Below are 72,089 nucleotides of genomic sequence, written 5' to 3' on the forward strand. Positions count from 1 at the left end.
TGATGGGTGCTACAGTGTTATTTCTGAATATCACAACTGATTTATTTCTACATAATTTGGTATGTTACATGGAACTAAAACAAAGTTGTTGTGTGTCCATGATGTAATAACCATTTTTACCACATAGATAAGACAAAAACAAAACTTCTATGTATGTATGTATGTAGTTTATTTTGTATGTTTATAGTACTAATTTTTTTGTACATGTAAACTTACTTGGCATTAAAGTCCCCTTCTGATTCTAATGTTGATTTATCACTTATTACCAAAATTGCCAAAGGGTGTAAGCCACTTAACTTTCCAAAGAAGTCATTATAGCGAAGCAACACGAAGTTTGACAGGAACTGTAGTCTCGTATTAACTCTTCCCAGCCATCAAAGAAAATCCACCACCTGAATGTGGTGTAATTATGCTTTTTCTTTGATGAGAATTTATTATGATGAAAGATCCAAGGTATCCAAAGTGGGGCTGAAGATTTTAGTTTTACTCTTGCTTCCATTTTTTTTTTGTGCTCCTAAATAAATATTTTTTTGGCAATTGTAAGTTGTTTTTTTTTTGCGGACACATTAAAGCAAGGGTGCCCAAGTTTGGTGCTCAAGATCTACTGTCCTGCATCTTTTAGACGCAATCCTCTCCAACACAGCTTATGTTGGATAAGGGTTGCATCTAAAAGATGCAGGATCTTGAGGAACGGACTTTGGCACCCCTGCATGAAAGCAAGATTATCCTATATTCATGCTAGTGTAACTAGCTCCTGTCTACTAGTGTCTAGTCACTTTGTGTTGACAGTTTCAGAAGCACGTATGCATAAACAACTGCATTCTTAGATATTAATTATAACAAACAAATTAAATCCAAGAAATACCAACATTTCCTGAAGGAACATTTCAATGTTTATTAGTACGAGCAATATTAAACACTAAAAGGGATCAGAGGTAATTCCTCTATATGTTGATGAATTTGAGTATTAACTTTATTCTTCTCTTTTTATTTTGTGAAACACAACAACTTACGTGTATTAAAATGATTGCATAAAATGACTGCATATTCTGTACTGTATATAATATAATATAATATAATATAATATAATATAATACAATATAATATAATATAACATAATATAATATAATATAATATAATACATCAAATTATATTATATAATAGGATTATATATATTTAAAAGGATGTTTGGTCACTATGGCATCACAGCAAGAAGGTCGCTGGTTTGAGCGTCGGTGTGTGTGTGTGTGTGTGTGTGTGTGTGTGTGTGTGTGTGTGTGTGTGGAGCTTGCATCAAATCCATGTGGAAAATAACCTGCTTGTTTTCATGTAGCCTGTAATATTTTTCTTTTGCATCAGAATCTTGCAACATAGTTAAGTTATGGTTTTTCTTTTGTTCTATTTATTCATGTGTTTGTAAAGCCTGACATCATTACTCTGCAGTCACGGCTTTGGAAACACTCACTGTTTTTCATACCTTAATGTCATTACAAATAGTGTGTGTTCTTTCCCTTGAATGAAAAGTAGAATATTTTGTGCTGATCACAGACATTTAAAGAAATAGATTACACATGGCATTAAAAGGCAATTTGAACTGAAGAAGAAGAATATATTTGGAGCGACTCCTTTTGGGGTTGTGTGCCAAAAGGGTTATTTTTCATTCATCCGTTTATCCATTTGTTTGTTCGTTCGTTCATTTGGTCATCCAAGTTTGTGTGTGAGGCCAAATTTTTGAAAATTAGATGAACCCAACCATGATTTTAAAAGTGCAGAGATAATAAGTTGTTAACAGTGTGAGGAAAGGTCAAACATATAATTTCAGATCAACTCCACTTAATACAGAAAGACTGATACTGGCAAAGCAAAAATAAGATGGAAGCCAATATTTTTTGTCGCAAATCTTTAATCTGAATCTTGTCTCTGATTCCTCTTAAATTTGTGAGTCATGGGCAGAGTTGAAGTTTGTGGGGATTTTACTTCCCCCACTTCCCACTCATGACCAAATTATGTTCTGGTTCATGTATAAAACAAATTCCAAGTGGTTCCTAGGACAAGGTTGCGGGGTTTGATTTGTTTGCTGGGTGTTGCAGGCTAAGCTGTCATTTGACTCAGCAGAATTGTTCTCCAGGGAGGCTGCAAGCCTAATCCTGCACACTCATTAGATTCTGTTACAAGCATGACAGCAAGGACTGCAGATAGAGTCATACTTTGCTGCAGTGTGAGAGAACTGTCTGAAAATATTGCCAACGGAAAAAAGTCATCACCAAAACTGCTCTGTTTAGCTGTTTTTCATCCATTTTTTTTTTATTTAGTCTTCAGTGGACCTGAGACCCTGTGGTGACTCATGAGAGAGATTGTGTTCTTTTGAATAGTAACATGTGGCCATGTGATTCAGCTTGAGAAACGTCTGCGTGAGCATATATGGAAGCAATATAGGGAGAGTGATGTAAAACGATAAACCTACAAGTAAAAATACGTTGATATGTCTGGAACAAGTGAAATTGAGTCAGAAATAGTGGAGAAAAATTTGATGAAGAGAAAGTGAAGCAGCAAATAACATTTAAATGGATTTTTGTTTCTATTAAGAGCAAAGGGTGATCACTCTTCAGAAAAGTTTGCTTAAAAAAAAAAAGTCAAACTAAATTAAAGCATGACTGCTTTACAAAACTTTAGAAACTTGAAACTGAAAAAAACACCTGTTCAATCCAATAAACGTGTTTTAGCTTGCTCAAGTTTCATTATTTACACTGCAAAAACATTTTAACCAACTAAATATTTCATCAATTCAATTAAATTGTCTTGTATCAGGCAAAAAAAGAAAAAAAAGGAAAAGGTTGCTTAATACAAATTCTTCAAATACGCACAAAGTTCAATCATAATGCATGCAATGAAACCCGGCCGTTTTGTTTAATTTTGGTCTTTTTATCAAGGTAAATTAAAACCTGAAGTCCCCTATATGAAATACTTGCCGTGCGCCATCTTGATTTATTCTTCCCACAAGCAACACATGTGATATTTACACAACTCAACAATCTCACTTGTTCCCTTTACTATGACTCCAAGAGTACTCAAATAGGCCTTGTAATTGCAGGGAAATACTGTATACAAATTTCATAAAGGGTGTGCATTTGAGCAGAAGTCTAAAAAATCTGAGATTAAACATGAGAAAGAAAAAAAATCTTCAAGCTGAATAATTAAAACAAGCAATACTGACAAAATACTGAAGCACCTATTTGTGCTTCTAAAAACACCCGTGAGCAGTATTTACTTTGCAAAGACAAATTATTTAAAGTGCGTGAGTATTATAGTGAAAGAAAAAAAAAGCAGAAAACTCAAACGCACATATACACATAAACTGTGTTTTTGCTGATGACTAAATTAGATGGAAATTGGACCAACTAAATTGAGAGACGAATCTCAGGGAAATCCCAAGACATGATTCCACGGAAAGACAAGAACAAAGGGATTCATTAGAAATCTGAAATCTTGGAAGACGTTGCGTGTGTAATGATTGCGTCATTATTTACCATTTGTGTTGAGGGCATTCACCACAAGAGGGCGCCCTACTCCACAACTCATCCTGATGCAAAACAGTGAAGTTTAGAAAACTCATTTTTCCTCCAAAAAAAAAAAAAGGGGGGACAAACATTTTTGGAGGAACGTATCTACAGATGTGGCACAAAAACATCTTCTGTAGCTATAAAGTGACAAGATCTTTCCAAATCTTTGCAGAAAGCCACATTAATTTCTTCTTAATGCTGTATCACATGATAAAGAGGTAGCAGTTTAGTATTACAAACTCATAGAAACCTTTTTAGAAGAAGACAAAAAAAAAGCAAATACTTTTGCATATTTGAATTAGCATCTTTATTGATGTTTATTATATACTTTGTGTTTTTACATAAAGAGACATATTTCTTTTACACATATAGATTATATGGTTAATTTTATATTTGTATACATTATATGTACACCTTAAATAAATCTTACATTAACACCAAGAAAAAAAAAAACATTTACAGTGCAAGAATGTTTGTTAGTGGTAAAGTTTCAGGTTGCTTTTCCTGCTAAACCACAGTCAATGCCAAGCTCATGTGCTGCACCTGTTTGATATTTATTTTTCTTGTGTTTTTTTTTCTTTTTTATTCGTGATTTCATGCCAAAAAATGCCAGGTGATAATTGGAAACTTATTATCTTGACATGCAAGGCTTTAAGAACGCGCCAACAGGAACAGTATCAAGCAAAGTCATATAAGTTAACTCTTTTTTTTTTTTTTTCCTAGGGGACATTTCCTGCCAGTCACTGCACTAAAATGTCTCCTAATAGATGTTGGAGTGATCATTTTCTTTGGTAAACAGGCGTATTTGCATTCTTTCCTGTTTTTCGCTGAATTCAAGAGTGGGAACGAGGAACCAACACCATATTACCCATAACTTGTTGTTTTCACACTTTGGATTTCATACAGATAAGATGCAACATGTTCACTTGGCTGTAAGTTGCATGCCGCTCAACTACTTCGATGGCGTCTGCCGTCTTATCTTAACTCTCAGCAAGAACACAAAGTACCCTGCATTTCCTAAAATGACCAACTCTTCATTTAAAGAGTGAGAAGAAACTGGAGGTAAAGTGCGATCACATTTACCAGAGTGTGTGGGTGCTCTGAGGGAAGAGTTTAATGGCAAATGTGCACTGGAGGAATTTCACAATGTACATGAGTCATCGCAGAGGCCATAAATTGACTCTTCATTCTGGGTGGTGAAAATGTAACACAGGAGAACAGACCACTGATAACAATTATGGGTATGGCCAATGCAGGTTTTTTCTTTCCAGTGCACTTTTGACGTGACAGGAACCACAACGGCAGTCGCATTTACTTGTACATTTGTTGAAATTAGAAGAGGCAGTATGGTATTTGAAGCCCTCGTTTACTAAGCAGAGTCTGAGCAGACATGTTTACAGTTGAAATGTCCTAATCAGGTGTGGAGTAGTTTAATGTATTTTTGCTTGGTTACACGATGAGACTAAAGGGCCACCTGCATACAATATTGACATCCTTTTCCATCTAATATTACAAAAATATAAAGGAATAATAGTGAGTAAAATATATGTAAAACATTTGGTTGTTGCAAAAAAAAAAAAAAAAACCAGTTCATATTTACACAAAAAAAAAATTCAATGAGTTCTTGGTGTTTTTCTCTGAATGGATGCATAAAAGTCAACATACAGTATACAGTTGTTCTAAGCTCTGCTGTACAGTCCGTGGGTAACCAGCCCAAGTTCCTTGCATGCATTTATCCTCACACATTCAGAGAATCTATATACTATTATTTTACAGTTAACTTCTACTATACTGCTGTACAGAGGCTGTGTTGAGGTAAAGCAGGTGTTTCTGACCAGCTCTAAGAGGAAGGGATTTATTTTAGGAGAACTGGTCGCCCACTTTACATCACTGGAGTTTGGAACAAACAATAAGGACAGAGGAAGACAGACGCATGAGGGATGTTATCATCAACAACAACACATGGTATATTGCTGTAAAGTCTGTTGTGATTTCCACATTCTAGTAGCTTAAAGATAAATTGTGATTATGATTTCTTTCTCCAGTATAAAACACAGGCTACAATATATATATATATATATATATATATATATATATATATATATCAACTTTTTTGCAGTTAGTTGCAAAGTACTGGTATAACATGTATAGTATAAATCTAATTATGGATTAATGGATTAATTTCAGGAATGGTCATTGTGTGATGACTCCAAATGCTGTTTTAATGCACATGCAAACAAAAGCACCTTTGTTTAACAAAAAAAAAAAAAAAAAAAAAAAAGCACAATTTTGATAGATATCGCTGACCATACATGTTCTGACTATTTCTACATAGAGATTGAGCACTGGCTTGCATTAAGAAGTTATGAAACATTTTTGAAAAAGTTTACACCTTGGTATATGACCTCATAAATGTTGATCAGAAGGCTAATATTTACCCTCAGGCTTCTTTTTCTTTTGTCATGCATTTCACGTCTACCTCAACAGCTTGACTAGTTTGTGATTTCAGCCAAGTTCTACTGTGAACAAAGCACTACACATTGACTGAAATGGATTATTTTAACATCGAGTCAGTATGAAATTTTTATGAGCCTAAATACTCACACATGGTCCCAACCAGTACAATATATTGGAGGCTGGCATATAGTTTGAGACGCGAAACTTCAATTAAGGATTCAGTTTTTCTTGCCTTTTTTAGTTGGTGCATGTGACCTGTGAAATATGTTTAGTGGCGAAAGAAAAGAAAAAAACAGGGTAGATTGTCAAGATGGCTCCACGTGAGCTAATACTGCTACAGTATATCTAATGCTACTTCTAATATTTCATGAAAATGAACCCGAAAAATGAAAAATCCTCTGAAGAAACATTGAATGGTGTAAAATACATCTGACAGGAAAGAGGGAAAGCTTTAAAGTTGTCTTTTAGACAGCACAGACAGAAAAGTGAAAGAAAAGGAACAAGGAGAAGAAAGTTTGTCCGTGCAGTGAGATAAATCCTTGTTGTTCAGGAGCGAAGCCCACAAGAGTCTTTCTGCTCAACTCCATTCGACAGGAAACTAAATGTTCATCCGCACAGTCTGGAATTTTCTCATCCATAAATGAATCCACATCCAATATTCACTCCTGGCTCCAATATTGGCTCCAATATTCACTCAATCAGCTGAACAAGCGTGTTCAAATATGCTCATGGTTTAAACTCAGTCACAACATTTGTTGGGTTTTGCAGAGCAACTCGTTTGCTTTTCTTTTCACAGGTCAATCTCCCCAACCTACCAGGCCCAGTTTGGATTCCAGCTTAGCTAGCAAAACTAAAGACATGCATAATACTTCCATATTTGGCTTACACCCATCAACCTGCCACCTCTATCACCTGCCGGTGTAATAATTACTAATAAAACCCAGCTCAGGTTAGGCCAATGTGAAACCAGCAAAGTCTTGTTTTCATGTTCGTTTATCTCCTCCCACCATCACCAACTACTTTGTGGATAATAATAGTTTCATTTTTTCTTTCTTTTTTTTCCCACATTTTTATGCGATTCTCATGTACAGTTCTTCTTTTTCCTCATGTTGTAAAGGATCACAAGGGTCAGGCGAGAGCGACAGCAGACGTGACGGATGGTTCTTGGGTGGTGGTATCGGTGGTGATGATGGAGAGGAGGCAGCTTGTTGATGGCTCCTTAGACAGACACCGGGCAGGTGATCACCTTGTCCTCCAGCATGACGCTGACCACCAGGAAGACGAAGTACAACATGAACATGATGAAGCCGAGAAGCTTGCTCATGCGCCACTTGCACGCAGCGATGGAGATGATGACGAAGAGGAGCATAAGGAAGAGGAGCACAATGGCACAGAACAGGCCATTGGAGCTGACCTGCACTGGACTCAGGCCACTGAAGATGGACCACAGGAGCCAGGGGAACGGGAGTCTGCAAACACACAAACACATTAGTCTTATGCTGACGGTTGTGAGTGCTGAAGAGGCTTCATTTCCCCCTGTGCTGCAGGAATTTAAAGATGTTTACAGACATGCATTACTTGCAGATAGTAATGCACATTTTCCGAATGCTGCTCTGCTGGTTACAGGAAGCCTTTTTAAATTTTTTAACATGCATTCATTGTTTCTACAAAGGGACTTGCTGCTGGATTTTGCTTGAAAAACTTCCTACAAATACAATTTTGATTGATTTGATTGGATGAAACGTGGCAAAAACATAAGCTTTATTCAGATGTCAACTAAGAAGTACAATACTGCATCTCAAGTGTAATTGTGTGAAGTCCACACAATATCACTGGGATGACACAAGTACAAAAAAAAAAAAAAAAAGAAGAAGAAGGCACAGATTATGAGTGATTATGAGTCTCTTGAGTTTCTCTGCTGATTGTTTTTGTTATATACCACAATGAACCAGATGCCAGCAAATGCCTTGGATTTACTCCACTGCCTTACGACACTGCAAGTACTACTTTTTTTTTAACTTTACATTATATGCATTTTAAAGAACAAATTAAAATAAAATGTGAACATTTATGCATGAAACCAAACACTGTCCTGAAAAGGCAGGTTCTGTTTAGTTAAGTTTATGTTTTATTATTTCTGTGACTTTATTATTATGATTATTCTGATTATTCATTAATTATCTGAACCAATTTGTCCGATTAAGGGTTGCGGGGAAGCTGGAGCCTATCCCAGCAGTCTTTGGGAAAGATGCGGGGTACACCCTGGACAGCTCGCCAGTCCATCACACGGCTAACACAGAGACAAACAACCACTCACGCTCACACTCACTCCTATGGGCAATTTAGAGTAACCAATTAACCTAACATGCATGTCTTTGGACGGTGGGAGGAAGCCGGAGTACCCAGAGAAAACCCATGCATTTATTATGATTATGATTATTATGATTATTATTATTACCATTACATCTTTACATAAAAAATGTAAAGGAGCATCATGCCTGGCTGGATGTTGCGATGGTAGCACCATGCTATGAGGAATACTGCACTGTCAATTCCACCAGTCTTCACTGTTGCCAAGTTAACTTTAGCTAAGACGATAAAGTAATAAATAAAAACAGATGCTGGACTGGATTCTTGATCTTGATGCAATACTTCTTCTTTGACGATTGCACAGTGTTACCTACTGATTATGAACATGTTTTACTTGATTGCTATTGTTTCTGGGCAAATACACACACAAAAAAAAAACAATTTCTTGAACTTGAAAGCATAGGCATGATCATGTAATAAAAATTTGTAATAAATTATGTGAAAAAATGAAATATTTCATTTCAAATAAATTAGTAGAAATTAAACAAAATCAATGTAAAATTTGGAGTAAAAATTTAGTAAAAATACCTCAAACGAAGCTCACCTTTAACTACCTTTCTGGACAAGTAAATGGTCAATGGTAAATGGACTTGTACTTATACTTACACAGCACCTTTCCAGTCAGTTTAGCCACCCAAAGTGCTTAACAGTGCAAATGCATTTATTCACAGCCTGTAAACTCACCTTAAAACACACCCTCCTCTCAATATATTCAGTATGTGTTCAGTATGTGTTTAGTATGTGCTCCAGATGTAATGACTCTTCATGGCAAGTTTCAACAACTTGTCAAGGTAAGTTTTTATTTCATGTTAAAAAACAAGGTTAAAAAAAAGAAAGAAAAGGCATTACCTCAGGTAATGTGTGACAGTGGTGAAACTGCAGCTGTTTCTCAAACTGAAGTCAGTACAAACAACTAACTTCAGCTGTCTTAAACTGTCTTTTTTTGTGGTTTTTCTTTTTATTCATAAACTGTCAGCTTTATAAACTGTCCTGTAAAAAGGGAGTTATTTCCTTCCCACTGTCGCCAATGTACTTGTTCAGGATGGTAGTTTGAGTTGGCTCCTCCAACTCAATCTGTTGGTTTCCTTATATAGCCTATATGAATTGGCTTTCATTATGTTCTTTTTTTCTGTCTGTAAAGCGTCTTGAGATGGCATTGCTGTGATTTGACGCTATATAAATAAAGTTGAATTGAAATTGAATTGAACAGCCAAGTTACACAAACTGTTTGACTCAACTATTCAAACTGGGAAATCTGAAACTCCTCCTCTGTGGCATGGCTTTGCTTTTCTGCTGAATGGCAACTTTCAAGCCAAAAATATCTAAAAAAAAAAAAAAAAAAAAAAATTGGAATATTGGCACCTCTCACCACTAAAAAGAATTTCGTACAACAGGAGCTCAAATAATCCTTAAAATGTAAAAAATACAATAAAATTAAGGTTTAAAATGGACCTTGCATGCAGACTCTGAAGTCCTGTTTCCATCGTGTATCTGTTATGCACTACTTTAAATCAACATGAAAACATGCAATACATTATTACTCAGATCTTTGCCAGATTGCATACCCAACAGTAATGTCAAAGATGTTAGAGCCCACAGAGCTGGACACGGCCATGTCACCCAGCCCCTTGCGTGCCACAATGACACTGGTGATGAGGTCAGGGATGGAGGTTCCAGCTGCTAATATAGTTAGGCCCATAATCTCCTCTGTAATCCCAATGGTCTCTCCAACCTGAAAAAAAAGGAAAAGGAAAACTAAACTTTAGGGTAAATAAAACCTAACCCTTTGTTCCAGCTAATTTTAATTTCCTCATGATGCTTAGAAACTGGTGACAAAACTGTCAGTGTTCCTGCTTTGAATGAGAAGCTGTAATTAAGCCTGAAAGGGTGGATTATACAACACATTTCCATCAAATGTCAAGGATGTGAAATGGAGAAAAAAGACAAAGCATCTTATTTTTGTTTTGTTTTTTGTTTTTTTTTTACAAGGATTATGGTTATTGAGGGTATCATTATGTTATTAAAATGCCTTCACGATCGCATCATGCCCTGCAGGGAAAACACGTCTTTCTGTTCTGTGTACCTGGTGAGCCCACCACACCATTAAGTAGGAGAATACTGCAATCCAGCAGATGGCACCCAGGAATGTGATGGGGAAGAACTTCTTTGATGACTGAGATAGAAAAAAGAAGAGCAAAATATATATATTTATTAAAAAAAAAAAAAAAAAAAAAAAAAAAGGCTTTCATACATTTACATATAAAAATTGACGAGATGCTTGTTCTGAATATTTTGAGAACTTGGTCTCACACACCGTTTTCCTGACGTCAGGCAGTGTTAGCCACAGGGGGAGGACAACAGGCATGATGAAGAGGTAGGTGAAGCGTTTGCGGTTGGATTCGGGCCAGGAAAGGCTCAGAGGCTGGTCCTCTTCTTCCTCATCTTCAGCCTGAGAACAGATGTCAAATACCCCGCCCCAAAAGGAAGAAAAGAGAAAAGGAAGGAAAAGACAACAGAGGTCATTAAATATTCACGAGAATGACCATTAAACCTTTAAACATGTTCTTTAGTTGAATTTAGCAATGGGACCGTTGATCACAGACTTTAATCCACCATTTGTAAGTAATAAGCAAGTAATTATCAGAAGATTCATGTTGTTTTACATGTACTACAAATAGACGATTGAAAAATTTATGACATCTCTTTAGCTTGATAAATGGTTTAATCAGGAGCCACCTTTTTATAGCCACTATTTTTTTAAGAAATGGTGGGGTGGGGGGCACCCCTGTAACACAAGCACCAGGAGGTAACAGACTTCACAGAGGTCTGCAGAAATTGATGACAGGACGTGGAATCGTGCATGCCTTTGCTTTATGGTGACCTTAAGGTGGACGAATATGATGACTGATTTAGGTGATTGCACAGAGCTTGAAGGGCTCAGTCTCACCAGTGGAGCTCAGGGGCTCATCACTGCTGGTGCGGGCTACACAGGCCAACCCCTGGGGTCTGATTAGACTTGCTACAGGAATGCAGAAAGAGCCAGAAAGAGACTTTGTGATTACTGCCCACTGAACAAATATGACAGCGAAATGCTTTTTTTTTTTTTTTTTTTATAGCTCGCAGCTTCTGAATAAAACAGTAGAACTCATGAGTTGTTATCATACAACAACAGTGCCTCTGAAAGCAGAAGTGCATCTTTGTCTCTTCAAATCAATTTGATAATAAGGGGGCAATTGGGACAGGCAGCGAGCAAGTTCCTACAAACGCACATTGACACATGAGTGATCTAGAATTTGACTTCTACCGTTGTTTAGGTGCTGTTAGCAAAATGTAAAAAAGCTGCACTCAACAGATGTAGAAGACTTGCACAGGGAAGAAAGGGATACAGGAAAACAGATTCTGATGACAGATGTTGTACAGTATGAAGTAATTTTCTCAAAAAAAAAAACAAAAAAAACAAACCAAAAAACAACAACACAGAAGCTTTGACAGATTCAGTCAGATCAAATAAGTATGCCCAGACAGTGGAGCAGAAATCTTTAAAGATGGCTTCTGCATGAATCATGAATCATATGGAGCTTATCCTGCGGTGACAGCTAGCTGCTGAGTATTGCCTGGTAACCTTGGTAATCAGAGCTGCCAAACAAAAGACAGCTCCTGCATCACTTATGCTTAGCATTCTGCTTTCTCCTCCTTTCCATATCCAGATGGCTGCATTGTTGTCTATTAAAAAGGTCCAAGGGAAAACCCAACGCTTTGTGAAGATCTGCTCTGGACCAGATCCTCCACAATTTAAACAACTGAGAGATTTTTTGGAAAAATCTTTTGCAGAATTTGCAGAATATTAGCATCAAAGACATGTTCTCCCATTTAGCACATTATTGGGATTTTCCCTGCAGCTGTTTCATTGACAAACCATCCAAATTTAATCCACTGTTTCTGCCTCAAAATGAATTTGTCATTCGTGTCTTTACGATTTGCTTTTCTTGTTTTCTGCACTTAAGTACCCCATGCAGCTGGTGCTCCCTACTCTAACTTGGTTCCCAAATGCCAGCCCCTTGGGGGCCTTTCCTGCCCTGTGGTGCCTCGGTTGGTAACACTGCCAACTCTGTGCTTAAAGGCAATGACTTTTATCAGACACCACAGAGCTGCGAGGGGTGGTGTGACATTTTGGTAATATTTTTTTTTTCTTCCTGGAGGAAAGTGTTTTGCTCTCATACCCTGTCAGGCCACAAAAGAGTTGAAATGGTTATTTAAAAAAAAAAAAAAAAAAAAAAAAAATAATGAAAAAACTTCCAGCATAAAAGCACAGCTGCAGCAAGGTTGTGAACCTGATGGATTTGCATGACTTTGTTGACTTTGCTTAGTAGGCTTTTTTCTCCAACTACTTTATTTTTCTGATACCCCAAAAGCTGTAATTAATGTCTTTCAACGGTCTGAATAATCTTCTTACTGCAGTGTTCCATTTTTTCACATGAAACAGTATCTTTATAGTTGCAAACTGCAGCGTTTCCCACATGCCATGGCACTGGCTTTAACTCACAAGATACATCTCGATATAAAATTGTATTTATGGAAAGGAAAGGCAAATAGAGCATTAAATCCTGTAACTGATACACACGACACACTGTATGTTTTTCCAAATCGCTTTAGTTACGATGGAATTGGTAAGATGAGTCACAAGATGATGTTACTTCTTTGGGTTTCTGGTTTGTTATTCAAAGACATTTTTGCACAAAGCTTGTGCTCTTATAAATATTCAAATCGTGTGCTGCTGAAAGCAGAAAATCCTGAATATTTTTCAGGAAAGATGGTTTAATGTGAAACACATTGTAGCTATGACAGCTCAGTAATATCTTAGAACCAGATGAATGCATACCATGCAATATACATAATAACTTCAAGGGGAAAATGAACCTATTTATTTCTGTTTTTTTGTGAAATATGACCTTTTGTCATCTTTTTCAATGTGATTCTCAAGGGTTTCATTTGGAAACTGTACAAGAATGCTTCAGGTTTTAATTTGACCTTAACTATCTCCTTATTCCACAGTCTTCGTTGCCAAGGCATCCAGATGGGATAGAACAATTAGTAAGACGGGGCCTCTAGTGGCATATGAAGGCTTGAGCTGTTTCCAGCAACTTCCTGACATAGACAAGTGCTCTGTGGGACAGATTTCTAAAAATAGCAACGAGCAGGAATTAGGTGTGCCAGTACGCTAACAGGATTTTCAAAGTTAGTCAATCAACACTTGGGTTTAAAAAAAGTGCCCATTAATCTGAGACACAAGGTGCCTCCGTTTTACATAATCGCATCATTTTTAGAATCACATCACAGGCTTTTATTTGACTGAAAAAGATGGGTTTTGGTTTTGCTTCTACAGACAGATATTCCCAGTATCAGGCTGTTTTTTGCAAGACTATTTGAACACAGATCATTAACAAAGAAGTTTAAAAAATGCAGCAGAGTATATTATATACTCTATTATAGCCTCATTTAGGTTGATTGTATAGAACAATATTAATGTTACAGACTGGGCTTTGATTGTGTTATTTATTTGCATTTGAACTGTTTTATTCTGTTTTTATTTTGGCCGATTGTGTACAGCACTTTGTTTCAACTCTGGTTGTTTTAAAGGGACTTATAAATAAAGTTGAGTTGAGTTGATTTAATTCAAAGGCGGGTCAATGAAGATTAAAATCTGTCCTGTATTATGGGGTTAATATATGCAATGCTACCGATCATAGTAGAGTTTATATGCAGCTTTGACAAATCCCTGTGCTACAAGATCAGAGAAGATCATCTAAATGAAATAAAGAAAAAAATAATAAAGTCGGTTCATAGTTTGAATCAAGGTAAAATGGAACAGATTAACTAAGAAGATAAACCCTGAGAATAATTTCATATCAGTTGTAAGAGACAGTAATCATTGTTATGTGAATACTCATAAAGTTTAAAGTGGATCCAAATAATTCTGCTGCATCAATGGCTAAGCTAAAGGGACCATTACAAATCAAGGTTTTGTTATGATTTAAAGCAGCTATGTAATCTACTGCTACATTAAATTATTCTACATACATTTAATTCCATTTTGATTCAGGATTCAACCTCATCTGAGCACCGTAAGCCACTTTTATTCCTCCTCTGTTCGTGGTTTATACTCACTGTTTTGTTAAGTTGACACTATTTGATTGGTAGTCTGTCACAAGGTGTTTAGATATTCTGAAAATACTAAACAGCTGTTTTGCAACGGGGGCACATTATCTTTTGTTTGTTTCTATGTTTTTACCCTAAGGTGATCAAGTAGTATCAGGTGAATATTGGAGCTTTTTTAAAAAAAAAAAAAAAAACAAAGAACAGGGGTTATGAAGGACTAAGAGAACAGAATAAACGTAAATATAAAAGTACATTCCAGCCTTGTGAATTATTTATTTATCGTTTTTACAATTATTATTGCTTCTACTTATTTTCTATTTGTCTATTTAGTTTAAAAAAGGGGATTAATAATCTAAGAATTAAGATAAATCCAAAGACAAATTAAAAATAAATGTAGAGAATAAAAAAATTAAACAATGAAATACATTAATAAATGTAAAGATAAGAAATAACAGCAAATTAATATTTAAAGTTAGTATACTTAATAATAATTAAATGAATAATGAAACAAACAAAACATTTTTACCTAACTGTTTATTTGTAATATATTTACTTATAATTATGTCTTCAACACAATGATCCAGTGTCTTCATCTCTAGGTGTCACGTGTTTAAATGCCTTCTACCAGAACAATAGGACTTTCTTAAGCAGCTTCTTGTAAATTATTTGGTGATTTTTCTGCAAGAAGTACAAATTATTCATTCAAACAAGTAAAAATGAAAGTTGAAATAGTTAGAAAATGGAGCAGGGTTCAGTCTGAGGTTAGTTTTGGTCTGGGTCTTGTGAAGGATGAAGTTCCAGCAGGACGACGGGCTTCTAAACGACAGATCCTCTGTTCTCCTCTCGGTACACAATCTGAATCGCTGCCCACTTGCCCGATGACCGTCTGCTGGCCTGGCTGGTTTCTGCAGCCCGGAGTCCTTGCTACTGCCAGCACAACTGCTGCAGGTGCTGTTCTGATGCCCTTCGTCAAAGATACGTGTGTGTGTATTTTTGCATGTGTGTGTTTGTGCTCGGTCTGTGAGGGATAGTGTTCATTTCGAGCGCCCAGCGGTGGGGAGCAGCAGGTGAGTGTGGAGTGTGATTACAGAACTCAGTGGGAGAAGGCGGTCTTTGGCAGGTTTGGCTGAAGATGGAGGAACTTAGCCGAGTGCATGCTGGGAAATTATCAGTAGAGATGGCCTGTGCTGTAGTCTATGCAACCTTCAAATCAGTCATAGTCAAGAGAGGAACACAGACGCAGATGAGAGGCTTAAAATATTCATGAAAGCCTCAGTAACTTTGATATCAGCCCCACACTTTTGTTGCCTTTTCATAGCATGACCCAGTTAGTTGGTGAATGCAGAGCTAATACAAAACACAGCTTTTTCCTCCTCAAGTTGAGACTTACAAATATCAAATGCTTTCTTACCGTCTCCCCCTCTTGCCCTGCTGTTCCATTCATGGGTGGCGTCACCTCAACCTCCACGCTGGAGCTGTTTGGAAGGTTCTTATCTGTAGGCAGCGTGAACAATGCACAACAAGAGACATATTTAGAGGAAGTGAAAACTGTTTCTGCTTTTGAAAGATATGCGAGAATTAGCTTCTGAAGGCGGAGACCCCAGCATTTCTTATGGGGTCAATCCTTTTCAGCCTTATAGACACAGACTTTATTCAACAGTATTACATCATTTTCACCAACCATTGTACATCAGCTAAAATGGAAATGCACTTTAACTGAGGTTTATTTTTCTGTTTGTCGGTAAGATTTCACCTCAACCTAAAGTGTTTTGCAACACTGGGCTTGGCTTTGGTAAAGAACTTTACTTTCTTTGCACCTTTATATCAATATTATACAACCCAGCAACATATGAGGTAATTAAAACGGGGTTGTAATGAGAGCGTATGATTTCTTTGTAGGAGCATGTGCTTTGTATTGGCATTTAAACTGCTTGATTCCCATTGTTTTAAATGCTGTCTCCTCGTTTGAGTAGGTTTCCTTTGACTGTGTTTTTTTTTTTTTTTCCAGTTAGGGCGGAATGGCGCCATCCTTCTGTCTCATCCATGCGTACAAATGACCATATGGTAGACACCATATGCCTCTCTGCATATAGACAGTCCTCCTTGCAAGGAACAAAACTTTTGAAATGCTGTTCAGGTCGCAGATTATTTCACCACAAGGTATATGTCAACAAAACATAATATTTCAATGTAGCTTAGTTTATACAGAAAGAGTATTTTAAGTGTGTTTGCTTTATTAGACTAACTTTTAGTTCATCTTGCAGTGGACAGACATTAGTTACCGACTGACTTTGTTAGACAGAGAACAAATTCACAGAGGCATGATTTTATAGGTTAATCTTATTATAAGTGTATAAGAACATCTTCAAGGTCAAATGCAGGATCATTGACATCAATTGTGCATGCAGGAAACTTACAATATGTTCAAAATATAATGTGGTTTCTTTCTAACTTAGTCTGTAATGCTTTGTTTGGTTTTACTGGATGCTTGTGTGACACAAAAATGCATATAAAGGGTGCTTGCATATTATATCTTTTTTATGTTGTTTAGATGGAAAACAACATGATGACAAAAGTAGAAGTTGAAACAAGAATATCATGCATGTGTGGAGAGTTGCACTAATTGAGAATATGGTGATCAAAAGGTTTTGTTTAAATCAAAGCAGCTCTGAATGCAAACATGCGTGTGCACATCTGACAATGATACTATCTTTCCTCATCATTTCCTGGTGGCTGATATGACTCCATTTCATCTGAGGCCAGACTTATTTAACAGCCCTCACTAAAATACATAAAGCCTGGAGCCATGTAATCAGATGATAAAACTATAATTGCTGTGGAAATTGGTTTAAACCAAGTGTGGTTGTGACACAATTAGAATTACACTCACACAGATAATGTGACTTGATATGACAATATACCAACACATGACCTCACTTTGGCAGCTTGGATGCTGTGATATTACAGATAAAGATGGATTACAAATCTAATCAAAAGCACAATACACTCAAGTGGACTGACTGGGAATCTTCTTCAGACATTATAAACCAAAAAGAACACATGTGAGCCCCAAAATCAAAGATAGGTACCAGTCATGCATTTTGATCAAGAGGGTAATATGTTAATGTGACACCGTTAGCATAATTTTGCCTTTATGATCAACATCTATGTCTTGCTTTGATTCTCCTGCTCCGACAACATTACGGCCATGAAAGCACTTCCTTTGGCCTGTGTTTATCCTTTACTCTTGTCCAGAGTGCTTTGAAGTGAAAAGGCACACATAAATTACTCTTGGCAATGACTGTGATTGATTTAAACACTGCTTGAAGACAACACTTGCAATCAATTTGGCTGCTCTTGGTAATGCCATGCTTGCTTAACATGGGATGTGACACCCTTTAATCATTTCAGTGGGGTAATTCTGGTACTTCATATACGTTATATGAAGTTGGTTAACATATACTGGCAAAGATTTAGGAATAGTAAACTCATTTCCGTCGATATGATCTGGTTCTACTTCCACAATCTCCACATGCGAGCCAAGAATACAGCCAAAAAAGGGTAAAGCAGTAATTGAAAATGGGATGGACATTTGTGCATTAAGGAGCTTAAGGGGCTGAAAATGACCACAGAAGGACTTGAGTAATGAAAAAGTTAGCTAATGCTGCATTTATGAAATAAATATATATTGGTATTTTAAGAAACAAGATATTAGCCATCATCATACATGAGCACCGCAAATCTTTTGGCGCATCAGCAGAAAATTTGGGCTGGACTTTCCCCTTATTTGCCACCTTTGGATATATGTGTCAGCAGCTGCATATAGCAGAGGGGGGGTCTGGAGTCTTTCTCTGCATGAGGAGAATGGTAGATGTGAACGGCGGCATGCATTTTAACATATCTAAAATGCTGGTGAGTGAAGGTAAGTCAGAGTAAAGATTAGTGGCAAAGAGTAGGAAACTGTAAATTATCTCAAAGTTTTAGAGCACAAAATGTTTTTATAGTTCTTATAAAAAAATTACAAGCAGTGTCTCTTCGGCTTTGCAAGAGAGGATATGTCTGTGATGGAGCGGTTCAGGGACTGCTTATCAAGAAGAAATAGATTAAACATATGACCAGTACCAGAACCTCCCATCAGCACTGCCTCAGTTGTCCATGCAAAGAACAGTTTTTAGCATTAGCTTTTTTCAGGCTAAACACTGACGACTGGAGCTACAGTATAGCCAGGGTGTTAATTAGGCTTATATGCACCCGATAAAGCGATTTTCACTTATCTACCAATGTCAGCTTGCCATTATGGCACTTTAATGATCCTATCTGCAGTGCAAATGTAACAAGAGAAAAAAGTCTGTGAAGATATATTGTCATTTAGGGAGCTCACCAATCCCCATAACCATCTGAAATCCCTCAGACCTGTTCGCTTCAACTGTGCTAATTAACACACTCGCTGATCTTCCAGAGTTCTTACTCAGATGCTGACCAGATAGTCTGCAAGGTTAATGCATACAGTTGATTGTTGCAGATATGTGTTTGCTCCCAAGCAGCCTCAGAAAATTACAGAGCTGTAGTGTGAAAGTGAAAACAGGAAAAAGATACTTAGGGCTTGAACCATAAGGGCTGAATATTACAAATTCCAGCTTCAAAACTATCTAATTTTGTTTTCAATAGTAAAGTGATTGAATATGTACCCAAAAAATTTTAAGCTATTACTTTACGTGACTGAAAGGTGTTGCTGGGCTCCTTACCTGAGCGGCTTGCGACTCCATTTGCCTTCTCACTGTCCTCCACTTGGCATTTCTTTTTAGCAATCTTGTGGAGGATGGATGCCTTCTCTCGAAATTTACCTGCAACAAGTGAAAAAAAAAAGAGAAAAACAGAAAAAGTCACAGCAGTTAAATGTGTTGCAAAGAATCGTCAAAGCCTCTTGGCCTTATCCCAGACACAACTCCTTCGCTGTCACCTTTGACCTCTGATTGGTCACATTTCAAAAGCACAGTGCAAACAGGCCGGCGGCTTCAAACAAACGAGTCGTTCAAACAACACTGAGTCAGTACGACATAGCATATCACATACTGATGATCCTGCAATGTCCTGGTCCTTGGCGAAGGCAAAAGCCAGCCAAGACAGGATCTCTTGTGAAAAGATCTGGCATTCCGAGGTCAGATTCACCCCTGATCTGTTCGGTTTCACATCGGAAACTCACAAGAGATGACTGACACTATCAGGACACCAAAAGCAAACAAAAACATTTCACATAACATATCGACAAGCTTGAGAAAATATTCAGCTGGAAAGAATCTAATTCAATGAGTTGAAAACTACAATATCATAGCATGTGTCACCAGATAAAGGAGAGGTGAAGTGGTGATGCAGGAAACTGGGCTACATAAGCAGCATGAAAAGTGGTTCACACATGGCCATTCTGCTCATTATGAATAATAATGTTTGGCCTCTGACTTGTAGGTACATGTTTTGTTTTTTTTTATTAAATCCCAGTGGACCAAAGTTGTCAGTAAATATAGCACAGAGCTGAGAAGAAAGCTCACTTCAGTTAATCTGTCCAAACTTTATTCCACACATCAGAAATGTCAAAAATACAGGATTTTACCATCCACAGTTCACCCATTTCTCTCTTTTGCCACCACAGAGGTGTTGACACATGCCTTTATTTCTGGTAGAATAGGGGATTGTAATACCCCGCTCTCTACACCTACACCTATAATTAATGTACTTCAGCATTTCGAGTTCTTGCGAGGACCAGAGGAAAACATATTGCACAGTTTTAAAATCGCTGCATTGGCAACTCTGCTTGTTTCAGGATTTAACTTTAGGGTTTTTTGTTTATAAATGTCTCAATGGGGACATTTAAAAATAGTTTTCTTTTTAGTTTCGCTTACAGCTGAGCTTTAATTTGATATACTTTCAGTCTATTTTATCTTATCTATTTTATTTTTTAGATTTATTTCTTACTTATTTAACTATATACTTTTTCATTTACTCTAACAACCGCTTCTTCGTGCGGCCTTTTTTTTATTGCATTGTTTTAGCTACGTACATTTTATAAACTCCTTTATTTTTATATCTGTTGTTTATACTTGCTTTAATCTGGTCTTATTGTTTAATATTTTTTAACTCCAGTGTTTTTCCTCATGGGGATCCTTCTTGCCAGGTGCTATGACTGCTCGGTGATTGCTTTTATCTGGGTGACTGTGGGGGCCCTGCACTGCAGCCCTACGACTACGGTGTGGAATGCATCCTGCCCTGATCTGGGTGCTTTTCAACAGCCTGGCTCCTGGGATGAACAGATCAACATGATGTTCTTTCTTCACAGCACCATCATTATTTTCCTATTAACATACAGAGAGGGGTGTGGTTGGTTGTGGTGGTGGGATTGGTGCATGTGTGTTATTTATGTGTATGTGTGTGTGCATGAATGCATTGTAGAGAGCGAGTCTATGATCACGTGTGTGTTTAAAAATAGTCATGCTTTATAGTTGCGTGTGTGAAGACTTGCTAACAATGTGTCAAATTGTTTTTATGTGAAGCTCTTTGTACTACTTTTTGTATGAAACGTGTTATAAATAACATTTGATTTAATTTGATGTATCCATGTTCTACCCCAAAGACTTTCTGGGCATGGCTTTGCATGCCTGTTGTGTTTACTCCTAATCATACTATTGAAATGAATGCATTGATTTCTTTTTTTTTCTCATTTTAGGAGGGCTTGACTGATTTGTCAGTGCTTGACACAGTAACGCATCGATATGGACTCCACCCAGCCATGTCGACACTGTCTGTGACCTTCTGGCAAAATCATTAACAACCCCAAGTCACTGGCAGCCTCCCTCCTTTCTCCTCTATCCATCTCTGTGCTCCATCTCCTCTCGTTTTCCTCACTTATCCTCCATCTTCCTCTCACTTTGTCTCTTCCGTTGTTCACACAACCCCTCCCTGCTTATCCCTCTGTCTCTAATTTTAAACACATGCAAACACACACACACACACACACACACACACACACAAACATTTCCACTGCACATTTTCACAAGACAGCATCAAACATTCCACTGCCTCAACATCACTCACCTTATGCGATCATTGACAGGTGGTCTTACAGTGACTGCGTATTTGTGCAAATGTGGGTGTGAGATTATTGTCAGGTTTCTGCTCGGACACATCTGATCATGACAAATAGCAGTTCTGCTGTGTTCTGATGCAGCGTTGTGATGAATTCTTTTGTGGAGAAGAAGGACGCTCTGAGATGATGAGTCAACCCTGTCTATGAAAATGATGTGACATATACATAACTAGCGAACCATGGATGGATTTGAAAACAAAAAGGACAGCAGGTGTGGACATGTAGAGGGTTTTCGCCCCTCCTACAAAGGCATAAGACTGCAAACCATGCAACTGTTGTGTGTGAAACTACTTTGGGTCTGCAAGTGTGCTGCAGCTTTACTTTGTTCTCATCTCAATTTATGGTCATTTTCTATCAATATATGGTTTTTTGCAGCTCATTTAAGTGGTCTTGTCTTTTCCAGCAGCCTTTTAATCCTTTAGGTGTTCCAATCATGACAATAGGAGTAAATCAAGAAGGAGTTACAAAATTAAGAGGAAATATGCTTAAAACTTTCATGAAAGATGATCCACACCTACTGAGGAAATTCAACAGAATTGAAAGCTGATGCCTCATTAACTGCTATGTTGTAGTTTGTTTAACTATGTCTTTCCCAGAGCTGTGTGTGGGTTTGGCTAGAAGCTCATTTAGCTTTGTCTTGACTTTTATGATAGTCCAATCCAAGAGGCTGCTTCTGGTAAAGCAACCATTTTTGTAGCCTTCAAATTATCTACTCAAAAAGTTGCACCCAGCCATAATTATATATGAAGAAGAACAAAGATATGTAAAAAGGTTAATAAAGTTGAGCGTTTAACATTTATCAAATGCTTTAACATTAAATTGTTCAACAAATCTTGATGAAATAGACCTAATTCTTAGGGCAGGAAGAAAAATATTTCCTGTGAGATGCATTTAAGGCAAATTATTCACTTAATAATGAAGCGACTGTAGAGTCTTTAAGAAAACGAGAGCCCAGTCCTTCCATAGTTGCCTCACACAGCCGCTCTGTTTCCCTGTCAGCTCTGCCAGTTACGTAAGCAGCGGGTGGATGAGTCACCCCAGTTTGCCAAATTCAGCAGTGTTCGTCTCAGGTGTGTGCACCCGCTGCTGGTGTAAGTGGAACCTTCAAGTGAGCACTGAGGCATGGATGATGTATTTTTCTCAGTAACGCAGATGGGTAACAAGAAAAAAAGAAAAAAATATAGGACAATGGAGGAAAAAAATGTCTTGTGTCTTCTGTGTTTTCTAAAGGCTGTAAATGTGTGTATGTTTGTGCTTTCACCAGGCTCCAATGTGGCAGTATGATCGCAAAATTAAATAGAAGCAAGTTATGACTTATATTTACTTGGGCTTTTCAGATAGATAGATAGATAGATAGATAGATAGATAGATAGATAGATAGATAGATAGATAGATAGATAGATAGATAGATAGATAGATAGATAGATAGATAGATAATATGAAACACTACACATAGTAATACACAAGTATGTACATATAGTCGAGGCAGAAATAAAAAAAGATTTTTTAAAAATGAGCCAAAAACTAAAAATGAGAATCAAAATCAACATTTTAAAATGGCATGGTTACTATGATTTGCACTTATGTCAGTGAAATCTCAGAGGTTGTCAAACTAAAAAAGCAAAATTGTGCAGACTATGTGTCACAAGCAAACAAAATTTTGGGGCAAAAGGAGCCGTTTCATGAGAAAAATGGAGGAAAACCAAGAGGGATGGCAGAAGTTGAACCAAATAATCAAGTAGTGAAAACTTTCGGGCTTACCTTCCTCAGTCATTGAGTGATAATATTTTAGTTTCCCATAAGTTCCAAGCTCTACAACATCACAGCAAAAGACAAGGGTAAGGCAACAGACACACAGAGAAAAGGAAAAGAGTGAACAAGACAAAACAAGACAGGTCTGCTGGATCTGCGTACATCACATACGATTCAAACACTCACACAGGCACAAGAGGTGACATACAGAAAGAGAGTCTCTCTGATTCATCGCTGGATAAGAGCAAAACAAACAAAGAATTGAATTGCAAATAAAACACATCAGATTCTCAAAATAACCCCCAGCCAGTGGCACAGGTCAGGTAGGGGGTTTGTAAGAAAAGGGAGAGGGAAGGACAGTCAATATACCACCATAAAAATAAAAATAATAATAATGATCATACAAGGTTCATATCACAATATATCAACATAAAACAAACTGAACAGGAAAGCCAGAAGAGAATATACTGGATCAACATGCAACAAAAAGATGAGTCCTCCTCTCCTCTGAGCTTTTTCAGAAAGTTTGTGGTTCAGCATTTTATTTCCACAATGAAACCCCAACAATTAACTTGATTCCCTGACTGAAGCAGTTCTTCGCGCCACAGTAAACAGACGGTCAGCACATCTGCATGATGAATTAGCCGGGAGTTCAGACTTGCAGCAACAGCTGAACATGAGGCAGCAGAACACAAACTTGTGCCTCCCACGCTGCACTTTGCCTCAGAAAAGCAGCTTGGTGCCGTTCTGCTCGTTTTAACAATATAAAACGAATGGAGGAAAAAAGATATCTACTTTATTTTCTTTTGTTTTCTTTGTAGTGCAGCAACAGGTCGAAAACATATATTTGGGCTCAAATTCATCCAGCATACAACAACCTCACACAAGCAGAAGAAAGAGCAAAACGTTCAGAGTAACAAGTCATCCTGTAACATCAACATCATGGAGTAAGTCCAGGATAAAACTGTGTGACAAGACAACTAAGAAGTGTGAAAAATGATCCAATATGATTCTCACAATAATCTGACAAACCTCGATTAATATTCTGCCAATAACAGAGTGCCGCAATTTATGGTAGTATGCTCATAATAGTCATCTTAAGTCTAGTAGGCTGATGAAACGGCTCATTATTAAAGTGTGTCCCAAGTGGATTTTACGGACAACTTGGACATGGAATAAAAAATGCCTTATTAAAAACCAGTCTTAGAAGTCTTCCCATATTATCCTGTTTAATACATTGGACTACATCATCAATCTGCAGCAGAAATTAACAAGCAAAAGTGTGTTTTAATTGGAGAAAGAATCTTCCAATATTTTCAGCACATAAAGTGTATCATTTTGGCTTTATGTTATGCAAATGTGCAGAAGAAGAAAAAAAAATGGAAGACTTTTGGTGCCCGCAAGAAGTTTAAGGTCTCACTCCTTAGTCTGTCAGCCTGTGCAACAGCTTGTCCACATCAATGTGTAACCGTCGTAATTGTGTAATGGCCCTTTAAGAACACTTCAGCTCTCCACTCATAGTGATGTCATCAGACAGCATCCAGCAGATTGGGATGCGACCTCATGGAGAATTGATGGACATATCAGGAGAACGCCCTGCTTATTTTTGGTTCCCGATCTCATTGTAATAAGCGGGTTGTGTAGCTTCTGTTTTATTTATGTAAGATGAGCCGTATGACGTATGAAGCAGCTGTCCAACCGGGCTTTATAAGGTTGATGAGTATAATAAATGAAAAACACTGTATTAGTACTAGTATTAGTAAGTTACTTATCACCACATTTTTGTCACGTAACTACAGAGTAAGCTTTTCACCCACACAGAACCCGTTCCCGTTACAAATATTAGGAAAGCTTTATAAACTAATTTTACTCATTAAACTTTATTGCCACAATCAGTAAATACTGGCTGCTCTGTAGCTGAAAATAAATAAAGTAAGTGATGCCCAAGAGGCAAGCGGGGGCTATAAGTACATGCTACAGCAAGGTTTTTCTGTTTCGCAAAATTCAGTATATATTCTGTTTAGGAAAAATTGCTTGTGGTGGGGATGAAATTCATGACCAAAAACAGAAATTTATAGGATTATAAGACAAAAATTAAAATAGTCCTTTAACAGCAAAGCAAGATTTGACAGACTGTTGTGTTGATACACTGTTCTATATGTGATATTTATAGAAGAGTTATAAAAAAAAAAAAAAAAAAAAAAAAAAAAAAAAGACATTTTTCTGATTCCTCACTAACATGCAAAGTGAGAGGTTTTTAATTAACACCAAAGAGTCTTGTGCATTTTGGAAACATGTCCAGTTTACTGATGAAGTTTAAATAGAACTTTTTTTTTTTTAGCCACATTTAACATATAATGGACATATTTATTGGAAAAGGTACTAGAATTCCATGGCAGACGCACCTTTGAGCTACAACTGTCTATGTTTTAGGCGTTTAGTGCAGCCAGTGGCAGAGGTAGCATCCCACTACTAGAGAGACCAATTGATTCAATAAATTACTAGAAAATTAAGGAGCAATCATTCTACCACCTGAAAAGAATAAAATAAAAAGATAATAATTTCTTCAGCTAAATATTGGTGCTAAACACACATTTAAATCCGCAATAAACTACTTTGAAAATTTGAAGGTTTTGCCCCAGAACAGAATGAAACAAACTAAATGAAATCAAACCTCATTAATTTTAGTTGGGAAATATTAATGTTAAAGATATATCTAACAAATACCTCACATATTTTAGACCAGGAGTAGGCAACTCCGGTCCTCTAGAGCTGGAGTCCTACAAGTGTTGGCACTTTCCCTGCTGCAACACACCTGACACAAATCAATGGATCATTAGCAGACTTCTGCAGAATTTAATGTCAGGCTCTGCACAAGTCTGCTCATTAAGTCTGATGTGTATATGGTGTGTTGCAGCAGGGAAACTCCCAATACTGATTTAACATTGATTTAGATATTGCTGATGTACACAAACATATATTGATGCAGAAGGTTTTGTTTTCTCCAGACAGGCATAAAAGAGTTGTTGTCATAATATTGAAGAGACTATAAAAATGGGAAAATTAGTTAATATTTTGCAATCTTTGAGTATTGAGAAAAATGTCACAACAGACGTCCAAATTATTGCAATTGTCAACAATAGCTGAAGACACACTTTTAACTTTGACTGCCATGATGCATTCAAAATAAGCAAACAAATTTTTACAAATTCTCCTTAAGTTATCTCTTTAAATACCAGTGATATTTTGGCCTGTTAGATTGTAATTTTGAGGGAAATCTGAACTGCCATTTTCGCCAGGTCTCCACAACAACATAACTTTTTACACATAAACTTCACTAAAGCAGAACTTTTTCAGTTTGCACACATATTAGACACACAGTAAATAACTACTATCCAAATGCCAACATCCATTGTACAAATCTCCAACTCTGCCCACCAGTTGGCGCCCACTCTGCTCCTATGTGTGAGGGGATTATGGTGCAAATTTCATGCTGAATGTGTGACTCGGTAGCCCTGAAAAGTCATTCTAATGAGATAAAAACACATCTCATTGCAGATCGCCTTGCTCCTCTGCAGCACTCCCAAACAAGTGCCTTACTCCCATATGATTAGATGATTTTGATTTGAAGTGCACCAACACTGTAAGGCTAACCTCTACCTGAGGCTTCTCCGAGGGCAATTATCCAAAGACACTATCACTGCCTGCACATGGCTGTGTGTTTGCCCTCTGCTGCTGGAGATAGACAGAGGCTTGTTGTTGTTTACCAAGGAACCTCACGTCCTTGCGGCGTGACCTCTAAACCTCTGGTGAGCCATGTGTGAGAGTGTGCGTCCATCTGCGTGCGTGTCTGCTGGGGGTAGGAGTGTGGGGACTGAATTCACAGCCTGTGCAAAAGCAAAAAGGCTTTTAACATTGATTATTTCACTCAAGCGGTGTGGGGTGGCTCAGAGGGCGAGTGAGACGTTCTGGCATGTGTGTACGAGTGTGTATGAATGCGTGATCCTGCCATGGTTGGGGGACATGAAGGATTGACAGGCGCTTGTTGCCTGATCATAGTTACATAACATACTGGAAAGGTGATTATCTATCAAAACAAAATTAAGGGGGCAAAGCTTTGAGAACGTATTTGGACGATAAGAGTTCAGAATACCCATTAAAGTAGAGCAGAAAAGATTATTTTTGAGAAATACACTTAATTGCTTTGTGCTTGGGGTTAAATTAATACACTAAAGCAGCATGTTTAACACCTTGTTTGCCTAATGCGTACAAAATGCCAATTAGTTATTCGACTGGGGGTTTGTGCTGTGATTTCTAAACTGGTGTCAGGTAACTCCAAAAACAGGTCGTCTTGAGTGTTAATTAGTGATCTTGAAAAGTGAACTGTTGCTGTCATTTTAAGGAGAAAATGAAACATTTCCGCATGTTTTTAGCTTTATGTTACGTATGATGACTGGCAGGATAGCGGCTTGATATTTAAGGGCACAAACCAGAGTGGTATTGTTCCTCCAAACCCTCATCGTGAAGGTAAGTTTGTGAACAAGTGATTGATTTATGTTGGTGTGATAAGCTTTCAGAGTCTGCACATGGGGCCTAATTTTTTTTTTACATTCTTTATGCAGCTTTCATGTTGAAATTTTCTGTCCAACTCATCTCCTCCGTGCATATGAAGATTCTTTATTAACATGATGCATGTCCAGCAATTAAATTTTAATAATATCAAAACATTAGCCTGGATTGGTAAGCTAGCTACTGTTTCTCAAACAGCAGGTATGGGCCAAGGTTGCCCAAATGCTTTTGGATAATCTGGACCAAACTGGAAATGTATACACGGTTCAACTTTTCTGTGTTAATGCAATGCTAAATATCCATTTGCACTGATTTTCAAATTGTGGTTTGGTTTGGTTCACAAAAGTAAAAACAGACAAGTTTTTCATTTGACAAACAAGGCAGCATTTTTTTTTTATTCATATTTAATTATTTGACAAAAATTTTCATTGGTTTCACTGACATTTAATTCTACTGAAGTATTTTTACTGGTGTAATCTATTAACTGCTCTGTTTAAGTTGTGCTTGTGAAAAAAATTGTAAAAGTGAGGTAAATCTGAGATCCTGGATTTTGTTTTGGTCACATTCATCTCAGTCAGTTCAAAGTTGAAATGTTAAGGGTTAGCATTATTTATGACATCCATGCAGATAAATGTAGATTTTATAAGGTTTTCACCTCTTGACTCCCTTTGGGAAGGAAGTTCGACATTCTGAAATAATGCTAAAAACATCTCAATACAAATTATATCTTTCTTTTAATTTATTTTTAGATAAAGCAAAGATTAAAAAATGAGTCAAACAATCAATAATAAACCTCTAAATTTACCTTATTCTGAAGATGTATGCAGCTTGACATTTATTGCTGGGAGAAGACTTAATGTATCAAGCAAAACAGCAAGAATTGCTATTTCAAACCTAATGTTATGTGCTGTTTGGTATTTATATAGTTTCCCTGTCAGCATCGCTATAATAATGTATGTTAAAAGGCTTGAAAAGTTGTAAATATGTGTTAAACACAGCAGATAGTCTTTAAACACATATTGAGGTCCTCATTTTCATTGTGTTCACATCTCAAACTGTGTTCAGGTTGACAGAATGCGACTTTATTATACACGAACAAAGTACATAATGGTGACAACACGTGATATCAATACTTGCTACATCTTTTTGTAGTATGATACTGGATGTTATTTGTTACTATGTAAGATGTAAGCAAAGCTGACACAAAAGTTTTTTGTTTTGTTTTGTTTTGTTTTTTTTAAGTCAATACATTATATCTGTAGAAATGGAAAATACATTTCCATTGCCAAAGGGGTTAGTGACATTGAGTGCATTATTGACCGTGTGATCGATGCGGCCCTGGGTCACCATACAGACAGGACTGCTGGTGGGGACAGGATGATGCAAACTGCAAAACACTGTCAGGATGGAAGCACGACCACTCAGACTGAATGCCAGTTAAAAAGAGAAAATTAAGACCTCTCCCTATTCCCTTATGTAAACAATTCTTTGTTGGCAAGAACGTACACATGAACCTCATTATCTGTTCTGTCTGCATTAAAAACCTCCAATGACACAGGGAGCTTTGCCCTCTTTAGTACAACCAGTTAATTCTATGAGTAGTTTTTCTGCAGGTTTATGCAGATGACCTCCTCTGGTCTCTCACTGAGGTTTTCTGCAAGACCCACACTTAATGAAAAATAACCTAAATATAACGAATATGTTCAAGGCCATAGTGGCAGTTTGAGCGATCTTCCTAGTTTCTCTGTAAGATAACAATCAGCAGAAAAACAACCAAACAGCCTCAGCATGAACAAATTAATGTGGCTCAGATAGTACTCTTATATAAGAAAAGCTATAAGATTCCCCATAAGCAGCAAGTTTGTCCACATCTTGGTGCATTAATGTTGTTTTTTTAATAAGCAAACATAATTATGTATATTTTACACAATGAGGTTAAATCCAGTCGTGGGTATTGCACCTCTAGATTGAAGATTATGGCTTGTAATATCTCATTAAAAGGCTCATTCAGAGTGCTGTGGTCCGCAGAGGCCTCAAATGGTAAAATGAGACCGACTATGACCAGATCCCACATCTCTGCCACTTCTCAGTGATGTTGTTTGTAGCTTAACACTGTTAGTAGAATAAATGCGAGTGCTTCGAACTAATGCTTCAATTTTATCACAGCATTCATGCCAGGTGAAGAAAAACATCCAAGGTTAAAGGTCTGTTATCAAACTTAAAGACATTTGGATGAACAGCGGTTGATTACAAAAAGATAAAGTGTATAAAGATAGGAAATTTTAAATACAGTGCTTAAATATTTAAAATCAATAACAGTTCTGTGGGAGCAACTAATTATAAAAAAAGCCAAAGAAGGAAACAAATTTCCATTAATTGCTCTGTCAAGCCCTTATTGACTCAAAGTTCTGATGAAGGCGATGCTGCTGTGCCAGCTCTTGAACTAAGCACAAACCTGACAAGTTAACAGAACTGACACGCCATTTCTATTCTGGTACTTCACAAACCCGGAGCTGAAGGACAAAGCAAAACAGGAAATCCCCAACCACATCTTCTTTTTTTTCTCACAGAGAACAGCAGCACAAAGCTTAGATTACAAGGAATTCATAAGAGGAGAGAGAGGATTAGGGACAATGGGGAAAACAATGCAGAAATGGTCACAGAGGGTATTCAGGGAAAATGCAACCACAGAAGAGAATGAGATATTTAAAAGAGAGAGTCTGCAGGGATGGACAGTACAGAGTTGACATACAGCACAGCGGCGCTCAGAAATATATACATAAGGGACACATCAGGTAAAAATTGCCTCCAGACTGCTGGAATGAGAACAAACAGATTTTTTTTTGGAGAATACAGAGGGGGGGATACAGAAATTAGAGGAGTAACTCACCAGAATCAGCAAATTCTGAGGGGACATTAAAGAAAGAGAAATAAGAAGAAGACAGAAACAGAGACAAGATAAATCCAGGTGATATTTAGTTTGATCGCGAACATGTAATTATTCATGGGTATTATTCCAAGATGATGAATGTACAATAAAGATGCAACTGAAAGGAGGAATAGACCCTGTTATGTTGTTAATGCAAAAAAACTAACTACAATTATATTAAAATAAACAGAAAATGTAATATTCGGGAATGTCTTTTTGCAGAGAGTTAGACTGGAAGATTGATACCATCCTGTATTACCCTGCAGATGCAAAAAAAATAGTTTAGCTCCACCCAAAAGCTGCTAGCATAGGGAAATATTTGGCTTAGTAAGATAAGATACCGAGACATAACCAATTCTTTCAGTTATGTTCAAGTGGTTATTTTGTATCACTTACACACCTGGGAATGGCCCAAAAAAAGGAAATTTAAGTTTGTGTGGTCAACCACATCACAGATCAAATGGTGCAGGAGGAAAAGAGCAATCAAGGGTCAAAAGTAAAGAGTCTGAGAAAGAAAAAACCCACAAACACACATATCCATACAACAAAACACACCCTCACAGACACCCACATACACTTCGACTACAAACTAACCCTTCTCTAAAACTTTAACAAGTCGAGGCGAACCACTTCCCAGCACTGGCACAGCAACGTCATACTTTCTCTCAGCATGGAAGTACACACAGCTTATTTTGAGAAATACCAATGAAAAATGTATGGATGGAGTCCTGCCAGCTCCCCGCAGCCCTGCTGATCTGCTCTTAAGAGCCCCCAAGGACAAGCAGCAGAGCCTCCATCTTTGATGGATGCATCCATTTGTCTTTCTCCATGCTGTGAGCTCACCAGGACAACCATTGTTTACTCTGATAAAACCTCTAAAATGTGCTGAAAATGCTTTATTGCCCCTGTTGCACTGAAAAACCCTTATCAGTGTCTTAAAGCGATAGAGTTAATGAAGTTATTTAACACCCAAAACAAAGAAATGCATGTTGAAATACAATCCACTGAAGTATGAGAAATTATCTAGAAATGCAAATTTTCTAGATAATGTATTCACTAACGGGAAACTTAAGTGTTGCTTTTGTTCTTGTTAATAATATATTCCATCATCACAAAATGTCTGACTGTACTTGTTGTCTCAGTGCATTTATTTCCACTTATTTATTTGCCAAACAATCCATCAGTCAAATCTAGCAGAACATCCTCATCTTTGTCCTGCATTCATGCTAACTTTGTTTAAAACTACAAGAATTCATGTCCACAAAGAAATGTGATTTAGACACGAGTATGAAGATTTTTCATAGTGATTGACACCAAAAAAATTATCATCTGAGTGGAAACATTTCTATGAGCAAATAAGAAGTATTTAATTCATGTCAGATACCCTGAAATGAATAATAAATGTGCAGATTGGAAAGGTGGTGTATATGTACACTAAGCCTCTGTTATGTAAATACAGTATGTGTGGCCATACAGATCTGAACTCTCAGCTCACTGCGATTTACATTTTCATCACATAGATGGAATGACACATTCAGAGATGTGCCACCTCAGATTCAGTGTGATTTAATGCATGTTACTGCATACTTTGAGCTCTGTTTTGCTAATTATTAATAATCTTTCCTAATCTGATCCATTCAAGATTTTTGCTTTCTTGGAAATTAAAATGATTTCATGAAAAATTGGAATGCATATTTTGTACCTTACAGGCATCTGCTAATACAATTACATATGCCCAAAGGAAAACTATTCAGTTTGAACAATTTGTTGTGTTTATAAATGGTGTTTGGACTCCTTTCTTATTGGTGTTCTGAAGAAATATTGACACTCAAGCTTTTCTAACTTTCTATGGAAACTATTCAAGAAAATTGAGTAATTATGTAGTTATCATATAATTACACCTGCATTAATGTGCAATTATATTATTCATTTACAGTTATATTTACATTGATTGGGCTTCATCACTATTTCCATATCTAGTTTAGAAGCCAAAGCAAAATTAAGAAAATTCTCCAAACAAACTCTTCAAACTCTCCTAAAACCCCTACTCTGTTTGCTCCTCTGTCCATATGAAACGTATAACTTTCTTTCATCTTCTAAATGTGCTTTGAGAATCATCATTCATCCCCTCTGCCAAGCACTAACACAGCTATTTACATTTTCTATAGCTGCACTCATAGGCCTTCATGTCGGAATAAAGGAAAAAGATCTTCCTTCTCATCTGTGATACGAAACAGCATGGAGCTCAGCCTGGCTCACATGGATAATTCTTAACAAAAAACACATACAGCTCACTCTTGGCATGCAGAACAAGGACTTCTTATGTATTTCTGAATGTTAACAGTGGAGGGTCTGTAGATTTAGGGATACATGAGGTGCTTATGAGAACATTTTGTGTCATTATTTGTAGCTATTAATCTGAGCTCAACAGTTTTCTTGGAGTAAGGGCTTGCAGTGAGACTTCTTATTTAGATCCATCTGAAAAGAGGGCTTAGGTCATTTCAGGCAGGAATTATGACACAGTCCAGGTTTGCGCAACCAAACATATATAATTATGGACAATAAAAGAATATATTGGCTGTACATCCAGGAGGTTACAGGCATTTTTTTTCTCTGCGCAAATCACCTTACCTTCACTTAAAGGATCCAGCGTGTGAATCATCAGCTGGAAAATGCTGTTCCTCATCAAGCTGTTGTGCAGGGAGGCTGAGCTACCTCCTCTTTGAAGGCGAGGCCTGGCCTGTGAGTAGAGGCAAAGTGGAAGTCAGATATCCTGCTGCAAGGGATGAGACCCTTTACAACATGCTTTCTTCAATTCAAATTCCAGTTAATGCTCATGAAGCATATAAAACTCTAATGTAAGCTAGATGTAAAACGCTTATGTAACTAAATGCAGGAAGCCATGCTGTTTGTAAGGTTGTTTAATTCTTCTGCGTACAGAGAGATCATTAAAGGCACTTGTGCTTTGATTGTTAAGCATCAGATCATTTTAAGCGCAAGAGGAAGGATTCTTGTCGCTGCAACATTTGCTCATGAATACAAGATGCTGTAGCACCTTCACTTAGGCTCAGTTGGAGTATGACATCCTAATCCTCTTTTTTTTTTTTTATATAACCCTGAGCAAAACCCAATGAAAATCATAAAGTAGCACAGCTCCTTAAAAATATAAGCCCCGTCGCTTGAGAAGGCCTGCTTGCTTAGAGTGACGTTTGAGTTCCGCCTTCAAAGCAGCTCCTGCCAAGGTCACCCTAGCAGCTGAAGCTAGAGTTGAGAACTGTGGAGAAAGAAAAAAAGATCCCGGCTCCGTTGCAGGTGACAGCTGCTGGGAGTGTGTCCGCCTTTAGAGGCCCAGAGGTGATGTGTAGGCACAGGAGGTGTTAGGTGCTAATTCACAAGCACATATCGGTGTGAGCGGGAGGCAGGGGAGACATGTAGACTGACAGGGTTTGTGCAAGGTCTCAAAGACGTGGTCTCCCAGCATGAGACTTGAAAAATCTCTGTGTGTTGCTCGATTTTATTTGCCTCTTTTATATTCTGGATGAAAGCTTTTTGGAACCATACAAGCATTAAACGAGTCTTAGCTTTGCGAAAACACATGCTCTCTGTTCCATTGCCTTTTGCATGCTGTGTACAAATGTAATGGTGGCAAAGAAAGGGCTTCAGAAAACAGATGGAGCTACTCTGTGCACACGGGGAAGCTGAGGGTTCGAAATAGCAGTGTGCATGTCTTCTTCACAGTATGGTGGGAGAAACATAAGTTACACCAACACATCTACACAGAAACGGGGACAAACACAGAAGCAGACAGCTAAGTGTCAATCAGACAAGACCTACCGACAACTTGCCATCATCCTCTGGCGCCCCAGGACTCGCCTTTTCATCCAACACAGAGAGAAGAAGAAGTAAAAGGGGGGAAATGGGGGAGAGAAAGAGAAAACAGGACATAGATGTGAAGCATGCCGCACACAACAACATGGACAAGATGAGAAGACGAAAGAGAAAGACATTACAGCACTAGAACAGTGACGGTGAAGAATGAGTGTGATGAAAGTAGACAAGACTTGAGGGACATGTTCCTCCCCACTGCTGTGCCTGCCTACTGTGTTGGTCACAAGCTGGGCAGGATCAGACTGTGTCTACTTGAATTTCCCTGAAATTCATTCAAAAATGTCACTTCGATTCATCACTGAGGTAAAGGATGTCAGCTCATATAAAAGTTCCTGGAGAAAAGTACAGTGTTGGTACAGAGGCAACGGGAGAAACAATACTCACTGGTCATTATTCAATGTGTCTTCTGAAATACAACCCCTTTGGTGAATATGAAGCCCTTTTGTAAACCCCTGCTCTAATGCATTATACATCTGGAGTGATGTCCACCTGTGCCTACATAAATTACATTATTCGGACATAAATGAGGCACAAGTCTGTCTCCATATAATCTCACAGCTGACGGTGTGTGTCAGAGTGAAAAGCACTATCATGACGTTGAGGATATTATTTGTGTAGAAGAAATAAGAGAACTTTGCATCAAGGCACAGTGGTTTTGACTTCCTAAATCTGTCCTAAAATTGGATGTGCTGGGACCTATGGACACAAGATCCAGAATTTTGTAGAGAAAACCCCACAGAAGTATAAACTCTGATGCATATCTCCACCAGTCAGGCCTTGATTGTAAAGTGACTAGTGGAGAAGTGTTCACTAAAAAGTAAAACTAATACAACAATAATACTAATACCAGTAAAAGAGCCTAAATCCTCTGATACAACTTACTGTGTTTGTTAAAAAAAAACAACCAAAAAACAAGGCATAAATACCATCCTAATGATCCAACATGAGGGTTGATAGTAACATTATGAAGGGCGTGTTTTTCTGGGACAGTGACTGGGGGACCACTCATGTTAGAAGCAAAGGTAAAATACAGACAATTCTGACTGAAAACCTCTCCCAAGGATGTCAAGATGGAACAAATATTAACACTTAAACATGATAATGAGCTAAAGCTGGCAAAAGTGTCAAAAATAGCCTGATTTCCAGTACAGGTGAACTATTCAAGATGCAATCTTTGGCTCAGATCATTAAAAAAGTTCTATCATCCAAATATTGTCCAACATTTCTATCTTAATAAATTAACAAAATCCTCCTGAAGCATCCATTGGTTTTGTTACTGTGGAGAATTATGTGAAGACCAATTTAAATGAATAGGACATTATGTAAGAGAAGCTGAAAAACAACACAATATGAAGTCTGAGAACTTCCTGTTTGCATCATATGGTACAAATAGATCAAACTACAGCAAATAGCGTGGCGGCTCTGCCAACATGTACCAGAAGTAAAACAAAATGGTAAAAAGAAAAAAATCCACCAGTTTGCACCTTTAAATGTCTCTACATGTCACATATTTGTTTATTCTGCACAACTGGTAAACCATTAACTTGATGTGTTAAGTTAAGCGGTTGCTGGCTGTAGCGTCATATTCACTGTACCAGTTCTCAACAAAGAAAAAGCAAATGAGTCTCATGCCAGTTTTTATGTTCTAACTTTGCAGCACAGAATGTGCCACATCATGCCAAAGAAACTCTTGTCTTTTAACAATCACTCGATTTTCTGCCATCGTTCTCAGCGGGCCTTTTTGGCACATACATTACTGTAACAGCTTATTTTTGAAACAAAAGCCTTTCACCAACTGCCTGACTGAAGTGCACTCACTTTATCTCCAAAAAATGAGTGTGAAAAAGTAGCTCAAGGCCTTCATTTCTAACAGTAAGGGGAACAAACACAAAGCTTTTGTTCAGATCTCAGAATATCAAGGCTTTGTTTCACTGCCTACATGGTTTCAGAGCGAAATGTGTAGAATGTGGAGGCACTGTTGTTTGCTGATAAGATGCCCCAATGTCGAGAGAAATTCAGAAACTGATCCAGTTTGATCTAGTGTTTAAAAATGCAAGGCAAATACACAAAATTCCTGCAGGCTTGTAAAACCAGTGATATATTTATATTGTAAATGACATTGCATTGCTTAGTGTATCAAATTCTTTGATACTGTACTGGAAAGATTGCGTCGTCAACTCTGTTTGTGAGGTGGCAGCTTGTGAGGGTGATTGCATTTGTCCCTACAGACCGGTGGATTAAAGAGTAAATTAAAAAGTTCCTGGCTTCCTTTGTTGATTAAACCATGCTAACTTTAGATGAGATTCAGTTTTACTTTGAGAAAAGTTTTTCTTTTTAAAATGGCTCCAATTTAATGGAAAAAAAAAATCCCATATCAAGTTAGTCACTGTGATTGTCAGCACCAACTGTGTGCCACTGTTTCTGTTTAACAGCTCATAATTTACCATATTTCAGCTTCGCCTCTGCGTAGTTACAGGTTAATGACAGAAATGAAAGAGGAGAAATAAACCGTGTACTTCCAAAAAAACTCAACAAAAGTCGAGCGAATTCTGAGATTTTCTACAGAGCTATTCAACTCTAACCTCCTTTCCCCTTCCCATTTCATATCTTTAGGTTAATTCCCTGCACGCTCCAGTATAATTATTCCATTTCACTCTCTAGCATACCACTCAAAGACGAGTCGGAAGGTTTAGGAAAGAGCAGGTGAATGTGCTGGGTAGAAATTATGCCGCGAGTCGCTCATTAAGCCGGTGTTAAATATTATGACTAATAATCACATAGGGAGATTAGCATGTTCTCTGGAGTTTTTGTGTTCTCTAATACCAGCAGCTCTGCCGCCTAGCCCTTACGTAATGTCACGTCAGGATCTTTCTTGGAAGCGGATCAGCTGAGGGAGATAAATGTTCCCCTGCAGCTGTGTGCGTGTAACACCGTGTTATGGAGATTTATTGATTAACAGTGTGACATCATATCTCGAATTGCCCACAGCTTAATGTGGGAGCTTTTGAGAGAAATCTGTGGACGATGTTGAAACAATGAAAGCAGAGCTGGAAGTCATCACTTTTGAATATGAGTGGAAGATTATAGGTCTTCATTTAAAAAAAAAAAAAACATAAAAGCACAAAAAAACAGTTTATTTCTGGAGGAATTTCATTTGCATTTCTTAATGCTTTGTCATCCAAGCCAACAGACACAAAATAGTTAATCTACAATCATTCATTTGTCAGTGATTAAGATGAATTATATTTATCAAGGCTCCTTTTAGTCCTGATGCCATGTATATATACCACATGGAGCAATAAGCATCCTATGAGCTACATGGTTTACAACTAATTTTGTTTGGGTATCTGAGCACTGGCTAGGAAAACAAAAACTTGGGGAATAATTTGGAATATAAACATATACCACTGCAGGTCTCCACAGAATTAAAATAAAATTAAAACTCTCAAATCTTCTGTGGAAATTAATCAATATTCTGGGATTCTCACAGGAGATGTGCTGAATCAATTTTAGTAATAAAGTTGGAAGTAATTCTTATTTATGATTTGGAAAAAATATACTTGGGGGAAAGAAAATCAGTATGTAGTACGGTAGATGATATCTTACATTACAGTAATGATCAAAGCTGTGACTGGAAGAAAGTGTCAATTCATAGACTGTATATAAAGAGATGGACGTAGCCTCCGTGACGTCGCCCATATGATTCTTACGAGCTTAATTGAAGCTCGGTGGAAGGTTTCTACCATCGCCATCTTGGTAGGATCACGCATGTCGTTTCCCCTGGAAAATACAAATATGGGCAAAGAGGAAGAGCTGAGAGGGGGGTTGTGAGCGTCATGGTGGATGATTAACATTAAGCGAACATCGAGCTGCCTAAAGCTAAGAGCTAACTGAACTAACACAGAGCTAACAGGAGCTAACACGAGCTAACCAGCTAACGGAGGTAAACAGGCTAAAGCTAAATCACGGTGTTAACCGGCTAAAAACCGCAGTTGTGCTATGTTCTTGAAGTGGGAGATCGGGTACTTTTCAATAAAAAAAACACATCCCTAAATATGCCGAATTTCGAGACTAAATTACTTTTAAATGGGGGAGTTAGAAAAATATTCACTCCCCCCACAGTTGTCATGAAGGTAAACATTTATTTCTGCTGTGAAGTTGGCCTTTTTAACATGGGAGTCTAAGGGGATTTGCTCTGTTTTGGAGCCAGCCCCTAGTGGATGAAGGGGGTAACTGCAGCTTTATGCACTTCACCATAGGTTTCACTTTTAACCCCTGTTGGTTGACGCTTGGTCAAATCTCTCCACAAGGAGAGTTTGAGTTTGCTCACAATCTTATCTAGTAATTCTTTCCATAAACATGGGGAAAAGACCACAAGATGTGATGGAATTTACTCATAAAATTTGAGGAAAATGTTTCTTTGGTTGCTTCGCAGTTAAGAATAACTACGGCGGACTCAACTTTTCTCATAAAATACATGAAGCATCTGAAGTCATCAACTGATGCCAGTTCTTCTAAGCATGCTGTGAAAAGCAATGTCATTATTAAATGCATCTTTGGCCTAGAAATCTGCTGGAGTTTGACTTCCCTATGGAGTTAACAGCCAGAAGGCTCATTCATCAGTGACAGTGACAGTTTTTGTCATCGCTTGTCGTGTGAGTACACAGTTCAGAGCATTTTAAGTTCTTGTTCATCATGATAATGACTTGTTCTTTAGTTAAATGTAATGAACATCCTAAAGGAATTATGGGGGGGGTTCTCATTTTTTCTTTTTCTTTATACAAGTAAACATGAAATTTTGTTTATGGATTTTAGCAAAAAATACACTGAGGGCTGAATCCACTTGATAATAAACTGAGAAGAAAGGAAAATAATTATCATCCTAATTTATGTCACAGTTAACAAGAAGTATGGATGCTCCTTGCTAAGCCTACAGCTTGGTACAGCAGAAGAAGGAAAGGACTGTGGAAAAGATTGTCCCAGATGGGAATGGAATCAGCAATCTCGATGGAAACAAAGCCAGTAGTATGACAGAGCTGTGGTGCATTAGAGGGATGGAGACAGTAAATAGCTACAGTACAATCTATAGCAATTATTAGGACATTTATAAATTTTCTTAACCAACACACAAATTTTTATGGTCTGTCACCACGTCATATTGCCACTGGGCATATGGATACACCCTCTGAAATATTTATGTTTGAGGTGTTACACTCATGGTAAGGTGGATGATCAGATTTTTCTATGGACTGAACCAAAAAGCTGTGGTTGTTTATTTATTTATTTTTTCTGCTACATTTGCAATATTACTGGCATTTTTATGCTAAACTCTGCAAACATGCTGCTGGCTGATACTTCACCAGACTGTTAAGCTTAAGTTTTAATTCTGACCAAGACTCCAAATAAGAATAAATCCCCAAATGTGACAAATCCTCCCTCACATTTGTAATTCTGTCAAAAGATTTAGTAATGCAATTAAACTCCTGGTTAAAAGAGCAAGATAGATATGCAAAGTTTGAAAAAAAAAAGAGCTCATTATAAAGTACTGCATCTTGGGTATCACCCCTGAAAATCCTACAATAAATCTAATACTGGCCAAAAAGTGGCATAATATTCACATGATATAACTGCCTCTATGGAAAGATCAAGGAAAGCTTTTCTTTTCTTGGCTTATCAGACAAACTTGCGAAGTGAAATCTTGCACAGCTCCAGGCATTTGCCTGCACGTGCTTACAGCAGCCAGCCTGTCCGTCAGAGCATGACAGAACACCCTTCGAGATTTGTCCATCTAGATTCATCGTGTTACAGCTAAACTGTTGAGCGGCACGACTGAGCAGCATCTACCCCCCTCTCGATAATGATGATCTTCATGGAAAGAAGAGAAAAGATGCACAACAAGTCAAGAAGCCATCCACTTGTTAATTAGTAACCCCTTCATTTTTCTAACAAGCAGAACTAATTGCAGGAGCTGCCACCACACTGATTTCCCACATGGCGATGCTTACCAGGACTAAGCCACAATTTCTTCCCATTTCTCTCTCCCCACTCATCTTGCTTTTTGGGGAGAAATAGTATTTTTTTTTAAAAATGCTGTGTCATCTTTGCAAGCAAATGCAATCATGCAAAGTTGGGTTTGATTAGGAACAAGTACTGAAAAGGATTCACTGCACTTTTCGTGTATTGGAAAAAGCTGTTTTCTTGCTCCAGAGAGCTGTCCTAAAAGTGATTTATTCTTCCGACTGAAAGTTGCCTCATGAGTATAAAAGTAATGTCTTAGATGAGAATATTCAGGGATATAATAAGAACTTCCAGCAAGTCTGATCAAATACAGTGTGTGATCGATTGCTCCTATCAGATAAAAGCTAGTTTTACTCTGCAGATGCAGCAACATAACAAAAAAGGCTGTTTTTTAAATCTGACATTTGAATAAACTACAAAAAGTTCTGTCAAGCTTTCAGGTTTTATATCTTGCCGAATGTCCTCCATGCATCAGATATAGCACTCTCTGCCTCAGATCTCTCTTGCTGCTGTTAGTTTTTTCTTGTCAAGTTCAAGTTACGATGTTTTCTTACTGACTCTGTCGAAGACTTCATTTTACACTACAGTGTGGTGTGATACAGTCTGTATCTAGCCTCAGGTAAAAGGGCAGTCCTGCCATTTTTAGTTATTAGTGATATTCAAACTAATTCTATAACTTGACCAAAATATCTTCAGGCTCTTTCTGAGAGGCAGTAGCAGCCCAGTTTAATCTGCCATCTACTGATGATGTTGCTTTGTGCCTTAAGTGCCCTGATGGATAGTGTCACTTTGGCTATCACAACCGCCAAGCATTATAAAGATTAAAATCAATGAATCATGAATGTAAAAACAAACAAAAAAAACATAGAGAGGGTTATAAGATAAAGCTGGACCACACATCCATCTGCTATGTTTTTTTATTCCCACAGCTTCCACATGCTATTTTTTTGTCATTTGATTGGTGTTCTTATTTTAAATAAACCTAGTATGTGGCCTCCCTGTTTGTCACCTTTTCTAAGCCAGTTTATACACTAAAAAAAATGCAGAGATCCATATGGAAGGACTTGGATGGACAGAGTGACCAAAATGTGACATCTAGCAGTTTGTGCTCCAGCTTCAAGGCTGCATTAACTTCACCTGGATTCTAAAATCTTTATCAATGTCATTTGAGTACTGGAAGTCTGACTAACACAATACCAGATCAATGTAATTGTTAAGAATACTTGATCTGCAATAGATCCCTCAATCCTCAGACATGGGTGCCGAGGGGCAGGCTGTGGGAAAAGCAAATTTCTTTGTCAATGTACCCAACACTGGGGGGGAATGTAAATTAGCTAAATGTACTGAAGGACAGACTTAAGCAGGAAACCTTTGTTAAGGCTGGCAGATGTACTTGCCTAGCCATTTTATTTGTGCCAAATGGTTGTTATTGTATCATCCAATTTTATACCAGCAGATCCAGCTTTTGAGCAATTTTTTAGCAATACGTTTGGTAGTATTGTATGTTTCAGACAAATCCTTTCAAAAAGACAAGTCAGCAATAGTGTTAGTCTGTCTGATTTCCTCAGCCCATTCAGTCATTCTTCATCACAATGACCTCATACACCGTTATATTTATGCTAATGTGCTTTAAAAAAAAAGAGAAAAAAAAAGGACTAAGCATTTTTAGTGTGTGATTTAAACAGGAATAAATAAAAGATTTGCTGTGGACTATTTTTAGCTGCAGATTATGACACATTTGGTGCTCTTGTGAAACTCATCAGCAAGCCAATGGTTGTAGGATAAATACACTACAGTGTAAGTTGTGGATGTAAATGAGGATTATGTCTACAAGTGCCCCAGTGCGACATACTGGTATTTTTCTTCTTGTTTCAGGACTACGGTTTTCTATTATTTCACAGAAGACCAAGATTTATTAGCCTCAAGCTAAACATTTCTTTTTTCTTAACAGAATCATTATAAATGCTTTAGGCTTCGTTTTTTTTTTTTTTTGTTTGTTTGTTTGTTTTTTTTGTTTAGTTAGTTTATTTCAGCTTCTTTTTCCACTGTTTTTGTGGGGTTTTTTTTCTATTGAGCACAATACTGAAAACAGGATCTGTCAAAATACAACAAACAATAAATCAAAGCCTGCACCCAAGCAACAAAACCAGATATTCACTGAATTTCCTTCCATATACTCAAGTCAGGCATTGCTTCATAGTGTAAGTCTTATTTTGAGTCTTTTATTTTACCTTCCCCTCTGCTTGGGGAAACTTCTGATGTGTATTTTAAGCACTTGTTTTTTTGTTTTTTTTTTATTTATTTATTTATTTTTTAAATTAATATAAGTGAGGAAAGCAATAATCTTCAGGCAACAGCTGTTACTCCATTGCATCTCATCCACGTAATCCTGACTCTGGCTCGCTTTGTTGCTTTGTCAATACCAAATCAAGTCTTACATGAGGAAGAGTGCACACAAAGATGCACATTTATCTTGTAGACGAGGTGAAGCGGGAAGTATGCAGACGAAGCTTCCTGTTAGTCAGTCAGTCCACTTGGTTAGTGGGCATTTAGTAGACAATAATATGCTGATAGAGCCCTTACAGGTCACCTTGGTGCATCGGAGTTGGGGTGGGCTTGGCTGGACGGCAGACTCATGTATCATTCGCCTGTCAATAACCGACAAGTACGAACCGAAGAGAGGCTTTCAGTGGATTCACCAAGCCCAAAAGCATCTTGTAACAGACTCATTAGAGGCTGATTGCAATCACCTCCATGTTAAGAGCTTACTCTTTAAAGTTGGTTTAAAATTCCTGGCAGTAGTCTGTGTGACGTTACGTCCGTCTGCAGCACTTTGCATGGCACATACATCATCAATCTAGATTTGACAAATTGCGGGTATTACCACAACTTGCAGAGCTGATGTAACACTCAGCTGCCGCAGCTTAGTGTGGCTGATGATGAGGGTCAAAAATCTCCCCCGAGGAAGGAGTTAAGCGTGTCAGGCCCGATGGTCTTTGGCCAACCATATGTACATTTTCTATCATGCTGGTGTTGTGCGTCCCATTCAATGAGATAGAGATCTCAATGCCCTTCACATGATGCTTTTACAGTAGAGCTATATTATCTAATTTGACTCGACTTTCAAAAATAGCCTTTGATCAATAAGGCGTTAAGTTTCTTGCGAGCCTCAATGTTTTACCTTCAGGCTCTCAACAGAAAAAAAAAAGACTCTTGTTTTACAGGAACTGTCTAACCTGTCTCTAAACTGGGCACTTTGTTACTAAATGTGGCGATATTGGCACCTTAAAAACGCCCATGAGCAAAAATAATCCTATCATTCTTTACTGAAATCACTGCAGAGCTGACATTACTCCAAAATCCAAACAATGAGTTCATGAAACAGAAATAATTTAAAATGGTGGTCAGTAAACATAACCGTAAAAGCTGGTGTCTCTGCTAGGTTGTCTGTCTAAGTCACATTAGGAATCCCTCATGGGCATGACCAAGTCTTTAAGACTGCAGCTGATCAAACAATTTACTTCCAGTTAAACTAATAAAAGCCGAAGCTGGTTTACAGTTGATTCAGGGCTGAATCAACTGTTTCATGCTAATTATTATGGTAAAACACACCACAACTATAGAACATTAATGACGGTGCATGAAGCTTAAAGAAATGTAACTACAACAATGCCGCCAGTAAGATTTAAAGATCGATGAGGACCAGAGAGGCAGAGGTGGTGCTGTCCATGGTGCTGCACCAGCTTTAAACACTACAGAGAATACAAGTCTAGGCATGTTAGTCTATTATAAGCTGTAGCTTACTTGACTTTACAGCTACACACCAAGTGTGAAACCTCCAAATACAAGACACACAAGATTGTGCTTTGCTCTGTTTTTGTGAAGACTTTCTTCCTTGCTGTTAAATGTACTGATAACTGTTGAAAGAGGTGGTGCAGAAGACATTCAGACCACCTCTCCACTATTATGCCCTCCAAAAAGCAAGATCATCCAGACAATATGTCACTGCAAGTACAGCAACTGGACCCAAAAGAAAAGGATGGATGTCAGGAAAATGAAAGGAAGTGGGGTCTTTAACTTGTTTACAATCTGAAGATGTTTCATAAGAGAGTGTATGAAGTGTATGAAAAGGGAAAGCAGCAAAAGCAAATGAGAAACTGTTGTATGTCCTGTTGAGTGTCTTGCCTTTATCACAGCAAGATAATGGACCATGGTGTGTACAAAGGGCAGGACAGAATTGCAGTGGGACAAATGGGTTGTATGTGAAGCATTGTCTTGGTGCTTAAATGCAGTAAATGTGGAATGGACAGACAGTATATTCAGCATGCTTAGTTTCTGATATGAGCATGTTTTCCATCGCCTGTGTGATTGCGGCTGCTGTTTACAGTCCAAAACATTTTCCTAAATACTTGCATCAAGTCATAAATAGTCACAGAACATAGCAACTGGGTGTAATTTATAATATCTAGTTAAATCAATACAATTTGACCAAATTTCCGGAATTCATCAGCATATCACACCGTTCCAAGAGAGGAGTATCGGCTGCCGGCTTATTGTCATGCTGAATTTCTTCTTCTTCTTGTGTTGTGTGATAGTAAGCTGAAAACAGAAGTTTTGTCCATACAGACTATCAAAACATGGTTTAAATTAAACAGTAAATCTATGTTCTTTGTTATTTTATCTGATATATATAGAGAGTGCACCATACTGCAGGAGCCATCTGTATTTAGTTTCTGAATTTGGTCTTTTTTTTTGTAAAAGCTGAAATCATGTGGGGATCTTATGATCAGTTATGATTACCATAACTGATTCACGATCAGAGGTTTGCACAGTGATTGCAGTTCTGTAAACAACTCTGAAGCTAATCTCAATCTTTTACAAGTTTTTAAAATGTTAAATCAAAGCATGGTAAGGTGATAAGTGACCCTCAAAGCATTAACATTAACCAGTCAGTGAAGGGGTGTCAGTCTTTCTGACAGAAATGAAGCTGGGATCCACATTCAGTCCAGCATTAGTCTGTTTGCCTCATGTGAACACAGTTATTAACACTGAATGAAACAAAGTGGATTTGGAGAAATGCAGGACCTAGGGCTGGGTGATATGACGATATATATAGTTTGGACGATAGAAAATGTCTATAGTTTCATATGAGGCTCTATCATTTACGCCACGATAAGGTGCTTTACTGCAGTGTTTTACATCAAGATGTGCTTTATGGCATGCACGCTGCAATATATGAACAAACATGGAGAAAGACAGTAGCAGACACATTTCAGAGCAGGATAATTCACTAAAAGATGACCAGGCAACCAAAACTGATGAGCTTGTTCATAAAAGAGGGGAAATTTCTGGCGCATGGATGCAGTTTGGATATAAAAAGACCAACATGGAACCGACAACAGACTAGCTCACTGTCCCAACAACGGACTCTGACACAACTAACTCCTTGTATCACCAAGGCAAGAATCAGGTTAAAGAATACAGATTAAGAATAGAATCAACGAGCAAAAGCCAGAAAAGCAGCGTCAAGTGGTGGCGAAAGCGCTCATAATAAACTCCAGACTTGAACGCTGCAACAGGCTTTCCCCAGTGAAACATTATACAGCCACAGTTCCCCCAGATGGAAGGAGATCACTGCTGACGTTGCCAAGCACATCTGACACAAAACTGATGACTGACACAAAATTACACAAACAGTTTTATATCGTTATGCATATCGTTATGTAAAATGAGTTATATAAAATGAGCTATATCATGAGATGCGATTTTGGTCATAACGCCCAGCCCTATCGGGACCCCTGTGAACAATATTGCCCAGACAGCTTTCAGAATCACTGCAGACAATAAAAGCAAAACAGTGAAAGAAGAAACTCTGAATAGCCCTCCTCTTTAGATGTTTACAACTTGACACTGTGTGCTTTGATTGGTCCATTTAATGTCTCTACTAACACGTCTAACAGCCCGACAACAAGGTAAAACCTACAAGACAGGGAAGCTAATTATTGGCTCAACAGTAGCGCTTTGGCCATCTGCTTCTCCTTGTACGAAGAGTCACAGCTGGAACGGATGATAAAACTCGGACTCATTGTTATGGTGAGAACAAAGTCTTCGGCTTTCTATTTCTGAATCACTGGACTCTGGCTCTGTTGTCGCTGGCGGAGCACAAGTGCTGAAACAATTCTGTTTCTCTCCATAATAGATTTAAGACTCTTTTGAAATATTTCAAATTGCTGGTTTTTGGTCTTCTTATAATAGATTTGGTTCATCATTTAAATCAATTCAGAACAGAAGGATGAGGCAAAAATGTGTTTTGAGACGGTTCTGAGAAAGTTGGAAAATTAAAAGTGAAATACGTCACTTGCGCAAGTATTGACACCCTTCACGTAATGTTTGCTTTTTAAGCACTTCTGCAGGCTGATGTTCTCCTGGAAGTGATCCTAGATGCTTGGCATAGATTTCTGCTGAACTTTCTCCCATTCCTCGGTATGTGAGCCCAACCAGGTTGGATGTGGACAGACAATCAAAGTCATCTTTGAGTCCCTCCAGAGATGATTTCATTAGGTTTAGGCCTGCCTGAGTCAATTCAGGAGTTCCGCAGAATTTTCCTGAGGCCACAGGTGCCTTTTTCCGTTCGTTTGATCATCATTTGTGTTAGATTTGCAAGCTTCTTTCTGCAGCAAATCAGAAAAAAAGGAGCCACCCCCTCCTCCTGCTTTCATTTAGCGCAAAACTAATATCTGCGCACAGTGACAGTGTACCATTTGGCTTTGAGGCTAAATCTACGATTTGGGATGTCAATAGACTCATCAAAACGCAGTTGGTCAGATGTTAGAGGGTAAGCGCTTTGTCATAAACATTTGGCGCCATTAATCCATAACAGATGAAGTCGGCACAAACAGTTCAGAATGATGTGGAAATACTGATGAAAATATGCCATTTCTGTTTTGTGCAGCGGTTTTTCTTTTCTCACTAAATAGAGATCATTTTAACAACTCTACCCGAAATAACAACTTTTAGAGAGACCATTTTGATCTTTTCTGAGATAACAGATTATTATTTCTCGCTCTGTATTAATAATGTCTTTCTTTTCTATCCTGACAAGTTTTTTTGTACCACAGAATAAAGCTGCTATTATGACGTGTAAATATGGCAATGCTTTTACGAAACTGAAATTCAAAGCCTGGTATCCTCCAGCCATACCGGAAATGATCACATACTTTAGTCTTTGTATTGTTACATATGATAAATTAGAGAAGATTTTGCTTCACATGGTCTTAAAGTAATTCAGGTACCTCTTGATAAATTCCCGGCAATCTGACATTAATTTTCAAAACATTAACAGCACGTGTTTGACATGGTGTCCTTCCAGGTCTATCTATTCATCTGTGGTGGTTTTCTTTTTTTCAGTGGTAGAATGGTGAAGGCTGCTGTGTTGTGCAGCGTTCTTAGAGCTGAACCACAGACTGCATATGAAGAGATGGACGGATCTTCTGTGACGTCACCCATAGGTTTCTGAAGAGCTGAATTGAAGCTCGGTGGGTGGTTCCTACCACCATCTTGGCAGAGTCATGGGCGTCGTCTTGCCCCAAAAATACAAATATGGGCAAAGAGGTGGAGTTGAAAGGGGAGCCGTGAGTGTCATGGCGGATGATTGATGAACTCCGAGCTTTCTGTAGCTAAGAGCTAACCGAGCTAACCCCGAGATAACGGGAGCTAACCAGCTTATGGAGGTAAGCGGACTAAAGTAAGTTGCGTTGCTAACCAGCTAAAAACCGCGGTTGTTCTACGTTCTTCTTACTTGAAGTAAGAAGAACCTGTCAATCAAAAGGACACGCTCCTAAACATGCCGAACTTCGAGATTAAATTACTTTTAAACAGGCGAGTTACAAAAAAATAATTCATTCCCCCCACAGTTGTCATGAAGGTAAACCTGACCTCTTAAACCTAAAATGGATTTTTGAACCAGGCTGTAACCATGTTTATTTCTGCATGAAGTTGGCCTTTTTAACATGGGAGTCGATGGGGATTTGCTCTGTTTTGCAGACAGCCCCTAGTGGATGAAGGGGGAACTGCAGCTTTATGCACCTCTGCATAGGCTTCACTTTTAACCGCTGGAGGTTGCCGCTTGAGCTGAACAGATGTTTTGCACCTTTCTCTGGATCTTTGCCTTGACACAGTTATGCCCCAATCGATCCATGCACAATAATTTCACAGAATATGTTGCTTTCATTAACGAGTATGTCAGTTTATGAAATAAAGAAAATTAAAATTGGCAAAACCTCTCAAAAGTCAGTCAGAATGGGGAAATTTATTCATGTATTTTGACTAAATAAAAGCCTCCAGAAGAACATTTTTGCCTTGGTAAGATTGATTAGTCAGTATACTTTTTTATTGAAATCTTTAGAAAACAATTTAACATATAGTTCAGTTTAACTTTCGCTAAAAAAAGAAACCCATCAAATACTTAGAAACTTTATTGTGCTCCTTTGTATTTTAAACTCCACTCCAGTAATCATTGTGGAGCACAGCAGTTTTTTCTTCTCTTGCCTTGAGTCCACACACACCACAGAAAGAATGAACTCTAAATTGCATGTTTTGAATTCAATTTAAACCAAGGTCACTTCTACAACTTTCTATTTAAAAAAAAAAGGACACAAACATCATTGCTCTCACCATTTTCATAAAAATATAATCTGCAACTGAATGAAAAAAGGCACAGAGAAAATACTGTAAGAAGATTTGAAATCCTAAGTCTTATCACAGTATGACAAACCTGTAAACGTTTACAGCAAAAAGTGGGATTAATGTTGAGGGTTTTGGACATATAAATATTATTTTACTGTGATTAAAATGCAATACTCCAGCAGGATTTAGTAGAAATTAGTCTTACAACTGCTTGTATTACCCATTCCAATCCAAAAAGGCTGTATAAAATAGATATGGTGTGTAATTTGGTATGAGGTCGGCAGAGCCCATCTGGACTTTGCTGAAATTAGCCTATTTTCCATCGTAATGGAAGATAATCCCTTGAATGCGTCACACATGACCAAGATAAAGCTTGTGCTCTGCAGGGTATGTTCTTATTCATTTGGACTGGATTTTAAAAATAAGAAAAATATGCAGACGTACACAGTAAATAGTTTTGAAGTGTAAATAGAGAGAAGGTGTAAAGCATCATCAACATGTACAGCAGTGGTGCCCAAATGTCCAAATCCACAGGGAGGAAGCATAAACAGCCTGCTCACTGCACAGAACCTGCTTTGTAACCGATCTTTGAAGCACATCCTGATGGAAGATCTCGCCTCCGTGACGCTATTTATAGCACGGTAATGCATCAGAGGTCACACCTTCTATCTCAGCAGAACCAACATCTGCCTCCATACACACCGGCTTATCCAACACTGACAAAAGTATACATCGAATAGTGTGCCTGGAAGCAATATCTTACTTGCACCTCAAACCACAGGAGCAGTTACAGTTAAGCAGCATCATTGCAGTCATAAAGACGATATAACGCTGACTAAATTTAGCCTCCATTATACATTGATATAATTACATTATAGTTTGTTATCATCTGCACACTTTAAAAGAAACTGCCACTATTATTACTGTTAAACTCAGATTTATAATATACCACTGTGGTCATAATATATAGGCTTGTGACTCCACTGTCCTTCATAAAACCAACATGCACAAAGTGCCAGCTAATCTGATCTGTCTGAACCAGCATTTTCAAAAGCAGCCAGGCAGTCCTTCAGCCGAACAATGACGGAGCCTGCAAGATAACAAGATAAGCTCGGGCTAGCCTGGTGAGTTAAACCTGTGGCTGTACAGTAGGTGGGGAGGTATGCTAAGAGGCCTTTCTTATGTCATGAACGCCGTGGTGTTTCTAATGAAGCATACCGAACAATAGCCGGCGAAGGAAAAAGCATTACTTATTGACTTTCGGGGCTGTTTTTGCACACAGAAAGAAAAGAATGTAGGGAAAATGATCACGTCAGTGGGACACCATCAGCATGCAGAGCCAACACTTGTGCACACACACACACAAACACACACACACACACACACACACACACACACATCTGTTGCTTTTCCAGTGAAAAATGGCTTAAACTGAGAAAAATCCATCTTGCACTGCCATGATCATTCAAGCTTGTGGGGCTACAGAAGGAGCCTGTACTTTCTACTGTGACCTCAAGTTGTCTTTGAAGTCCGCACATCAAAGTTTCCCCCAAAGTGTGAGATGAATTCAAATGGGATAGAAATGCACACATAACGAGTGACCAGACCGTCAACGTCACCATCTATGCCACCAAATTAAGTAACTAAACTTTAAGAGAAAGTGCAACAATCAAGTTAACTTGTTTATTTATATTTTGGGAGTAAGGTGACAGCCAAATCACTCTTTTAATAGCCAGCCTCACCAGCAAAGTACTGTTTCATTCTCTCAACCCCCCATCCTCCTGATATTGTTCTTCATCCATCCTCCTTCATCCTTTCACCCTTACATCTTTCTCCCCAATCCATTCATCCCTTTCCTCTCCCTTACCTGTACATTTATACTATTCTCTCACCTTATTCATCCCACCATTTCATCTCAAATCTTTCTCATACCTTCTCACATTATTACTTTTTTTAGTTTGTCTTTTTCAGATACCATCTGAAATCCACTTGGGTTACTGACATTCTGACAAATAACCCCCATCACCAGTCTCCTCTCGGCTTTCAATTAGGTCACACAGTAGCTGAGCCATTAAAAAAAAAAAAGCTCAAAATCAATCTTTATCCATACTTTATCTAATATCTCACTAGTGAAATAAGAGAAAATACAGCTAAGTGGTGCCATCTTTGACCTTTCTATATCTGTAGCTAACAGGACAATGATGCGTGACACTGTGGTCATCACTTAAAAAATGCTGGGAGGCAGCAATTTGTGGCAGATGTGTCAAAATAGCAGCAGGCCACAAACAATGCTCTACGAGCAAACACGACAAAGATATACCCTCCAAAAACTCAATGCGCATAATATTCACAGCTTCGTAAAAACGTATTTGTTGAGTGGTACTTCATCAGATTACAATGCATCGTTTTCCAGAGAGCGCATACTGGTAGTCTCGTGAAGAACTATCCTCTGAGGTCATAATGAAATCACTACTTGGCAATGATGATTCATCCAAACTTACATTTACTGTCGTCTCTGGCAGCCAAATTGATTTAAAATGATGAAGGAAACAGTCATTTGTTGGTGTCTGAAGACATGTTTTTTATTTGTAAGAGAAAACACAGCCAGTTTTAAGGGTCATGTGTCAGACGTTAGGAGGACAGGGATGCAACTTAACTTGCTGGCGAAAAGCCGTTTTTGTGAGATTAACCAGCAGCTAAGACCTCATTAGGTAATCAGTCACACTGGGTACCAATCAGGCCAGATCAAAAAAGTAAATACTTCCAACATCTGTTTGGGCCGAGGACAAGTAACACAGAAACATGATTATGTGATTTCAACATGTGGCTTTATGTGCTTTTAAATCAACTATTTTATAAGGAAGGCCCTTTCAGTCTAACACTATATCACTTGCAAAAATTATTTCAAATTACTTTCCTAATTTCAAAAATGCAAAAGTTAGTCTTCCTTTATCAGTATTTCTATAATTACTAATGGAATATTAATATTCTTTTTACTTTTTTAGACAAGACATAAATAAATGTAATGGCTTCATCAATCTAATAATTTGGTAATATTTTGTTCTTGAAACTTTGGTCTGTTATGTTTATTTTCCTGATACCTTCGATGACAGTAAACCAAAAAAGTCCTATTTAGGTTATAGCTCTTTATACATCATCTGCTGGTTTGGCAAAATGCAGCTGATTCAGGTATGCACACAATTATTTAATTCTAAAATTAATCATGGCATTAAACACAATGATAAACTAATCGTAAAGACTCTTCAATATGGTCACTTTCTATAAAGAATAGTGTCTGGACCACAACAGCCGATTTGCGCGAAAGGTGTTGCCATATTGTGTTGCTTTGTTTTGGTTCCCTGTAAGTTGCAGATGAGGATGTTTAAGTGGGACGTAACAGCGGAAGAAGACTTATTCCCTCCAAACCAACAGATTAATTCATCCTTGTCTGACTTTTTTGAACCAGAAGAAAAAGATCATGGTGTAATTTCGGACAACGGCTCACGCTATGTAAAGCGTGACATAAAAATTTGCAGAGAATGCAAGAAATACATCAATTATGTTTCACCACCGGTAGGATAACCACCAGCTTTTTTATGCTAAATGTAAAAGAATAGTAGTTTGGTTTCATGACCCTAATATTTAAATTAAACTTTATCATGTCACTTCCTATTTCGTTACCATGAACGAATCGGGTTAGTCTTACAGCACAACGTGACATGTGAACGCTACATGATACAGCCGAAAGAAAAAACTAAATACCCTTTTTGTGACAGATTGTTTCACAGTTCAAACATGGTCTACCAGGCATGAGGTCTATGACTTTACCATTATCATTGTCCGTAATTCCAGATAGTATTGTTCTTTATTTTCACAGTTTCAGTTCTAATTACGTGTTAAACAGCAGCTGTTAAGGCAAGAACAGCTGGAAGTCAAAGCTAAATGCTTTTCCTGCATCACTAACTTCTCTACGCAGGTTGAAAAGAAATCTTCAAAACTATTTTTATAATGTGGTTTTAAAAAAAAAAAAAGCCTCCTAAGTCCAGCTAGAGGTCTTGTAGCCTTCTCCATCTGTTTTCCCAAATAGAAATCCAGAGTTAATATGTTGGATTTATTTACTTCCACAGCAGAGGGGATTCAGTTGGAATGAAAACTTCTTGGTTAAATTTATTATGTTATTTTGGCATCAAAAAATACAAATAAATAAATCTTTAAAGACGTAAAAGGCGCGTCAATGTGGTTTTGCACATTTATTGGGCAATTAACACAGCATAATTGAGATAATTGTGAAATTGTGATTATTTCATAGCTGGAAACCGATTATTGGGAAATCCCTAAATGTTCATACAGTGTTGTTATGGTAGAAAAATGTTAATTTACTTGTGAGAAGTTAAAGACATGGGTGTGCAAGGTCCAAACAGACGGCATTCAACTGTGATCAACATACAGTATTACTGATCCACCAAGAAAACTGTCCTTCCACTGTGAAATGCAAAAGGCATCGAAGACGAATATTTAAGCTTTGTTAAGTCAGTCACAAAAAGGAAACATCATAGTTTTTATTCGCTCAACAAAAATATGATCTAATTCAACTGAGAAAACCATCTCCAGCATCGATGCCATATGTGCGATGATGCAACACCTCTAAGAAGTCTGCAATTCCTTCTAGAGTTACAGTTTTCTCTGTACAGGCTCTTTTTCATTGACAACATAAAATGGCAGCAGATGAGAGCAGTTAAAAATACACAAACAGAAGCTTTCGCTGCAGCTCAAACACTCTTTATAACACTTTTCTCTTAGTCATTTAGATATAATGCTGTGGAAGACTGATTAGTTGTCAATATCTGTACAGCTGATCAAAGCCAAATTAGCAAACTGCTACTTCTCTGTGTCTGTTCATTAATATGAATGCTCCAACTCTGACCTTTGCCGCATTGAAAGCGATACTTGTATGTTACGATGTCCAACTGAGTAAGATTGCTGTGGCAGAATGCTACAGAAAAACCACAAAGGCTGTCATTCCTACAGGATGCTGACATGTTCAGTTGCCACACAAGCCACGGAAAGTGGTAGATGTCTGGAAGTGGTTTTAGTGATACACCCACAGAGCAGCATTTACTCCCACTATAGAACATTTTAACTTCTTTCAGCTTACCGTTTTGGTTTATTCTCATAGTCAGTAGCAGTGCTTAAAGCTTCACTGGGTCTTTTTCTTTATATTTTTTTATTTTAATATTTTCTTTATATTACGGCAAAGAAACTGGAGAAATAAGTAGGCAAAATAAAGTTAAATAATAACATTTCTGAACGTCTTTTGTGGATCTTCACATGAACCAGTAAACATCACACTTTATTCAACTCAGCATGGTGTGATGGTATTTTTAGCAGTGCGAGCAGAGTTCATTTTCTACCTCCAATGGATTCAGTCATTGACTGCTAGCTATAGATTAGATTGCACTAAACTGCATTTCTGCAACCATGATTAGCTTAATGGAAAGAGTGTGAAACAATCCATGTGTGGTCACTCCCTAAACACTGTGATGTCTTAAACATACTTCAAGAAAAGCCATTCCTATAATTATTTAATAAGTGGAAGTTGCTTTAATTGCATAGTGTTATATATACTATACGGATGTGCAGTTGCACAGCAGGATTGAGAGATTTTTGTTGATTACTTTTGATAATGCTCCTGAACTGCTGACAAAACAACAGTTTGAACAGACCTTGCAGATGCTGCAGGCAATTGCTATCTGACAGTTCTATTAGGGATCTATTGATAATTTTACGCTCCAGCCCTGAGGTAAAGAAAATAAGGAGGAAAAAAAATCATCACACCTCTCATACATCCAGATATCGAAAAGCAAGCTCTGTGCTCACCATTTAACTCGCTGCCTGGAAGCCAGGCCATTATTTTCCTCGAATATAAGACAGCCAAAGCCATGTATTTCTGTGTTTTAAGGAGCGGTGTAAACACATTTTAAAATCATATTAAAACTAAGAAATAAATAAATAAATATATATCTATATCTATCTATCTATCTATCTATCTATATATATATATATCTATATATATATATATATATATATATAGATATATATATATAGATATATATATATATATATATAGATATATATATATAGAGAGAGAGAGATATATATATATGTATAAATAAAACAGCACAGGCAGTTATGTGATTAAAGGCTGCAGTCAGAGAGGGTACAACACCAATTATTTCCAAATGCAAAACATCCCACTGCTTTCCATATTTACATCTAAATCATTGTTGTTGTTTTTTCTGTATTTAAGGCATACACACATGGAGCAATTACCAACCTGCAATGCCACAGCATCCTTCCTTCCCTGCTGCCCACTGACTGTTTTTCTGCATATGGCAGCAATATGATTTGAGTGGAAACAGCCAAACATCATAATGCATTTAAAAAAAAAAAAACTGAGGAAAGCCCTTTTTAATCAAGGTTATGTCAAGCGCATCATAGAAAATGACACCCTGTTGTCCTGACAATGTACACATGAGCTGAGCTGATGAGGATTTTTTTACATGCATTCACAGCAATGACAATGGCTTATTCTGAAGCTAGTCCCAGTTCAAATAGGAAGATTTGAAAAGTAATTTACAAAAAAGCAAAAAGAAGTGTAAGACATTTTTATGAGTAATTTTGCTTAACTTTGTCTTGCCCTCCTGTCTTACTCTTCACCATTACTGTGTGAACTTGCACACACGCATACACGGCTGCTCATATCAATTAATTCTCAAAGTAACACTTGTGTCTTGAAATACACATGTCCCCAAAGTGTCAGAGCTTGATTAAAATGGCTGTTTAGATGATTATATTCTAATAATATTTGCACCTTTATATTTCCATTAACCCTGGAGACCCAGACTACTAAATAAAGGAGGTTAACTGACAATCCATAAAAAAAAAAATAAAAAAAACGCTTTAAACTCTTGTTAATCTCTAACTCATATCTGACATTTTCTTAAGCAGAGGACACTGGAGGTGAAGCCATGGTTTTGTTATCCACAGTGCAAAAGAGAGGCTAAATCTGCTGTAAGCGACCAGAAGATGAGACATAATGGCGGGGTTTAATCGACTAATCTGTCTTGCACTATTTTCCCCCCCTCTATTGAAAGTTGTTTTTCAGCAGAGACAGCCACACAGACACACTTCCCTTGGCCAAAATACCCAGAATCCTTTGCAGTTCAAGGTCATCAGAGTTTCTCTGGCACCCAGCCTGTGCCCCCTTTTTTTCCTCCTTGTGTACTTCCACATATACCCAAATTTAAATAATATTGCACAATATCATAAAAAAGGTATAGATGAAGAAAAATGTCTACTGACATTCAGGAGGACTTCGGTTGACATGCAGCGCAGCATATGGTGCTATTGGCTTCTTTTTAGAGGTTTTCCAAAAATTGTGTAACCTGCTGCTTAAATATCCTTGATGTACTTAAAAAAGAATAAATCCTGATTTAATGACAGCTTTAAAATACAACTTTCTCAAAATTTCATTTCCTTCTCATGTCACAAAGAAATCTAAATCCGTCCGGATAATCTCTACACCGGTATCAAATTGCACTGCAGTGTCTTTTGCCCTCTAGTGTCATTGAGGGGGGGGCAGTGTCAGGTGAAGTAACAGTGAGTGATTCATACCATTTCTGCCAACAGAGAATTTTTCTCTTTGTGCTTTGGAAAAAGGAGAACGATATCGCACAGAGTGACTGTACACGAAGCCCTTCCACTTAGCAAGCATGGAGACAAGAACGGGACACACCTGAGGCTGGTTATTGTACGTGGCTGACCTCATCAAAACGTATGATAAAAGTATTTATGTGGAAAATCTTTCACTGGGGAAAGAAAACAAAATGCCTCCTGAGATTTTCCAAGGGATTTGTTAGTCAGACCAGGACACAATTTGTGGAGCTTAACCCAGAATTACACATTTGAGTCTGCTTTATTAATCCCACAGTGGAATACTGAACACCAGCTCTGCACAGCAGCGAAGAGTAAATCATATTAATGCAAAATGGTCAGTTTAGCTGTTGACAGCACTCAATACTTAAACGCCCACTGAGTTTGTGTTCTTTTAAAACTAATGAGGGTGTGAGATGTAAGTCAGTACAGCGTATGTTTGGCAGCTGCTGTTACACACTGAATGATCCAAGCGTGCCAGAGATCTGAGTGCCACTGGTTTTATTTGTAGACAGTTGATAGTTTGAAGAGGAGAAAGGAAGGAAAAGAAAAGATGCATGTTATCATGTGGAAGACTCTCCTGGGAAACTGTTTTGGTTTTTGGTTCAACTAAAACCAGCAGTATGAAATGCTTGAATGGAATGAGGTACCAAAATGCTAAAACTTCTCATTTTTGTACACCATTTGTAATTTCTTTTCAAAAACAAAAAATATTCAACTCACCTTGGGCTGCACCTCTACTTCCACAACTTGGTTCTTGTGCATGCAGTCTTTAACGAGGCCCTCAACTTTGCTGTTACACTTCATGAAGATCACATAGGCGGCGTAGGCAGAGAGGAGCGTGATACTTTCCCACATGGAGATGATGTTATCCAGAAAGAAGATGATGAGCATGATCAGATCCAGGATATAGAAGGACACGTCACGGAAGAGCGGCCACCATGTCAGGTTGAGGATCTCCTTGGAGAAAATGGCACACATTCCGATGACAAAGAGGATGTTGAAGACGGCCGAGCCCACGATGGTCCCGATGCCTACATTGCTGTGTGAGATGAAGACGCCGATGATGGAGGTGAAGAGCTCAGGGGCTGAGCCGCCTGCTGCCATGAAGGTGGCACCCGCCACGTCGTCTGAAATGGAGAGCTTCTCTGTGATTACTGTCAGAGCTGGGACGAAGAACTCGTCACATACGATGGCTAAGGCAATGAACATGTATATCATGCCAAACATATGGAGGACCACTGCTCCTTGGCGCCTCTGCTCCAGGCTAAAAATGTCTGGTGGGTAATCCCCCTGGCTATGGTTGCCATCTGCTGTAGATCTCATGGCTATAGGCATGTCAGCGGACACATTTGGGTCCCTCTGGTTTTGGGTGAAAAGTAGGGTCCTGTGTGGGGCCGACTGATGGAGACTGTCCCGGGGGAGTGCTGGTTCACTGAGACCCCCTGAGCTCCAGGTAAAGGCACTGATGGAGACAGCACTTAAGGCCACCAGGCTGAAGACAAACCCTAAGAGTCGCACAGGTCTTAGCTTTTTCCGCAGACACTGGCGGCCCACATGATTGCGGACTGGACCCAGTGCAGGTCTTTGCTCTGGAGAGTCCATACAGGGTTGATCTGAACCCATGTCTGTGCAGTTCTTGATGTCCTCACTCTCAAAGGGTAGTCAGGAAGAGTGGAGAGAAGGGAGCAGGTTTTACCGGAGACAATGCATGGTGTTGCCCTTGACTTCAAATGAGATGAAGGTGCTTTCCAGGGTCTGGTTTACCAAATGATGTCTTCATATTAGCTTCTGCTAGACAACAGGGAAAAGAAAAATGAATAATTAACCACTGCACCATGAAGCCTGCAATAAGCAACAAAACAATAAAAACTGAGAAAAGAGTGTTCATGAGACCGGTTTGATTTGGGAGTCCAACGATGCAGAGAATTTGAAAGGATACAAAGACCTAAACTATTAGTTCAACCTTGATACAAACAACATGGAGGATAGTAGATTCCGCTTCAAACAATCTCCTCCTGTCAAGATATTCAATAATCACACACAGTGACAATATTTAGTTACAGATTTACCTGTAATAGCAATTTAACAGATCTGTCTGAACCATTGTGTGTACATGGTTTTATAAAAATCTGTTTAACACAGCTACGTTCAGATCTGGGATAGAAAAATGTATTTATTTCCAGACTTTTCTTTGAATTATAATATAACGGACCTTTGTGGTGGTTCTCCAGACCAAACTGAACTCTGACCACTTAGCAGCAGTCTGCATTTGCAAGTTAATCAAGTGAAGATGCAGACAAAAAAACTTATCACTCTGCAAGATGATTATGACTGATGGAACCAACAGGCTCCTTCCAAACATGAGAAGCACTGTTTTACCTTGGGAAATAACACGAAACGAGAAGGCCAGTGGTTTACGGACATCTCTTGGCTGCAGTCAGTTGGGGGGGGGATGAAACGGGGGTGACACTGCTGATCAGGTGAAACCAGTCAGCTCCAAATAAATAAATAAATAAATAAAAAGCACACGTCCTGTCCTGTTTGACTTCTCAGTGATGCTGCCTGAAAAACTGAACGACTCGCCTGATAAGCCAGCTTTACTGACAACTCTTCCCCCCACAGTCTGCCCTTCAATAATGCATTCGCCCTTTCAGCTGTATCATCGCACAACTACAGAGCTAACCACCATCCCCGAACAAAAACAGCCCAACACACAGTTTCCCCTCGCGCGGCGCGTGACGCGCGGGGAGGCTGCAGACCGTGTCATGCCTTACCTTAGACAGAGGCGAGAAAACAGCCGCGCGCCACGGCAGCACGTTGAGATTAGGAAATCCTCTCCGGTGCCCTCTCTTGCTCTCATTGAGCAAAATGTGACCGTTCACTGACGACAGAGGAGGAGCTTTTGAAAGAGGGGTGGTGGTGGTGGTGATGGGGAGGGGGAGCTGCTCTTCCAAATGCGTTCACCTCTCCCTCACAGTACCAGCAGCAGCAGCATCCCTCTGGTCCCGGATGAGAGAGAGAGAGAGAGAGAGTAATGCAGAAATGTCGGTCCAGTCAAAAAAATATCTTGATAATGGAACAAAACATTGTTCTGGGTTGGGCTGACCACGTGAACTGGGTAGCCGAGTTTATTATTGAAGCCAGGTAAGCAGCACGAGGCGCATCCCTCCTCTCTTGGTTTAACCGAAGGGGGCTTGGGTTATGTTTCAGTTTGAGGGAGGAGTTGCCGTGGTTACACAGCAAAGGCAGCATTTCCACGGATTCTTCCCCCCCCCCCCCATTCCTCTGATGACGGAACAGGTGGACGTGCTCCAGCTCTGTACTACTCTGCGCGTCTTGGGTCATTTCAAGGTTACATACAAGTTCTGGGTCCTTTTCTTCAGTATATTTTTAGATCCGCTTGAAGCAAAAGCTGATGGATCTTAGACTTCTCCACATTACCTTCATTTTTAAAATATGGGAGATATATTTGCTTTAGTGGCAAGTATTTGAGAGGGCAACAGAGGCCTCTTTCATATTTGTGATGAAAAACTTAGCATAAGGGATTTGGAAAAGAGAAAGGAACTCCCTTGCTGTGTAGTGTGTGTAAGAGGTTAATTAACACATCTATTTACCTATAAACGCATGCAAAACATGTAAATAAAGTTTGACATAAACAAATGTCACACGTTATTACATAATCTGCACATCGATGCACACACACACACACACACATATATGTACATATTGTACATAGATCTTACACATTTTATAATTTGATAAATATATTTGATTTAATACATTAAAAAAAGGATAAAGAAGAAGCAGCATGAAAAATGTTTTTCTGATCAGTGGAGTATGTCATATGTAGGCTGCTTCTTAGAGCTTTTTAGCATCATTGTACTCCCCTCAACTAGGTAGTATTGTTTTTAATACAAGTATGCACACACTGTGTGAGCACAGGAACAGTTCCTCATTGAGTCCATAAATAGATTGTCTTGGAAGCTGGATCATCTGGGCTAAGGAGGACCATCTGGCCTTTTGACCACACAGTTCAAAGGAAGCATTTGTGACATGGCATGATTTGCCTGCACATCTGTAAAAGTATTGTCATTTACTTACAGGAGGAAGATTTTCAAGCAAAGTTTTCCTTTACAGTGATAAATCACACATTGCACATGTTACAACATTATTATTGTTGATTGAAAAGTTCAGATGCTATACCGGCCTCCCTGCAGGTCAGATCTGTAAATGTCTAAATTGTGCCTTTAATAGAATAAACATAAACAAACAAGTACAGAAAAAATATCAAACATTTCTCTTTTAAAAACCTTATGAAAATTTTGTAAAAAGAGGTGATGTACTTGATCATAGATTAGTTTTATTCTCAATTACCAAAGTTCCTGTGGCAATTGCCAAAAAAAATGTTTAATTATTTTAATTTGTTTTATATGAGCCCTGCGATGGACTGGCGAGCTGTCCAGGGTGTACCCTGCCTGTCGCCCAAAGCCGGCTGGGATAGGCTCCAGCTTCCCCGCGACCCTGAATTGGAATAAGCGGTTCGGAAAATGAATGAATGAATGAATGTTTTATATGAGCATGTCATGTATTGTACCTGTAGAAAAAAAACATATTATTTATTTTTGTTGCAACTGGGCAACAGCAGATTACTGAAGAATAAAATACATTTTAAGGACAATCTTTGAACTTTAAATGAGAAAATATGTACACATGAAATTGGGCTGGTATTTTCATAAATGTTAAATTATTTATAGTATTATGAAGCACAAACAAAGAATACACATTAAAAGGTCACATATCCATATGTCCCTGTTTGTCTCCATGTTAATGTGTCAATCGTTCATTTGACATATCCCCTGTAGTCCCTCAGGTCACCACAGATTCCCTTCAAGTCACATAAAACCTCAACTACTCAGCATTAGGCAGGCTAAATCCTGCTAGATGGATACAGATCAGCAGTCTTTACTCTGTGATAAAATCTGTGTGACACTTGTGCTATGTAATAAATCATAATCTCTGACCTCATTGATTGACCTTCCCTCTGCTTCTCACATCTTCACTGCAGATGCTTCTTGTTACCTAACTGGAAACACAGAGGCCAAAAGTATTAACATGCTTTTCGTCACATTATCAACAGCCAGCTCTTTGGAGGTGTTTCTCCTTTGTGGTTCGCACCGACACAGTGGTGTCTGGCTAAATTGACTGATCTCATGTCTGCTCAAATTTTTATCAATTCATATGTCATGAATTATAATGTATACTGCACATGTGCCTTTTCTCTGCTACTATAATGCACATAGTTGTATTATCAAATGGCTGGCTATTACTTTACAATTTTAAATCATCTTGCCATCAGCAAATTTCTGAAGTGAAAAAGTCAGAAGGTCAAACTTCTCCCTTTAACAACAACTGTGTAACGCTTACATAAGTCCTGCATGTTCTGTCAAACTCCAAAGCCCAGGAGACTAATCATAGTAAGTGATTGACTTTGATTGCTTGCCTATACCCACAACACAGCATCTCAGTTTTCATGTTGTACCCATTGCTGCTGAGCTTCCTCACCAGTCCCAACTACTTCTACCATTTTCCACGAGGCCAAACTGCTGCCCAAGCTGTCCAAACAGATTAAAATGTGGATTTGATTTGCGAATGAACACATAAGGAAGCTACATCATTGATCAGATGGTAAGAGATGATAAGGCTGGGTTGTGAGGCAGGATTTTTGGCCACTGAACCATCTGTCACTTAGGGCAAAAGGAAGATAAAAAAAAAGTTTTCATATGTGAAGTATATAAGTTCTCAATTTGGATAACTGCAGCCGGCATAATCAAACTGTACACTAATTTAATACACAACAATTAGCTAATCCCAATCCTCCTTCCCCTCCTCCCAACATATGAATTGGTTTTATACCATAACAACATCAGTCATACTTTAAATCCTGTACATGAGTTTTTATTTTTCATCTTTATGCACAAACCAATAATAATATGTGTGACTGATAATAATGAACTGAACTGTAAAAATGAATATTAACTGGGCTCTCTCAGTTAATTGGTGGGTTTAGATAGCTGCTGCTGTACAAAAACATGGCAACTCTTATGCAGAATCATAGCCCCCATTAGTAGAAGACTAATAATTATCACAGTGAACCATTTCCATGCACATCTTCATATATCTATCAAAATGAGGCTTCTACAAACATTTATTTGTGCATTCATTTTTATCTTTAACTTACGGTTATATTTACCTGAGTCACTGTTATGGCTGAGTTTTACATTACAGTCCAAATTACCGCAAATGACACAAAAAGGAGTGTCACAAGTGCCAGTCCATCATCTAATTTCAACGTCTTGCAGTAAAAATGTGTCTGATCAGTATGCATCATCTTTACAAACCACATGCGGAGCTGGTGACCCAGCTCTTCAATCAATCTGTCAATGTTTATTTTATTCTATTTTATTTTATTGCATGTTGGATGAGATCACGTCCAAACTGTCAGCTCTTTTTCAACAATGGTTTCACAGACGCACGCATGCCTCTCCTCTGCTCAGTCTCTACTGCCCCGGCTCCGGATCTGGCTGTATGTCTAGCATAAAAGTGATGACTGGTCACGAGTCATGTGGGTTGTTAGGGGAGGAAGGGGGGGGGGGGGGTCTCGATGGGTGATGGTAGCAGTTGTTTTGATTTGTCTGAAATCTGTGCTGTGGCAAAAACAACAGAAATTTCCATGCCGGCCCTGCCCCCCCCTCCAATTGGCCCACCCTCACTTTGGCCCAGCAGCTAAATCCAAGCCTTTGTGTCCCACATAGTTGTATGGATTTGTCAGCAATGGGGCAGGGGTGGGAGGAGGGGGGGATACAGAGATGATAACCAAGCAAGTTTTTGACCAGTGAGGAGGGAAGTAGTACAGTTGGCTGAAACAAGGTATTAAATCAGATCAAACAACTCATTTAGTCACTTACTTTATGTTAATGTTACTCACCTTTTTTGGTCCCATAGACCAAAAAATGTGTTTTTTAGTCCCATAAAAGACAGAAATCAGAGAGTATGAGATTTTCTAAGAGTCTTACACAGGTTTAGATTTTTAAAGCCAACTTCACAGTGGCTCTACAGGTCTATACACAGAGACTTGGATCTACCACCTGCCCCTTAGGAAAATACAGTCAGCTAAACAAAACAGGCACAAGCTCAAAAGAAGTGAATAGTGAATAAATTAAAATCCTAAAACGCTATTCCACAAGACTAATGGACTGCCTTGAGATTATTACAGGAAAGAGGTTCAAAGGAAAAAATGAGAGACCATTGTACCTGAAGAACAGATGCACTGGGAGGATTGGAATATTCATTTTAGTAGCTCCAGTCTTAACCCTTTAAAGCCCAACAAAAAGAAAAACTGGGATGAAAAGTCTAATTTTTTTTTTAATCTGAAGTCTTTATTTGGTTTATTTGGTTTATTATTATTATTTTTTTAAATTAACAGTTTATTAATTTGGTGGGTGTTTTTCAGTATTTATTGTGACCAGTCAAAATGATTTAGTTTTATCTTCTGCTTCTTTGTATCCATGTGGGAGAAGTTTTTTGTGTACAAGTTTCCAGCATAAAATGGTTCAAAATGTCTCAGAAACTATATGCATCAAATATGATGCATTTGACTTTATAGGGTTAAAGAAATTTACCAACTGATAATCCAAAAGCATGTCTGATCTCTATACAGGAGCTCATTACATTAAAACAGACTTAATGAAAATAAGATCCACTTCTGCTTGTGTGCAAATTATCATATGTATGTCAGTGTTCATTTCTGTCTTTCCTTTTCCGTCTGCAACAACGTGTTTTATAGATTTCTGCATTTTTAATGCATTTATGGCACATTTCTTAAAGGTATAACAATGCCTGAAGTACTGTTTCACCAAAACATTTCAGTAAAAACCAAAGGCAAGGCAGGGTATGTACTAACACGTTTCATTTACAAGACAACTCAAAGTCCTTTACATAAAACATTAAAAGCAAGGCACTAAATAAAAAATTAAATAAATACAGATGATGTTGACTTTAAAGCATTTAAATAACCCAAGTCTTTTTAAAAAATATCCTTCAGGGATCTAGAAGGCCTGAAATGTTAAATGTTTACACTCACAAAAGCAAACAGCTAGCAAGCTATGTGTTCGGCTAAACTACGTTAAACATGTCACATTTATTAAATAAAATCTAGTTTTGTACAAAAACTGTTGAAAATGATGTTTTAGCATGACATGCACTTTATAAAATATTAGGTGTAGCCTATGTAATTGAAATGTGGAAGTAAACATATCCAACCAAAAGCAAACGCTTCATTTTGTGAGAAATAATTTTGTTGACTGAAACATCTACATGCTAGGTCAACTTGATCTTTTCAGGTTTTGTTAGTTGATTAATTTAGTCCAACTAGATCTGTAAGGGTAAACATTAGGTTCTGATGTGATTTTCTTGTTCCACATAAACTTAATTTAATAGGCTAGTTACAACATTTTTTAAAAGTCATACAAGTACAGTCCATTTACCATAATAAAACTGAATGGATTAATTGTACTGATCCAACAAAAGGTTAAGTGCATTAATCAGAAACGGATATTGAATGTTTACCCCCAGCTAGTGTTAAGTTGGGACAATAAAAACAGTACAAAATGAATTTCTTAGATTTTTTTTTAAAAAAAGAATAAAAATCCAGTAAAATTACAAAATAAAATTTTTTCTTTTACCTTTACATGTGACCATTATTCCAGCTTTTTCTTTTTTTTATTAATTGAAGACACTGAACATCCAAGTTATATAGTTATATATAATCCCTTTAAAACATTACTAATCTGAATATGATTTATCAAGATGGTGCATGTTGGAATAATTATATGCTTATTGCTGATTGAGTTCAACAGAAAGCATACAACACTTCATTTCATCATCTTACCGATGACTGAACTTGAACCCGTTACTGGTCTGTTACATCTGATTCTGTGAATTTGTAACTTCAGAGTTAACACTGAACTGTGGCATCATTTAGACTTATAATCTGTTGCACCTCGGGAGCAACGCAAACTTAGTTTTTGTCTTCCTATTTTTAAAGAGTCTCTAAACACTGTCAAGATAATGTATTTAAAAGTCAAGGTGCAAAACCAAATACACATTTGTTCTTCTAAATGAACCTTTATGTATTGCAAACATTGTATAGATGGATACGAGTTATGTCAATTAATTTTTTGCTGTTACTTAAACTTTGTGACTTGCTTTTTTACCTAGCTAGAAGACAGAGTTTGTTAGAAACACAGATGGATATTTATTAAACAAAATACCTCTACTGGCTTGTCTATATGTTAAATATTACCACTCAGATCATGAGAAGGTATGTGGCTCATTAAACCAGATCAAAAACAGTGGCTCAAAAACAGTTTATCCAAATCTGTGTTTCTGTTTGCATTTCCAGTTGGAATTACTGGACTGCTGAAATGGGCTGGGAAAGCACATAATACAGAACACAACTCTTCAGTGTAGCATTTTCTTTCTGATAGCGTCTGCTATCAAACACAGGACAAGAGATGACCCCCAAAATTTGACCGCCCTCCTGAGAACCTTCTCGTAACACCAGACACACTTAGTATATGTTGAAATGTCAACCAGAAAAACAGACAGACATGGTTTTTCAATCTATCAGTGAATGCTGTTGAACTACATTGTGTATTGGAGTAAAATACTTCATCTTGGATGAATCTCTCTGCCGAGATCATCAAGTCTGCTGAAGCATAAGATCCAATCAATCTTTGTTGACCTTACTGAATTAACTGACATCAGTCATCACTATAGAAGGACAAATAGTACAAACAGGGCAAGAGTCACATTGATTTGTCCTCTCCATTTCTCATTTCAAACAACAAAAAGAGGGACAGCATGCGCAGTGTGTTCATGACCTCTGGTTGCCAAACTTAACATTTAATATTTCATGGTTTTAAATCCATGAGCACCTGATCATTGCTGTAAAGCACTATGATTTATGTAGTATGATTATTAAAAGTTTGAAGCAAATATCCTGACTCTGCAGTTTATTTTCTTCATTGTTATTAAAAAGTCGGATGTGAGGAGACATAACATTGATAAAGGATGCGTGCTGCATTATACGGTTAATCCTTGTGTCAATGGCCCCACAGATGTGCTGACCTGAGTTGCTGGGATGAGTTTGAATGGGAGGTGGGGGTAGGAAGGTAAACATCATCCCCTCATCACATCATCTATAGAGTTAGGAACAAGATGGGAAGATGAAGGAAAGAGCATGAGCAAAAACCAAACTAAAAAAAGGAAAAAAAAAAAAAGTTTCATGTGACGATAACATTGGGAAGGCAAAAGCAGAGCTGTAATCCTATTTTAATCACGGTGGATTTATTAAACAGGAGCAGCAGGTTTAAATCTCAGCAGATTACACAGAAAGCCCAAGGAGATGTGGAGAGGGGGACGGGTTGGAGAGGCTTGCATAATCAAGGGCACTTAAGGTGATGTGGTGGTGGACAAGGGTTAGATGTAGGGGATTGGGGCAGCCTGAAAATGTAGAAGGTCAAAGTCTATGATGTGATCATCATGAATGTATTGATACTGACTTGGATTACCATTTTGAATCAACATTTAGATGTGGGTTTTTGGCATAATTACTTTGGCAAAATTAAGGCTGCCTGCAAATGTTACTAATTATGCGCATGTGTGTGTGTGTGTGTGTGTGTTTGTGTGTGTGTTTGTACCTCATTATTTCTTAGAATTGGACCAAATCTTCTTGGCACTTTTTTGAAGGTCTTGATTCTCATGAAGAGTGGGTTAATCCCCAGTTCCTTCACATCTGAGTTTAATCAAATCAGTTCACTAACAAACCATGCAGCGCCTGCCTCAACCTTGAGAGGTCAAAAGCTTGAAAAAGTCGGCAATACTTATTTATTTATTCATTCATGGATCAGTAAGAAATTTGACTTTTTGTGTTGCTTTTTATTCATATATATCAAAACAAAATATTACATATAAGAGCTTGTATTGCAGCTTATTTGTATCTGTTTGTATCTCAATAAAAAATACCTTTTTCACTGAGTTGTTCTTCTTATAAACAGCTTATACTCAAGATAACCGATTGCTGTTTCTCAAAAAAATCTATAAGATTATTCCTGACTGATCAACATTCATTTGCAATAATTTCATTTGAAATAGTTGAAAACACGTGTAAAATGATAAGCTTGTTACTGTGAAATTTCAGTCCAATTTGTGCCTAGATTCCGACCCTGAACAGGGTTTTGGCATCTGTTTTATAGCTGTTATTTACAAGTTATTTACATTACAAGTCTCCTCTTATCTTTCGGTTTTGTGCTGAATGAATCAGCCTATATATGCATGTACTGTAATGACATTTCACATGTATTTTGTTGCAGAAGAGGCATTGTAATGCCATATATTGGCTATCTACTGCCATCTACTGGCCAGCGTGCTGAATTTATTTATCAAATGGAAATGTGTCTCCTCGTTACATCATTAATTACATGATTTGTCACAGGCTGCATGGCATTCAGATAATATTGTTTCTTGTACATACAACTTTACTGACTGACAGCATTGATAACTTCACCTGACTAACTGAGGAGAAAAAGCCAAAAGATCAACAGTGAAAGTGGCTTGTTACCCCTTACTTGTGACAACAGATGGCTCATTTAAGAGCTCTTGTGATTTGATTTTGTTATTCATTCATTTCAACTTGTCAAGCAAACAAACAGAGATAAAAACTAACAATTAATGCCACGTAACTTTCGAATTTATTGAGCTCTCCAGGATAATTTATGCTGTTTAAGATAATTGAACAGAGCTGAGTTTTCTGGTCATGATAAAACATGTAAGTAGTTTCACCTCTTGGGGAAATAAAGTTTTTTGTTTTTTTTAACTTTATTGAACAATACAATAACTACAAATTCAAGTAGGAATCTCCGCTTACTACAAAAACATAAACATCTTGGGCAAGTCACAAAAAAAAAAAAAATAAATAAACAAAAAAAAAACTCAACATGGATGTTCACTGTCACGTCAGGCAAAACATCCATATATAAATAAAACACAAAAGGAAAAACAATTCATACATTCATTATATACATTCAATATATACATTCATTCAATTAAATGTATTTATTAAAGTTTTTTATTTATTCATTTTTTTTACCTTAAAAAAGTTGTGACAAATTATTAAATTTTTTCTGTATTTCTCAATGTTTTGCTGCCAATAACATTAGAGAGGAATTTAAGATTTTAAAGTTGTCTTTGAAACATAGTACTGAGGGTCTTTGGTTTTTTCCATTTACATGTATGTTTATGGTATTTTCCCATCATTACAATAATATCGATAGTGTCAGCTCTCTCTTTGTCAATGTTTTTTTTTTTTATATATTAGAATTTAGTTCATATTGAAGGGTGTTATATTAACTATTGTGTTGTTTAACCAAGTTTAAACGTTCTACAAGAGATAATTGGTGATTCTTCATGAATAGCAAAGATGTTTGATAGTTTCAGGTTCTTCAAGACAAAAAAGCAAAAAACAGAAAAACAAACAAACAAACAAAAAAAATAATTAAAAGAAAATAACCAGAAACAAAAACAAGTTTCAACCTCAAAACCAAGTGTTTAAGGGTTTGTGCTGAAGGGTAATAGCTATTGATCATTTTTCATTGTATTTCTTTTACTTTTGGTGGAGTTGGCCATTTTAAATATTTTGAAAATGTGTCTATATTTATTGAATCGTTTATTATTTTGAGTTTTGCCGTTCTTGTATAGTCTTGAAAGGTTTTTACATTTGAAAGCTTCTCCAATGAATTGGTTGTTGCATTTTTATCACTAATATTTAGTTGATTAATTTTTAGTTCTGGCATGACCACTTGTAATCTTGTTTGACAGACTGTGTTCTTATGAATAGGGGAAATAAAAGTATCCCAATGATTAGTAGATGTTGAGTATCCGGCATGGAGGAAGTTAAACCTTTAACACCCGCCTGACTTCTTCCTCTTCCGGTTACGGCGAAAGCAGGTATGGCGGCTCCCACTTTCCTCTCTATTATAGCGAAATTTTAATCGGCTGTAATCCTACGTCTTAACGACATTTTTGCCCAGTTTAACAAAGACATCCCGACTCAAATTGCGTTTAGTTTTGAAAACACATTATATGTTTTTAAGTTGGTGATTTAAATGAGAATGTTATCTGCTTCTCCAGTGTCATGATAAGGCCGCTGTCTACGGCAATGGCTTATGGTGCCGTCATGGACGCGAACAGTTCAATTATAAATGCTACCTAAAAAAAAAAAACTCGCACGTATTTTTCTTAATCATTTAAAACTTGCATATAGATACCAGAAGTGTTGATAAACGTGAAAATGAATGGGTAACTTATAACCGTAACGTGAGCAATATTAGCATGCTAGCATTTGTTTTAACCAGAAATGTCTTTTTACAGCTTCACTATGGTGCAACGCCTGACTTACCGCCGTAGGTTGTCCTACAACACTGCTTCTAACAAGACCAGATTGTAAGTAAACTGTTTATGTTGAATTCTTGGTAACTTTAAGCATCTTTGCTGAGGACATTGTAGCAAGTTGCGCTACTGCCACCACATGAGTAGTCATCAGTAGTTGTCCTGCAGGTCCCGGACACCTGGCAACCGCATTGTCTACCTGTACACCAAAAAGGTTGGCAAAGCTCCCAAGTCAGCATGTGGCATCTGCCCAGGAAGGCTGCGCGGAGTAAGTAAATTTTAGTTTTTGTTGCTTATGTCTGTTGCAAGTCTGCTATCCCCAACAAGTTGCCCATGATGGTTTCTAGAGAAAGTAGTTGAAGTGATCTTGGGCTTATTGTATACTTGCAAGTAGTGATATTGGATGTTTGAAAATGTAAGATCTTAATTGCCTAAAAAAATAGGGATGCTGCAAAAGTTCAAAATTTGGATAAGGCAACAGAAGATTAGAAGAGCTGTATAATAGCTTATCAGGCTAATTGGTGCATGTCAGATTATAGTGAAGAAATCTGCTAAGGTGTGATGAGTTCATATTTAGTCTGACAAAGCCCACAAATGTCCTCTATATCTGAGATCAAGATTTTTATATTGTGCAGTGATTTTAAGTGATCAATATAAACAATGCAATCAATATGTACAGTCAATTTAATTGAGGAACTTATGGCAGCTTTACCTTCATTATTTAACATTTGGGAGCAACATCTGCCTCTTAAAAGAATAGTAAATTGTTTATTTCCCCAAGAAGTGTACAAAAACAAAACATTCATATTAAACTGCATAAGCGTGTTAAGCACGTTTCGTGAGCATACATGCTGTTTGAATCTACACACATTTTGCACGTGACATCAGGGTATTTTCGTTAAAGGCTGTGATGTATGTCCACATGCAGATGCACAACTGGAGTATTTGCAAATCTTAGCTTTGGTCGGGGGTTTTTGAAAGAATCTCTTGTAATGCCATTAATCTGCACTGTCATGTGAACAAAGGGCCAAATTGTGTGTTTAAAAAAAAAAAAAAAAGTCTCCAACTCTGTCCTATGTGGTAATCCAGCAGGTTTCCCATGTATTTTTACTTCAACACACCTGCATCAAATTAAATGGATTCAATAGGTTCTGCGCAATCAATTATTTTGAATCAGCTGTGTTGGAAAAAGGATGCATGAAAAACCTGCAGGATGGTGGACCCAGTTGGAGACCTCGGGCCTCGACTCTAAACCTACATCTCTCAAACCAGTTTCAATAGGTGCTCATTCACAAGATCAGGAGACTCCCAACTATAGTCCTCATGAGGTACCATCCTACAGGTT

The 72,089-nt window shown here is 37.8% G+C and overlaps 2 protein-coding genes across 2 annotated transcripts in view; one reads left to right on the plus strand and one right to left on the minus strand.

Moving 5' to 3' along the window:
* Nucleotides 1-7,236: 7,236 nt before the first annotated feature.
* On the minus strand, nt 7,237-58,861 carry LOC306768933 (solute carrier family 24 member 2; the record flags this gene model as incomplete). Its single annotated transcript, XM_079257412.1, has 11 exons — nt 7,237-7,486; nt 9,953-10,119; nt 10,471-10,560; nt 10,702-10,836; nt 15,955-16,037; nt 19,289-19,387; nt 23,443-23,493; nt 30,893-30,907; nt 33,563-33,671; nt 34,766-34,813; nt 57,959-58,861. 11 exons carry the CDS (start codon nt 58,859-58,861, stop codon nt 7,237-7,239), a joined length of 1,950 nt encoding a protein of 649 aa, XP_079113538.1.
* An 11,419-nt stretch (nt 58,862-70,280) lies between these two features.
* Nucleotides 70,281-72,089, plus strand: part of rpl34 (ribosomal protein L34) — a 3,525-nt gene continuing 1,716 nt past the window's right edge. The window contains exons 1-3 of the mRNA XM_079257440.1: nt 70,281-70,303; nt 70,727-70,798; nt 70,913-71,012. Coding sequence (XP_079113566.1) covers nt 70,734-70,798; nt 70,913-71,012 — 165 coding nt within the window. The 5' untranslated portion in view covers nt 70,281-70,303; nt 70,727-70,733. The remainder of the gene's footprint in view (nt 70,304-70,726; nt 70,799-70,912; nt 71,013-72,089) is intronic.

Source organism: Telmatherina bonti, assembly GCF_933228915.1.
Source record: "Telmatherina bonti genome assembly, chromosome: 18".
NCBI classification, from domain to species: Eukaryota; Metazoa; Chordata; class Actinopteri; order Atheriniformes; family Telmatherinidae; genus Telmatherina; species Telmatherina bonti.